The sequence below is a fragment of the Neopelma chrysocephalum genome, unplaced genomic scaffold, assembly GCF_003984885.1.
Source record: "Neopelma chrysocephalum unplaced genomic scaffold, ASM398488v2 Primary Assembly neopelma1_147, whole genome shotgun sequence".
Taxonomy (NCBI): domain Eukaryota; kingdom Metazoa; phylum Chordata; class Aves; order Passeriformes; family Pipridae; genus Neopelma; species Neopelma chrysocephalum.
This window is the reverse complement of record NW_020897809.1, coordinates 5,603,727-5,673,815: the sequence shown is the minus strand read 5'-3', so window position 1 is coordinate 5,673,815 and position 70,089 is coordinate 5,603,727. Positions and strand designations below refer to the sequence as shown.

General features: G+C 50.1%; 3 protein-coding genes and 1 long non-coding RNA gene across 13 annotated transcripts in view; 1 reads left to right on the top strand and 3 right to left on the bottom strand.

Annotated features, from left to right (window-relative positions):
* Positions 1–5,345, bottom strand: part of NCKIPSD (NCK interacting protein with SH3 domain) — a 51,266-nt gene extending 45,921 nt beyond the window's left edge. Inside the window, exon 1 of the mRNA XM_027700579.1 lies at positions 5,127–5,345. Coding sequence (XP_027556380.1) covers positions 5,127–5,297 — 171 coding nt within the window. The 5' untranslated portion in view covers positions 5,298–5,345. The remainder of the gene's footprint in view (positions 1–5,126) is intronic.
* An 8,918-nt stretch (positions 5,346–14,263) lies between these two features.
* Positions 14,264–36,117, bottom strand: IP6K2 (inositol hexakisphosphate kinase 2). Of its 5 annotated transcripts, none has more exons than XM_027700594.1 (7): positions 35,895–35,993; positions 27,555–27,672; positions 21,256–21,556; positions 18,889–19,111; positions 17,884–18,059; positions 16,441–16,616; positions 14,264–15,048 (listed from the first exon to the last, which is right to left on the bottom strand). In XM_027700594.1, the coding sequence occupies exons 3-7, from the start codon at positions 21,455–21,457 to the stop codon at positions 14,551–14,553; spliced, it is 1,275 nt and encodes a 424-aa protein (XP_027556395.1). In that variant the 5' UTR covers positions 21,458–21,556; positions 27,555–27,672; positions 35,895–35,993; the 3' UTR covers positions 14,264–14,550. The 5 variants fall into 5 exon arrangements, with proteins under 5 accessions (XP_027556395.1, XP_027556396.1, XP_027556397.1 ...); XM_027700595.1 differs by lacking the exon at positions 35,895–35,993 and adding an exon at positions 36,030–36,114 and having other exon boundaries at positions 14,522–15,048; XM_027700596.1 differs by lacking the exons at positions 27,555–27,672; positions 35,895–35,993 and adding an exon at positions 36,030–36,117 and having other exon boundaries at positions 14,522–15,048.
* Positions 36,118–36,197: 80 nt separating this feature from the next.
* Positions 36,198–38,442, top strand: LOC113976136. The gene is made up of 2 exons (XR_003537011.1): positions 36,198–37,296; positions 37,444–38,442. It is a non-coding gene; the product is annotated as an uncharacterized LOC113976136 (long non-coding RNA).
* Positions 38,443–63,376: 24,934 nt separating this feature from the next.
* ABHD6 (abhydrolase domain containing 6) overlaps positions 63,377–70,089 on the bottom strand; it is a 14,889-nt gene continuing 8,176 nt past the window's right edge. For all 6 annotated transcript variants that reach the window (XM_027700712.1, XM_027700706.1, XM_027700708.1 and 3 more), the window contains 7 exons: positions 69,622–69,778; positions 69,097–69,210; positions 68,731–68,863; positions 67,278–67,435; positions 66,420–66,474; positions 65,866–65,966; positions 63,377–65,172 (listed from right to left, as the gene is read on the bottom strand). In XM_027700712.1, coding sequence (XP_027556513.1) covers positions 64,996–65,172; positions 65,866–65,966; positions 66,420–66,474; positions 67,278–67,435; positions 68,731–68,863; positions 69,097–69,210; positions 69,622–69,778 — 895 coding nt within the window. In that variant the 3' untranslated portion in view covers positions 63,377–64,995. The remainder of the gene's footprint in view (positions 65,173–65,865; positions 65,967–66,419; positions 66,475–67,277; positions 67,436–68,730; positions 68,864–69,096; positions 69,211–69,621; positions 69,779–70,089) is intronic.

Here is a 70,089-nt window from a genome sequence, read left to right as displayed (position 1 = left end):
TGTGTCACCTGCACCAAGTGACCCTGCAGGAGGGTTGGACTAGACGATCTCCAGAGCTCCCTTCCAACCCTAACAATTCTGTGATTGGCACCATACAACCAACTGGGGTGTTGGAACTAGATGATCTTTCTAATCCCTTCCAATCCAAACTGTTCTATGGTTAACGTCATGCTCCACGACCACCATCATCCCCATGCTTCCATGCTCCAAACCATCATTGTCTCCATGCTAGTGTGGAGGGTGTGACAGCACCTGAGCTATCACAGGTCACTGCTTCCACAGCGTTCCTACACGACACCAGCCTCGGCACGTGCTGCTCCATAACTGAACCAATGCACGTGCTGTGCTGGCAGAGAAGCAACCCAATTAGAAACAAAGAGTTTTCCAGCAAGCCAGTGCACTGAATTAACTGAGAGTGGGGCTGACAAGAGCAGAGGCTGCTCAGGGGAAGGCTGGAGCACAGGGCCAGCTGTAGGATGTGTGATCAGGGTGAAGGAGCAGCCAGAAGCTGCCAGACCCACACTTTTGAGCCCTGGCATGCCCTGGTCTTCAAGGAAAGGCAGCTACCTCACTCTGTACCATGCAATTCCAATCCTGAACCTGGGTCAATGCTGCAACACAAACCAGGGTTTTGGGAAACAGAGAGCACTCAAATCTCACTCTTTACAGAATCCTCTCTTCTCTTTGCAGCTCAGCACACACCACTCCTGTGCCTGCCTGGCCAGGACTACCTGTACTCTGCCGCTGTGCACTCGCTCGTGCTGCAGGAGAATTTTAAGTTGTTGCTAGGCTGCACAAAGCAGTCTCTTATTTTTATCACATGCCTGTTTATTCTTACAAAAAAAGATACAGCAAACAGCAATCCAAGGCATCCTCAAAATGCTTGTTACACTCTGCTTGGCTCCATTTTCTCACCAGGCAGACCTAAGCTTCTTGGCCATCACCATACACACCTTTCCACCCAGACAGACCTTTTCTTGCTCCTCCAGAGTACCATGTGAAAGCATGAGCAGAGAACCAAAACTCACATTGCAAACAATTTTTCAGTTATTCCAAATAAAGTTCAAGTAATATTAAAAAGGTTATTCAGACTAATTTCAAACCTATTTCCTAATGGCTTAATACAGCCGAGCAGCCGATTTGCAGCAGCCAGCATGCTAAACCATTCCCACTTCAGCAGGAAACATCCCCCTGCAACTTAGCACTTATTTTTGCACCCCTGGCATTTACCAATACATCATTTTACAGCTGCCATTCCCCTCCTCGGCATGCAATGTTAACACTTCCATTGACGGGGAATTCCGCCGGGTCAGCGCAGACATGAGACAAGGCAGGATCAGCTGTGGTGCCTGGTGAGGCCGGGAGCTGAAGCAGATTGCTGCCCCCATAAGTGGGTGGCACAGCAGGAGCAAACCACCATGGCCAGGCCCTGTCCCACCAGGAGCAGAGCAGATCAGCTTTCCTGACAGGCCAAGTGTCACCCATAGTTCAGTATCCTCCCAGGAGAGCTGCTTGCTTTGTGCTCCTTGCCCTGCTGTGCCACATCCAGAGCTGGAATAACTCCACACTCCTGTTACAAAATTACATGTCCCATCATGACAGCAACATACAGGCTATTTAACCCAAAAGAAGGGCCCTTATTACTTGCTAGGCTCAGCATTTGTCCCTTCTTGACACTGAGTGAACCTCCTGCCCCTAAGGAAACTTTTCAAATGGAATCTTTTACAGCTTTACATAAAGCTCTGAAAGGCCTGTCTTCTGGAGTGACTGTGGCTCCAGAGGACACTCTAAGCTCCATTCTGACCTCACATTTTTCTGCCACTCACACATTACTTAAGCATCAGCACACAGCTGGAGACAAAAGACCAACCTCATGCTGACAGGCACCTTTCCATTCAATGGTAAGCCCTGGCACTCGTCCTGACAGCCCTGCTGCAGCAATATTCACCTGGCATTAGGTATTAGCACATCTCTTGCTCTGTCAGGAGCTGGAGGCAATTACTCTCCGTGCTGTCACCAGCCAGCGCAGCGCTGGGAACATGTTTTCACCTGTCTAGGCAGCAGCACCACCAGCCCCTGAGTTCATGACTTTGCTGGGCACTGCCATGCTGGTATCACCGTCCAAGGTCTCTGCCATGTGTGTGCAGAACTGGGGCTCAGCCACGCACGAGGCCACTGTTTTGAGAAGCAGCTTCCTCTGCTTGCAGTTCACAGGCTGCCCAATCCTTCCCTCTCGCTGCTTGACGGCCTCAGCATCTACCCCCAGAATGGCACACAACTTGAAATGACTCCTAATAATCCACAACAGAACTAAAAGGGAACTACAGAAGGAACATCAGCTGAAGTTGGGCGTTTCTAATTGACTCAAATTAACTTCACATCATCTGCACCTTCTGGTGCTCTGGTTAAGCCCTTACTTGTTTCTTAGGGGAATTTTTAAGAAGGATTTGTTGGTGGTGCTTTTTCCCCACCTACAACCAACCCTCTTTTAACAGCAACACTGAACCACAAGGATTTCAGTACGAAATTCTGCAAAAAGACATCAGCCAAGAATAAGCTTTAAATAATAACCAGGAATTATTTTTTCCTCTAGAGAAGTCAAGGCATCAATTTCCCATATCTGTGAAAGCTGAGCAAAAAAAACCCCTGAAACTCAAGAAGAGCTCAGAAGAAAAGTAATGCTCCTACGAGTGCACAGCAACAGCAGCCCAAGCCTCCCTTGTGAGCATCCCATCAGCAAGAGGCTTTCAGGAGATGTGCTGTGAGGGGCTGTGACTGTTCTGCAACCTACTGCTCACCTGACTGCACTGCCAAAGGAGCCCAAACTTACCTTTACAATGGTGACTCCTGTTGGCCACTCTCTCTCCCTGCTAAGCACACTAACACTAATCATTAGCAGTGTTTTTTCCCCGCCGTGGTTGAGGCAGCGTTAATTGCCTCCGTAATCGCTGTCACTAATTAGTCTCAGTGCCTTTACTAAACCCAAACTGGGTGGCATATTGTTCGCACTCATCCTGGACATTGAGCAAACAGTTTCTAGCACACTTTTAGTGAGCAGATGCCTTCTGCCATGAATAAACACAGGTTTTGACTTCACATCAGCTCTCCAGAGCTGGCAGAACGCAACAGCAGAAAGTCAGTCACAGATACGGCAACTGCAGAGCAGCAAATGAGATCCTGCTGCCTCACACATCATCAGGCAAGTTCAGGTGCTGGAAATTTAATGGCCAAAACACAGATGAGCAGATGCAGGGAAGACTCTTTGGTTTCCTGCTACAGGGTCTAAGAGCATTTGGGAAAGTTACAGCTGAACTAGAGGAGAATGCTCACAAAGTCACCAGCAATGCTGCTTTAATATCAGTGCATTACTAAGAGCCTGGCAGGAGCCAGTCTGACAGGCTGCAAGCTGTGTTAAGGCTGTAGCAAAATATAACGTGAGAAATGAATGTAAAGTCGATGAAGAGATGCTTTTCCTGTAAGATTTTGAAACGTGTGCTAGTGAGGTACCTGTGTGAAAATCTGGTATGAGTGAGCAGCCCAGGAGAAGGCTCCTGCACCCACAGCAGTGAGAAGACGTCATGCCACAAGCAAATGAAGCAGGGGACTGCAGATAGGAAACTCATGAGCAGCAGCCTGGAGCTCTGCCACCGTGGGGCTTTAAAATCTAGCAGTTCATAAGGTCTTTGCCGTGTAACTAAATAGCTCCTGTAAATAGCTTAAGGGCTTATTGATACACAAGATGTCCCTCCCGTCAGGCCATCCTGCCAGGCTGCGCAAGAGCCCCAGCCTTGCAGGACAGACGGACGAGACCTGGCACTGCCCTAACAAACATATACACACTCCCCAAATAATGCTCGTCTCACTGGAGTGTTCTGCAAAGCCCACACCCACACTTACTTACAGCCTGAGTTACTGCTAATCAGAAATTCAATGGCATCTGAAGGAGCAGCAGCAGCAGCACACTGAAATAAAGGGGTTTGTCACCACATTCAGACAGACTTCAAAAGGCCCATTTGTAAAATTCACGTGCATTTCTGTGCAGTTACCCACTCACTGATGCAAAGAGTCTTCAGCATCCAGTTCCCACAGCTATCCCCTGAGGCCCTAATGTATAAATCCCCCATGAATTAGCTTTATATGAGAGGCCTATTTTAACTTCAGAAGCCTCCACTAAACAGCCCCCTGCACTGTACAAGCTGTAAGCAACCTCTTTTTCCTGTGACACCTTCATGGGCACAGGGCTCACACCCGGCAGCCAAAAGGTGCTCTCCCTCCTCTGACCCCAGTTAGAGCTTCAGCAGGTGCTTGGACCTTCTGTAATTCCCAGTATCACCGACTTGGCGGTAAGTGCTGCCATGGCAGGCAGCTGCCATGGTCTCTCCCGGCCCCCAGGACGGCGTGGGTGTGCTATGAGTGTCACAGTGGAAGGATGATCACCCCCCTCACTGCCCTGTCGGTGCAGGGGTGCCACACACACAGAGCCCCCGGGGCTGAACAGCCAGCACAGAGATGGCCACGGCAGCACTGCTGAGTTACACCAACTGGGGCGGCTGGCCAAGAGAGTCCAGGGCACCTGTAGCCATGGATGCTCCGGGAAGAAGGATCCCCCTCATCATCTCCTAGGGCATCACCCAAGCATTCTCCTGCCTTCCTCTCCCAGTTCTGCAATAATGAACAGCCCACCAGCCCTTCACCCCTGGGCTTCTGACCCGGACCGAGCACCCAGGGGACTCACACCCAGCCCCTCTCCTTGGGATGATCCCGCTGAGCTCTCACTTCGTCCCTGACCCGGGGGGCTGGTGTTCCCCAAACCCGACACTCACGGAGATATCTCCCACCTCCTTGCAGCCTCCCGACTCCCACGCCACACGGTGTCCCACAAGGTTCCCGCCTGCCGAAGCCACAGGAACCGCACTCCCGCTTCCCGAGCCGGGCCAGCGGCTCCCGACGGGAACACGGGACGGATCGTGAGCGGCACAGCCGGGCTGTCCCAGCGCACCGGGCTGCTGCTCCGGCACAAACCCAGCCTGGCGCCGGCAGGAACGCCCCGCTGCCTGCGAGGGGCGAGGGCAGCGCTGCCCGGCCCCGGGACCCCCGGCCCCGCCGCCCCCGCCGGCCCGGCCCACCTGCAGCCGCTGGAGGTACGAGGCCGGCGCGTAGCCCGTCTCGCCGGAGCCGGCGCGGGTGACGAGCCACCAGTGCTGGTTGCTGCGCTCCAGCAGCAGGAAGGTCTCCCCGGCGGTGAAGGGCAGCGAGTTGGGCTCGGCGGAGCGGAAGCTGTACAGGGCCCGGTACATGGTGGCGGTGGCGGCCGCGGCCCCGCCGCCCCTCCGCCTGTCGGACCGGACCGGCCCCGCCCCCACGCCCCGCCCCTCACGTCGCAGACAAGCCCCGCCCCCGACAGGCCCCGCCCCGCCGAGTCCCGCCCCCTGCGGCTCCGTACCGCCCCCTGGCGGCGCCGCTCCCGCCGTCGCCTGTCCCAGCCCCGCCCCCGAAACCGCGTGCCGGCAGGGGGCGCCAACGGCCCGCGGAGCGCCGGGGGAGAAGCGGCACAGACCGGGAATGACCCCGGGAGTGACCCCGGGAGTGACCCCGGGAGTGACCCCGGGACCGATTCATGGGAATGACCCTGGGAGTGACCCCGGGAGTGACCCCGGGAGTGACCCCGGGACCGATTCATGGGAATGACCCCGGGAGTGACCCCGGGAATGACCCCTGGACCGATTCATGGGAATGACCCTGGGAGTGACCCACGGGAGTGACCCAGGGACGGACCCCTGCAGCGACCTCGGCACCGACCGGGGACTGACCCAGGGACCAACCCAAGGACCGACCCCCGGGACCGACCCTCGAGACTGACACCCGGGGACGGGCTGTCGGAGGCTCCATTAGGCACTGCCGCTTCCCCGGCGCCGGCCCGTTTGTGTCCTGGTGTCCCTCCTCCATCACGCTGTGTCCCGAGTCACCGCTGGGTCCCGGAGTCGCTGCTCCCGCCTCCCGGCCATCGCCCACCCGCTCCCAGCCCCTCTGACTCCGCCGTGCCCCGGCTGGCCGCAGGAGCATCACTTCGCCCCCAAACCCCCCGTCCCCGCCACGTCCTGGCGGTGTCCCCCAGCAGCCCCTCCTCTGAGAGTCCTGCACGGCACCAACAAGCACCATTACATCCCCAAAGTCCGCCCTGGGCACCACGGGGGCTTCACCTGGCAAACCACCCGGGGCCAGTCCCTTCCCCCAGAACAAGAACAGGGCACGGCCAGGGCAGGCTCTGGCCCCATGCTGTGCCTGCAGCGGACACGGTGACCTGGCACAGGGCCGTGGGACAGGGCATGTCGGGCCAGGAGCACTCCGAGAAGACTCAGCTGTCCCCAGCCCCGTCCATCTCTTTGCCTTGACACCATATTCCAGGAGAACAACTGTTTGGGCCACTATCCCAAGCAGCCCAAGACCCCTGCAAGCCCCCCTCCCCAGACATCAGGAGCTTTCCTTGGGCTTCACTGTCCCTGCAGGGGGTCTGAGCCCTTCCTGCTGCCCTGGGGAGGTGAGTGGCAGCCCTGCAGCACATCACACCCCCCCTTACCACCCTCCCTGTCTTCTTCCCAAGCTAGGCCTTTCTCCATGCTGTCCCAGGAACAAGAGGAATTTTCCACCTGGCAAAGCCAGCATAGAGAGCCCAGCATGGGGCTGTCAGCACCAAGGCAGGTGGGGGCTGGTTACAGCATCCCAGCAGGGCTGGTACACACGCTCCTGCAACCAAGACCACGACAAAGACACCCCCTCACCCATCCTGCTCACCCCCACCCATCCTGCTGGGATGCAGGGATGGAGGGATGCAGGGATGGAATGGTCCATAGACCCCTGCTCACAGTGAAAGGGGAGTTTGATTCATCCAGAAACCATCCACAAGCAGATCCAGCCTGTGGTTATATAATGAAAGCCAGGCTTGCAGTGGCCACAGCCTCCTGCCTGCTCCCAGCACGGCCCTTCCAGCCCCCCGCTTTTCCCAGCTCTGCCGGTGAGGTAATCCTGGCTGAGCCTGGTTACGGGGATGGAGGGTGGAGTAGGAGTGAGCCGTTGCCTAGGCTCCCCCTCTGCGGCGGTGCCGGGAATCGCTGCCGGGAGCTGAAGCTGGGCACATTTGGGCTGGAAAGGCGATGAGGGGCTGCTTTGATTGGGAACTGTGACATGCAACTGGGGCTGAATCCTTCAGGAGGCTTTCAGGGTCTGGGCTCCCTGCCTGGTTGCGGTCCCTTCCAGATGCCTGGCAGGACATGGAGTGATGGTGGGCAAGGGGTGGGCAGCCGTGGAGCAGCACTGTGGGAAGGAAAACCTTCCTGCTTGTGGGTCATTACTCTTGGTATTACCCATATCCCACAAGGCCATGATTCCCCACCTGCACGTTCTGTGCCTGGTTTGGCTGCAGAGTCCACTCGTAGCTGTGTCCCCACTCCAGGTGAGCCCTGGCCACTCCCTGGCACATGCCCAGCTGCTGTTTGTGCTGGAATAACAGCACTTTGTTTCCCCGAAGTCAGCAGCACAGGCTGTGCTGGCAGGCAAAGGCAGCTGAGGGGGATGCAGGCACCCACCTCCCACGCACACAGCAGCAGCACCCCGGCCTCTCCCTCTGCTCTGCACAGCATCCCAGCTCTGCCAGACAGTGGCCGGGAAGGAGCCTGGATTTCCTCTGCAAGGGCTCCTGCAAACCCTTCTGCATCTGGGTAGAATGCAGAGCCCAACACAGATTCCTGCTGCTCAGGAATCGGCTTTGAATTGCAAGTGCCGGGTGATTTGTATTGGACAGGGAGGGGCAACAAGCAAGGATCCCGCTGCATCACTTGCAGGTGACTTTTAAAGACAAACTTGAGACCTCAGGTAATAACACTTGCATCCCTTGCCGTCAGAGCCATGGGGACCGGGATCACCGTAAGCTGTGAAGGGCTCTGCATGTGCACAGCAGCCCCCACACTCCTGCTTTCCTCAAGGGCTGTGGAGGGGAAGAGTTGCACAACAGCTCTCATATGATTGGAACACAAACTTGCCAGCTCCACGTACACTTATATAATTCTGCACTGCCTGCTTGCCAACACGTTGAAAAACAGCAGCAGGATCAATCGCTCTACTTTTAGGTATACAAATATTATTGTACTCCCACCAGCTCTCTCTGGGTGAAAAGTAACAGGGCATGTGAGGTGCTGTGAGGACTCTGGGCCCACAGCTCCTCGCACAACACCGTCAGCATGTCCTGCAGGGACTGGGGCTGTCCATGAGCAGTGTGGCCAGGCACTGGGATATCTCTTGGGCATGTCTCTATTTCCCAATATCCTGACAGCCCTCCCTTCCTGGAAAATCTCATTAAAAGGCTGTAGAGAAGCCCCCCCGATGCACACACCAACATCACTTGCAGAATGTCTCACTCCTCCAACTCCATCTGCTCCCTTATGGGAGAAGCCCCCAAACCAGTGCTGCCTGCCACCAGCAGGGAAGGGTGCTCCGCCAGGCAGGAGCAAACCCTGCTGCTGCCTCTTGCAAGGAACACAGTGATCCATGCCAAATTAAAAAACACCAGAGAGGGGCTGCTCTTTTGGCAGCTGCTTCCCCACGGAGCACAACACGTGGAGGAGCCGAAGCCGTCGGGGTGGTGGGTGGCTCTGGGACCCGCTCTGCTCCGCCCGCCCCCAGCGCCGGGGTGTCCGCAGGGCTCCTTGCGCAACCCGCCCTCCACAAAGCCGGGACTGGCTGGGGCCCAGACCCCTCCTGCGGCCGCAGGAAGGAGCAGCCAGCGCCTGCCAACAGCTGTGCTTCCTGGAAATGAAGAAGACAGAAGGTCGGGAGAGTTGAGGGGTAGCGGAGGGGGGCCTGGGGGGTGCTGCAGGAAGGATTGAGGCACTGCAGGTTGCAAGGCGAGCCGCACACAGCCCAGCCTGCCCTGCAGCTCTGCTTCGGGAAAACAAGCTCTTTGCTTTCACACAGCAGCACCCTGTTCTTCGTTAAGCTCTGCTCGTGTCCTGACCTGATGAGCCACTTGCCAGCCCACACACTCTGCCTGCTGGCATGGCCCCTTCCCAGCTCTCCTCCACCGGGGCAGCTCTGCAGGCTCCAATGCCATGCTGTGGTAACAGCCTGGTCAAGGGAATGCTGCTTTTACTGCCATCAGCCCGGTTGCCAGGCTCCCTGCCACACCTTGCCTGCGGTGAAAAACCTGGGTGTGGGCAGAAGGCATTTGCAGGATGAGGGAAGAGAAGGGGGCCGGGGATAAGGTGCTTGGCAATGAGAGCACAGGGTGCCCCGCGATGTGCAGCACCGTGCCTGGGCTCCCCACGCTGTCCTTCCAGCTGCAGGGCTGCCAGGGTGAAGGAGACGCTCCTGGGTTCACGTCTCCAACCAAGCCAGTGCTGCCTTGCCCAACCCCACCCCTTCTCATGTCCTTCCGCTGTTTAATGTGTCGGCCTGGGAAGAGCTACAAGGTGAGGAGTTGCCTGGGGAGCAGCAGCAGATCCTGGCCCTGTGGGCTGGGGGAGCTCCTCTGCTTCTCTTTTGAAGAGAAACTGAAAAGACTCCACAGGGCCAACACAGCCTGTCACAGCTTGGCGGTGGGGACATGGCTGTGGTGCAAACCCAAGAAAGAGAAGGGGACAGAACCCATCACCCCATCTGGAGCTGGCAGCCTGGCATGGCAGCACCAGCCTCCATCGTGTGAGGCTGCTGCCAACGTCACCCTTTGCTGCCCACGCAGTTTGTGGGGCAGAGGGGATGGGGACTGTGTCCCTGCTTTCATCCCCTGCCTGAGGGGGAGCCCTGGGCAGGCGGGTGGGTGCAGCAGGCCCTGGTGGGCAGGTGAGGAGTGCTGGGACAGGGATCCCCACTGAAGGAACAGGGTGCTCAGCGTGGTGTGGGGCTGTCTCCAGGCACCCCCACCGGAGTTTTCTCTGCTCTCATCCACGTGGTGAGTTTCAGGCTGTGAGCAAAGGCCAGCGAGAGGCCAGCGAGAGGCGGCTGGGAGAGGCCCCTTAGCAAGCCCTCATTTCCATACAATTGAGGGAAGGTGGCTTTGCCCCGGCACTCCCAGCCAGGGACATAAGCCATTCATTGTCCCCTCTGCCCTGCTATGCGTGACTCCAAGGCTGGGGCACCACTGCAGCTGGCCACATGGCAGCACAGGACCCGTGCCAAGGATAGATTCCTGCATGGGATGGACAGACAGCAGCCCCCAGTCCTGCTATGGCATCACCACAGAAGAAGATTAAAACCAGTTTAATTAGTGTCCAGTTACGCAAATTGAGCCCATCACCATTAGACACAGGGAAGGTACAACTGGTGGGACACACGCAGCACCCGCTGTCCCTGGGGCAGCGAGTGGCACAGGGTCCCTCTGCCCCTGCACACTGAGAGCCACTGTGTCCCACAGGCTCAGGGTAGCAGAACGTGCCCTGTGCCTTGCTGGGGCTGAGACACTTCGCAGCCCAGGGGCCATGGGGTGAACCACTCTCCCTTGGGCAGGGATCACAATGACATCAGGCTGCTGCCCTTTGGGGATGTTACTGCCCAGCCACAAGGAAATATTTTGTTCTTGCTCCATAAAAGACATCTGTATGTCCCTCCTCACTGGCAGGGACCCAGCTTGGGGGAAGAAGTCCAGCAGCTCTGCAAGAGGCAACAGCACAGGATGGGGACAGCACAGGGACAAAGATGCCCTCTCCTCCAGGTTCAGAGTCTCTCCCCTGAGTATCCTTGCTTCTGCCCTGCCCAAGGCCAGGGAGGCCACTTACCAAACCATCCTGGCAGGTCCACAGACCCCCGCACAGCCTCCACCTCAGTCCCCAGTGCCTTGCCATCAAAGCAGAGCTCAATTCACTGGAGAAACCGGTGCCAGCTGCAGGAATGCATTTCATCTCTGGCCAGCTGACGCATGGCAATTCCCAGCAGCCACCCCAGTTTTGGGCTAGAAGTGACCTATTTACATAAGGCAAGCTCTCCACAAGCCCAGGGCTGGTGCAGCATCTCACAGGGGCAGCTGTGGGGAAGAAGCAGGAGCAGATGCCTGGGGCCAGGGCCCAGCCAGGCTGGACCATTTGCTGTCTCTCACCAGCCCCTGCAAAGCCCCCGGTGCAGGGTTAGGCCTAGCATGTTGCAGCCAACCCTGGGTGATGGTCTTGCTAGGGCTGGGCTGGCAGGAAAAGGTGGGTCCTCTCGGAACATCAGGAAGCAGACAGGGAGGAGACCAGACACAGGGGAGCCTTGAGGAACAGAGACGTGCGCTCAGCATTGTCCTCCATGGAGCAGAGGCCGCAGCAACCGCAGAGCGTGGTGTCCCTGCCAGGGCACAGGTTGTCCCAGCTCCTGTCCCCTCACCCGGCTGCAGGGCTGCTCTGCGGAGGTGCCTCTGGCTCAGGGTTCCCCAGAACAGCTCAGGGAGCCAGCCCAGCTGCCCTTCCCAGTGCTCCTGCTGGCACAGCCAGCACCAGTGGGAAGGGACCAGAGCTGTGGGGAGCCGTGTTCAGAGCACACAGAGCAAGGGCAGGATTCATCCCTGGAAGGTAAATGCTTTCTGCAGAGGCAGAAGCACCAGTTCCCATGGCATAGATCTCCAGTCTGCTGGAGGTTTTCTCTCACAAGGGCATGTAGACCAGGCTGCTTCATCACCACCCTGCTGCCAGCCCTGGCCGGGAGGGTCATCTCCAGAGCTTCTGCCTCCAAGGTCAGCCTGGTGCCACAGCAACAGAGGAAAAACAAGAACAAAAAAGCCCTTGCGTCTCTTCCCCAGCCCAGATGCTGCTCTCCCGTTATTCCATCACTATCCTTCACCATGGCCCAACACCAGGGTGAGCACACACCCCCTCCCCAGCCCCACACCCTGCTCATCCCAGTCCTGTCCTCTGAGAAGCCCAGGCACAGGGCTGAGGGGCAGCTCGGCTGTTTGCAGGGACCGTGGGAACCCTGTTCCCACCCCAGCACGTCCCAGGCTGGCAGTTACACAACTGCCTTTCCACAAACACAAGGAATTGCTCAGAAGGATTTGTGCAGAACAGCATAGAAGGAAAACAAACCTGCTCTTGAACTTTGCAAGATAGTATGTCATTCAGAGGGACTTGCATCTGGGTCACCCACTCTTCAACCTTCAAGGACATGGTGCAAGCAAGCGATTTTTCCTCCTGACATTTTGCTCTTATATCCTTTAAAGCAACTAATGAAAAAAGTCTCCTCTGTCACCACTCCCCCACTCCCACTGCTGCAGCCCAGGAAGTTCCCAGTCATCTTGTTGTTGCTTTGCAGCACTGGCACAGCCTCTCTTAATCCTCAGACAATATTGGCAAAAGGATTTTATCAGCACAGGCCAGAGCCCGCAGAGGCAGGTCCCCCCACCTTCCTACAGCAGCACCAGTTCCACCTGGGGTTATTATTACACATGGACACTCAAATGCTCCAGGTCTGGCTGCTGACACCACACTGCTCTGAGACCAGGTCTAGACCAAGCTCACCCTGCTGGCAGCGTTTCTGCCAAGGCAACTCCCTGCCTGTACCCCGGGCCCTGTCTGCAGGCAGCAAAACAAAGAAGACTTGTTCTGGAGGCAGCTTGCATCAGAGCAAATGCGATTGTTCTCATCGGATTTTATGAATTCCCTCCAGAGTTCCTACGTAACACAAGTACATTAGGGGGACTTTATCCCTGCTAATTTCAGACCACAAAGTCAAACCGTGTGTATCAGATGAGTCTGCACAGGCAGGCTTACTCATAAGCGGCAGCAGTGATAGGCGACCGCAGCGCCTGCCAAGAGGCTCATCATTAGCTCCTTAGCAGAGGGCATTGCATCCTAAACTGGGGAACTGAAAAGGAAACATCATCTTGCAGCCACGGCCCCTCTCCCTGTGCCGGGCACATCTCAGGAACAGCAGGCAGGAATGTTGCTGATGGATGCTTAAAGCATTTTGTAGTTGAGAGTGTCAAGAATAAATGGCCCCATCCTTCCCCTCCCTGTGGTTTTTTGCAGCCACTACCAGGAGCAGCTCGAGGGGTGCCCAGAGGGCCCTGTCAGCCGCACCCAGCACTGCACACTCACCCAGCAGCAACAAAGGGCCTGTTCAGGCTGGACAAGCCCATCTCCAGGGAAAATAGCCCATGGGCTGGCATAAAATAGCGAAGTGACTGCAAGATATAAAACTACCTATTTAACATGGACATCAGTTTGCACCTGAACACTGTGGAACAAAAAACCAAACCAACCAAACCAACAAAAAAACCCACCACAGAAAACCAAAATCAGACCAAAAGCCACCACACTCATGTTGTATAAGCAAAGGTAAAAAAACCTCTTCAAAATGTACACAGGAGCACAGGAGAGCCATCAGAGACTTTGATCAGGAAAACTTGATAGCAACTGCTGGGGAATATGAAACTGAAGCTGCACGGCTACAGGCAACTGAAGAGGGTGACCTTCCACCAGCAGATCTGCAGCCTTCCTGTCACATCCCACCTCTCCTCAGCATGCTTGCAGACTAAGTATGGGCCAGGGGGATGATTCACCTGACTCTTCTGCACAAACTGACTTGCTTATCCTGGGCATCTGTAACAAGAACATCCCCACACTTACCTCAGTACTTCCACACCGTTTTCTCCTGCACTATCATGATGACATAAAAGCTTCATAAGGGGAGAAGTCATTTATCTAAAAATAAATATCTGTTCCTCTTAAAAGAGACAGTGGTTTAGAGTTACTCTGTTATTTCTCTTACTCACTGCCCTCTCACTTTCTGATGCTTCCCAAGTAAGACTTTAAGCTGCTTAGGATACCTTTCAGGCCCTGCAGCTCTGCCCCAGTCGCTGCCACTGCAGCTAATCCTGGACAAATTTTACATGTTTGGCCTTAGTGTGGGTTAAAGACTGTCTATAGCTCTCTAGAAACAGGTTAAACAGCATAAGATCTAGTTACAAGACCCTGAAACAAGAAACAGGTTGTTGGAGAATTTAAGTGCAAGTTCTCACTTATCATCAGTCATCATTCTGGCCAGAAAGGACCTCCAGAGGCCTCTTACAACCATTTGGTCCTTCTGAGCAATCTTTACCCCATCTCAGCCTCTCCTCCAAGGGCAGGTGCTCCAAAAAACAGCCCTCTGCTGGACTGTCTCATCACTCTTGATGGGAGGCCCACATGCTATCCCACACAGTCTCACGAAGTAGGTAAGCCTGGCTGTTCACACGCTGCTTTTGCATTGCACCAGAGATCTGAGCTTCACCTCCTCCTCAGCCACCAGTAAACAACAGAAGCATCACTTACAACGACCAAAAAGAATTTTATTGGAACATATACACACAGGGATAACAGAGGTATCTGAGTAATCAAATATGGAATGTTTAAGAAAGTTAAAATAAATAAGGATACCAAGTTTTGCCAGTGCTAGGTCCAGCACCAATATAAGTAAATGCCCTCTGAACAAGTCTGACTCTGACAGGACCATCCCTGCAGAGCCTGTAAAGATTCCTACCACCAGAAAGTGGCCAATAATTTTGGAATACAAAGAGTCACAATAGTGCTTTCTACTGATGTGCATTCACACTGTTTATTCACTGCTTTCGTCTCTTATTTCTTTAATAATATCTATTAAATTCTGAAGTCCAAAAACATAGCCCGTGTCTTGGCCCTCATGCACCACACTATCTTCTCCATAGTACTTGCAGGTTGTGTGGGCAAAGTCTATCATACGGACATCGACAGTACTGGCAGTTGGTTTGTAGGCATAGGCTCCTGCTGACTCATCTGAAGATTCCTCTGAAAGGTCCTCTAGGTCCTCTGGGTCCGAGTCAACAGCAACTTCCTGCCTTTCCTTTCCATCATAAATGATCAGCAAGGAGCTTGAATAGAAGCGGTAAGACTCCTGTTTCTCTAGGACAGACTTGAGTTCAGTCAGTTTTTTAATAACGGACTCAAAGAGTTCCCTGCGCAGGTATTTGCCATTATGAAAGAACTGGTAAAGTGCTTCTTTAAATCCTTGGACTGAGAGTTTTCTTCCGTGGTATTTATTCATGAACATCAGCTGGCCAGTGCCTGCCTGGTAGACCTGCATATACAAACACAAGAGAAAAGGAATAGTTAAAATTGCTGGTGATACTGACTCAAAGCCTTGAGGGGACAAAAAAAAATTTTAAAAAAAGAAAAAACATGTTACAGAAAACTTTTACAAGATGACATATTACTTGCTAAAATTGCTCTTCCACAATTACACAAACTGCTAACAACAGAACTTGGAACTTGGAGGAAGTGGAAAATTCCTTCAGTTCAGATTTGAGCTTTTCCAGCAGGAATGTAAGACTGAGGACTTTAAATGAGATTAGGAAAGCTGCAGCCCACATCTCCAAAGTCAAGCTACAACCTGTACCACAGCCACTAATTCAGCTCATTACTTGCCTCTGCCCTAGGATGTACCAGGTGACTGCCAGCATGCTGAGATCTGAGTGACAGCAAACACTTCTACACAAAACTAAGCTGTGCTCCATATTCATCTGCATTTAAATAAGTCCAAAGTGCTCCTGCAGGAAGATGTCTTCCCATAGGAGAGTGGTCTATATACCTCATAGCTCAACAATGCTCAAACATCTGGGTCAAGGACTGCAGGTGCTTCCAGAGTTCCTCTCTGTTTTCCAGCACAGGTCAATACTGGAAAGTGAACAATGAGCAGGCTCAAATCCCAGCACACTGTGGTCATAAATGCAGCTCCCACACTTTCATTTCTGCCTCTTGTTTTTCTCCCAAGTTAAACAGTGAGCATGTGAACCACACATGCCAACAGTCATGCTACGGAACAAGTCCTAGCAAACACTGCTAGCATTCCTGGAATCTACTGGATGGGAGGAGAGAGGCTTCAGAAAAGCCTCAAACACAAACATGTTGTTTTCAATTTCTCATTCACATGTCAAAGTAAACAAAAAATTTCAGGTGAAAGTTCATGTAACTGTCCCCTCATCTGGCCACGAGTCTTATCACATTGACCAAGCACTTCTCACCTGCACTTTGTAACAAGTCGACTTCAAGCAGTGAAAGATCTGTGGCTTTTCAAAGTCTACAAGACAGAACCGATTGCTTCTTACTATTCTAGCAAACTTCCACATGCTTCATTCAAAATTCACGTACTGGCAGACCCTCCTTTAAACTGTTCCCTATGCTATCCTGAAATGTTAATAGTATCAGTAATTTTGCTGTGGTTTTAAATTGCTGATATTGTGCAGGAGACTGTGCTCAGACTGCACTCACTGATGCAGAGCATAGGCTGCAAGTTGCTCCTGCAGATGCTGCCACCTTCAACTCATCAGGGATACCCAAAAGCCTCATTCCCCTCTGTGAAGGACAGCACCTCAAGGGCAGCAACTCATGGGATTAGTACATAAGCCAAAAACCCCACTAACAGAAATGGGTGTAAGCCTGTTGCCCCACACATGGCCAGTTTTCCCCTCACCTGCATGCCACAAACTCGCACCCCAATCACAGCCGATGTGCTCTGCTGACACTTGCGGATCTGATTTGCCTTCTTCTCTTCCGACGCGTCGTCCCCGTGCTGCCGCGTTCCCATCTTAAGGTCCAACACGCACGGCACTTCATATCGGGATGTCAGGTTTTCCAGCAAAATGAATTCTGATTAGTTAAGGAACAATCCTCACAGCAAGGGATACAGGTTTTAAAAACCTTATCACAGATTTTAGTGCCCCAGTCTTAACTTTAAGCATAGCCAAAACATGCCCTATCAAAATTTGCAGTTACATAAACTCACATATCCACTATGCCAGTTCCAGTTTTACTGGTCTCTGGAGAAGACTAGTGAATTTCCACATTAAGTGAAAAACAAAAGTAATCAGGGCTATACAGAAACGTAACCTGGCAGCTGACTTTGAATTATGAAGTGTTTCATGTTCAGCAAGAGGATTTGTTTCTGTGGCAAATGAAGATTTTGTGTGCTTCTGTTACCATTCAAAACTAGTGAAGCATTTTCACACCACCTCTAAAATACAGAACTCAAAAAAACACTTCAAAACATCTGTACTGATGCTGTTCCAAAGATATCACACATTTCTTAGGCAACTGAATAATCATTTACAGTGAAATGGTGAGGGTATCAGCCAGAAAATGCTTTCTGTTGAACAGTTTATTAGTCACAGATGTTTTAGTAATCCATTCACTGAAAGTCCTCACACGTGAGGAATTTGTTTACCTAAGTATATAGATACTTTTGCAGGATGTATCAGTGGCATCCAAGCATGCACACAGCAAGATCTTTTTTCCATAGAGTGCTCAGGGTGGAGATGTTTGTCTACAGTTCCACAGCACAAAACCAGTGTGCTTCAGCTTTCATGGATTCGGTCACTGTTTTTCTTTCTCATGCTCCAGCCCTATGTGACAGTTTATATTCAGCCTTTTTTTTTTTTTTTTTACCAAAAAGGTTCACTAAAAAAAGGGTTCTAGTAGCAGAAAACTCTAGGTATTGGAACATCCTCTATATTTAAGAAACTACTAAAAAGGGAAAGAGGATACTGGTTTTTAAGATCATGTAAACAGTAATAAAAAGCAAAAGAACTCTTCTTTGAAAGCTCTCGATAGAAAACTATTTTTGGGGAAAACTTTAAACACAGTATGCTGTAAAACCTGTCCACTAACTAACCCACAAGTTGTAGATATTAATTCAGTTATCTGAGTTTCCCAGACTAGCTACTTTATCACATGCTGGAAAAGCCCATTTCTAGAAAGCACTGGCAATCCCTTCAAAGCCGCCAAATAAATCACAGCTTCAGAGTGTCTCTCAGGACCACAGTTAAGCCTGCTCTGTACTTTTATCTGGCGTGTTCAAGAAATAAAAGGCAGAGCCCTACTCATTCCATTGTTATGAGGTATTTTCAGGAAAGGATACTGTATTGGTTTCGGTGTTTTGCGTTTTCCTTCATCCGCTGTAATTGTTGCTGGTGACATTTCATGCTCCAAGGATTATGGTGTTTAAACTGAGAACTGACATTTCCTTTTTTCTCTACAGTATAATACAAGACTTCAGATTTCTTCAGCCACTCAAATTCTTCCTCCAATTTGTGACTAGAAAAACAGAACAAAGCAGCAAATTACAGGTCAAGTAGAAAAATAAACTTTTGAAAGGGGTTGTCAGTGGATTTAACTTTACAAGCTGTTTTGCTCACCTTCACTAACAGCTAGCAAAAGCTTTATTTTGCTCCCTGTACAAATGGACAAGATGCCCATCAGTAATATCTCAACCTTTATAAAGCTACTTCCATACTAATACAAATTAGCATGTAGCCAAATGTTACAAAACATGTAATAATTCTACTTATATATCCTTCACCTGTGTGAATTACTTCTGTGAAGTAATGCAAGAGGTAGTGATGTGCTTTAAGGTTTATCCTTTGCTAAGGTCACTGTTTCTAGCACAACAATCACAGCTCACAGTTCACGGTGGGCACAATTAACAGAAATGTCACTAACAGGGCTGAAGCAGGATTCCTACAAAGGTATCCCATACACAGTAACACTGAGATATGCTTGGGATTGATTGGGTTTTTCTATAGCTATTGTGCCTTTGCAGGTGGGTGGAAGTTTTTTGTTTGTGGGCTCTCATTTTTTCTCCTTTCTGAAGCTTCAAAATAACACTGAGAAGCCTGTTTCAACTGACCACTGCAGAAAAAAAAATGAAAAGACTGAACATGCTACTGGACTGAGGACATACTAGTTTCACTACTGAACCTGTCTGCACTGAAGAGATCAGGAAAAACAAAAGAAACAAGAGAAGAAAAGAAAATGAAAGTGAAAGAGTTCTGGAGAATTCTCTGAAAGTCTGAGGACCAGAACTGGGCAGCAAAAAATATTTTGCTTCAAGGCTCTGCATTCCAGTTCCCCCTGTCAAACTCACCTTTTCATTTTCTCCTCTTTCCTGTGCTGCCGGACCCATTCCTTAGATATCTTCTCATTTTCTAATAACATTGTTTTTTTGTTAGTCCATCTCAACAGTTTACTTTTGGGTTCGCAGTCAGAGTTATCTAAGTTTTCTAAGTTATCGTGGTCCCCATTTAGTGGATATGCTATTAGACATAAGTTTCCATCTTCGTCCTCTTCAAAGCTCACCGACACCACACCTGAAGAGAGAAAGGACCTGGACAGTTATGAATTGCTCAAGTGACAAGCAAGCCTTTTAGAACACATTATTTTACACTAAGAATACAGCAACTTTATTTTTTCTCTTACCCTGGTCCTTAGTTTCTATCTTGCCACAGGCCAAACCTCATCTGCCAACCTAACAAATATCAAAAGAGCTAGACAAAAATGACACCTCACAAAAGACAATTTATCATATTGACAAAACAATGATACAGAAGGTCATTTTCTTTCTCTGAGGCAGTCAAGTAAGAATCAAATAATAACAGGACACAATTTCAATTAAGAAAATTTTTTATTAATTTAAAAAAACTGACTGGTCTGATTCTAAGTGAGATGTAAAACATTTGTTAACATCTTGCAGTGAAAAGTGACCTGCACAAAAAAAACTTACACCAAAACCTTTTAAGTTTTGCATGACAGCAAAGCAAAAAGGAACTTAACCAAACAATAACTGGTTACTAGATCCCCAGGGGAAAGATGTGCAAGTAGAGCAAAACAAGGAAAATGTCACATTACAACAGAAACTAATCCAAAAACTTCCACTTAGAATCACCATGCTTAATTATACATTTTCTTCTCTTTTTTTGGAATATACTTTATTGATACTGGTTATGCGGCAATCTTGTGAAATAAGTAACAAAAATGCAATACAAAACAAATCTGTTTGTGGTACAGAAACACGGTGAACCTTGAAAGCATTTGTTCTCCTCATGCTCCCCTCAGGAGTCTCTAGAGCACTGCACTGTGCTTTAAGGGTCCTAGTGGAACGCTCTGACAGATGCACTGAGTGCTACATGAGCAAGTTTCGGGGGTTAATGAAGAAGCAGCATCCATTGTCTGGACTGGGTTTTATTTTGTTTTTCAGTCCTCTCTTTATTCTCAGATCAATCAGTCTGCACAGTTCTTGCAGCTCATCACTAACTATGGGAGAGGTCTCGGTGAGAGACTGCAACTTCTGAGCTGGCCAGGCAAGTCCCAGACCTACAGTGGCTGGAACAGGGAATGCAGAAGCTCTGACAGTCCTGCTGTCACAAAGGAAAGGACAATGGGGAAAAAGCAGGAGAAGGGAAGGGAGGGGGAACCAGCTAGCAAATGGTTTTGGCTTTACACTAGAAAAAAAATAATAGCGAGGGACCAAGTGAGACCCCTAAATCCCTCCCCACACTTCCCGGAAAGCCACATACACTAGTACAATTGTTCTATTACATTTTGAGAAGTATCATTCAAAGACCATATTTTCTTGCAGTCCAACAGAACTTGTAATTAGACATGTCAAAAAGTCTCTGTAAGTGAGCAGGGAGTATTAACTCTGAAACATCTCTGAAGTCTTCCACCACTTTGACAAACAGTATGCAAAACTTCATCATCATTATGGCTGTTAAAATCAATGTGCTTTAAAAAGCAACTCCATTTAAAAAAGTGCTTCAGACATATTATTTATTAATCACCAGGCAGCAGTTGATGAAGTAGGAAAGAGAAAGAGTGTTCCTGTTAACTAGTGCAATTCTTAGGAGAACTGGAATTTCCACTCCTACATAACTTCTGACTCAGCCTCATCATGGCTACTTGATCCTTGCCTACCTAAATGCCATGAATTTTCATTTCCTTAGTGGCAGAAACAATACTCCAAGCATTCAACAAGACACCTTACTGACATGTATTTATTGCAATCAAAACGAAAGTCAGAAGAGAAATCCAAAACTGAAAGAGACCACAACTAAGCTTGCACAAAACACTGCCATACAATCTTATCAAATCCCTTGTAAACAAACATTAAACAAGTGGCCAAAAAAAAATAATTTAGAAATCCACACAAAAAAAGCAGCAGATAGTTACTGAAAACATTCTCAAGCTGTTAGCTACTTACCTGTGCCTAAGGGAGATATATGGGCTATCACCAGCAGAGTTGCTCTACTCTAATGCTGTTAGTCAGCATAAACACCAACTTGGCAAGCATTTCCACCCTGCATCTCCACAGCCTGCCTCAGACAACATCAAAATACATGAAAAGGAACCCCTAAAATCTCCTCCATACAGAAGAGATTTCAGAGAGAACACAGCACAGCACGCTTGCATTCACAGCAACAAAAAGCCCAACCCCATTCAAAGGTTGGTGACTTACCCTCATATTGTGGAGTGAATTTACGCATTTCTGTTGGGAGAGTCTCATAGAACTGGTGTTCCCTCTGAATAAGGGGTTTACAGATGGTCTTGTCATTAAACCGGAGGACACAGGAGTGTCCTCCAACCTGGTGGACAAAAGGCTCCAGCAGGACTCCCTTGGAATAGTGCTCCACTTCCATAGCTCCAAACGCTGGGCTCATCCTTGTAGCACATTAGACAGAAGGCGGCGACAGCAGTGAAGGCAGTTGGGAGCCTGACGCCTCCGAGCCCGTTGGTTGCGTTTGTTGCGGCTGCCGAGTCTGCTGAGGCAAACAGAGGAGAGCGGCGGCTCGGTCGGTGCCGGCGGGGCCGAGGACGCGCCGCTCGCGCTCCGGACGGGCCGACTGAGGGCGCGCGGGGGGCGCCGCCGGCCAGGCTCGCGCGGACACGCCCCCCCGCGCGCCGCGTCCAATGGGAGGCCGCGCGAGACGCGCGCGCGGGGCGGGGCAGCGGTTCCTTAAAGGGAAACCCACCCGCCGTCATTCCCGGCGGGTCCCAGCGATCCCAACCGCCCCCCCGCCGCTCCCGCGCTCAGCCGGGGATTAACACCGAGCGTACAGTTCCTCCCTTCCAAATCCTCACAGCAACCAGCCTGGACTCTCATTTCACCAGTTTATTCACAACAACGTGTCAAACGCCGAAAATATTACACAGATGCAAACTCTCCAGAGGAACACAGTAACGCAAATGTGCCATTTCCCAAGAATTTATTTTCGCGTGCATCCAGCAGAAGGCAGCGCTCCGTGCCAGCTGCATCCCAAGGATCTGTACTGTACCCTGTGACCGCACGCTGCTCAGCCCTGGCCCGCCGCCAGGGTCACGCAACCTGCACTTCAATAGCAATTAAAGGAGCGAGGCTGAAAAACAAAACATGACTGTCTTGGTCTCTGCCTTCCAGTAAATTTTTAAGTCGAGTTACTCTAATTTTAGACCAAGGCTTTAATCATTAACTTTTTGCGGCTAAAAACAACCTCATACTTATTTTGCCTGAAGATCATTACACGAACAATAATGCACTTAATTCAAAGAGACTACAAAGTGTTCTAGGTCACGGGTCTATTTTTATTTGTCCTCCTTAGATATTTAACAGCTTTACATTAACTGGAAAAGCAGAGACCTGCGGGCTTAGAGCAGCAGCGCTACCAAAACTACAGACGCCCACAGCATGCCCTGGACATAAGAGCATTAATTGAATTAAACAACTAAACTGCTTAAAGAAACAACAGGTCGATCAAGTGAATGAACTCCAGCTCCTGGAATGTTTACCCGCACCTAAGGATAACAGGTCAATAAGAGTTGAGTGTGTTTGCGTTGCTGGTTTTTGGTTGGTTTTTTGGGGTTTGCCTTTTTTTTTTTTCCCCTCACTGCACACACCAGTTAGGCTTTTTTTATCTGCTTTTTTCCAAGCACCTTATTTGACAAAACGTTATCAGCTTCTTTTAAAAAACAAACAAACATTTTTTAATACAGAAAACAAAACTCAGACCAACTCTGCAAGAGAATGAATGTAAAATTGAATCTGGAATAGTGTTTCCCAGAAACAGTACTCTCTTCTGATACTCTACATTTTAAGATTAGAGCAAGATCAGTAAAGTTTCACTCTCTCTTTGTACTACTTTTAATTTCCTAGTAATTTTTTATACTGCAGCTACTGCACCCCCAGCCAATTTTCTCACCTACCTCAACACCAACAACGTGACAACCCAGAGACACACAGGTCTCAGTTCCACCCCAGAAAGCCACTTCCAAACCCCTATTTAACTGCACGAAGCTGAGCAAGGCAGCGTGGAAAAGCCATTTGCCTTGGCCTTGACTGACACTGTCAGTGTTCTGGAGGCACAGATTTGCTCGATGGCTCCCCACAGTACCACCCCCTCCGTGCAGAGCCACAGGCTCCTCCTGTAAGGCTCCACTGCAAGTTGAGTTACCAGCATGTGTAACACACTTGGAGCCTGGACCATACACACACACCTAACAAGCCATATTAGCTCCTCAGTAAGCCCTGACTGAGTTGCTTCCATTTTCTAGTACAAAAATTTTAAGCATCAGTCTGTGTTTGTGTAATGCACCAGTAATTTTATAACTCTTTTTCATTAGGATTTTCTAGAGCCAACAATGCCTCCAGTCTTCTGGAATTTCCCAGGGAAGGCCAGAAGTGTGCCAGGTTTCACTGGAGGCACGGCAACACACGTACATGATCTTGCAGTGCCAGAGCTTTACACTGGCACAGTCACTTTTAGCAGCCTCACAGAACATCAGCAGTACAAGACCACTCTTCCCAAGACAGCATTACCATTCCATGGCAACCTTCCTAATTACCCTGATGTACAGACACCAATTTCCAGCTGCAGTTATTCAAACTGAGAAAGTACCTTGCAACATCCCTTAACCTCCAACATCTAGTTTGCCCCATTCCCCCCTTTGCATCAGAGTTGCATCAGGAGTGAAGCCCTGAAGATGTTTACGCCACAGAAATTACTCTCTAGCAAAAATCACCTCCAAGACAAACAACGCACAACACCTTGTTTACCCAACACATCTTCAGGGAGCTCATTAGTAGCAGCTCAACTTGTTTGCTTTCATGTATGCCCAAGTGGTCTGGACAACACTTGGACTGGATCACCACATTCACTCAGCCGTGAAATTGCTGAGCACAGTATTGCACAGGACTACTCGTGCTACTTCACCTTTTCCTGGAAAAGTGAGATCTGGCAGCACATCACACAGTCTAACTTCCCATTCGAGCTATAAAAAAGCAAGGTTTTTTTATTGCTTTGATATTATAAAAATATAAGTTATGGAATATTTAGATAGGGTTGGGTTTGGTTGGTTTTTTGTTTTGTTGGGGGTTTTTTTTGAGAGAGAAATGTTAGAAATATCTATACAGTCACAATGTACCTAGTCTGCACTACCATAAGACAAATGCGAATCTACCAGACATAAAGGGGGAAGCTCACACAAGTAAAGGTGAGTTTACTGTGTCTGTATTAGTAAGCTCTGCTTCTATTTTTATCTTCCAAGGCCACGGTGCAACTCCCACATGTTCCATTTCTACGACAAGATTTCTGTAGTACGAATCCCTGCTGAAAAAGCTCTATTAATAAAGCTCTGCAGTACAAACTGTGTGCAAGGCACTGCTGAGCTGAGCGTCAGCAAGGAATTCCTTGCTATACACCCCTTAACCGAGCTCCATAATTGTGCAAAGCCATTTACTGCCTTCTTATAAACCTAACACATGTATATGATCTGAACAGAGCAACAGTGCTCAACAAGGCAGCAGCAAGCCCACACAATCTTTTCCACAATTTAGGTTTCAATGAAACTTTAGTTTTCACTTTGAACAATTCATATATTTTAGCCTTTCAAGATACACAGTGTTTACCTAATAAATTAGTTTTCACCTAATGAAATTCTTCTTGCTTGCAACAAGATTTGGAGCAAGCTGTTAAGTTTTTTTTCTGCTGTGTGCTGTAACATTACCACTACAAACAATCAGGATTTGTTTGTCATTTTGGCTCTCCTCAATATTTGGAATCTTGCCATTCAGATTAACAACAGGACCTGGAGCACAACTGTAATGCCCATCAGAAATACTTTGTACTGTTTCATTTATAAATATCTTAATTCCATAACAGCCTCACAGTATGCCAAATTGGTTGCACTTCCTTAGAAATAAAAGCTTTGACCTAAGACCAAGAGCTTCAAGTGGCATTGATGTTGACCAGCACAAGCACAATGCAGTTTTTCACTGCCTTTCCTCTGATTCTACACCCAGTTTGTTCTCAATGCTCTTTGGGTAAGAAAGGGCCCAGAACAGCTGTTTTTAGGCAATCTTCTCAGATACCAAACGCAGACTCTGAGTACCCTGCCCTTTTCTTCCTATGTGCTTTTAAGTGCCTTTGGCTAAGAGTTTTTGTTCAAAGGACACATCAGTCAAAAAAAGCAGATTTACTAATCCTTCACGTGTCAAGCATTTTAAGAGAAAAATGTGACATAACTCGAAGGAAGCAAACAAAAATGTGTCTAGACACAGTAACATTAGCTGGAGCAATGTCATTCTTACAGTAAGCAGCAAAAGATGTTTAAAACCCAAACCTGCAAACCAGAAGTGACATAGATAGACATCTTATTCCCATCACGTGTGACAATGACCATCGAGAGAATACCGCAATGAACTCATGTTTTCAGACTCTTAACATTAATCCCAGGTGACGACATTCTTTGGAAGGTATTTCATGTCATTACAGATCCTCAACTTAAGTCCCACACGTAATTGCATTAATGAACACATCCTCTGGAGAGTACAGCTCTCAATTAAGCAGCAGCTCCTTCCTTCATAACAATCTCAAAATTAACACCTCTTCCAAAAACTTTATAATAGCAGAACTACAGATGCAGAGCTGCCCTTCTAGCCAACCTGTTAAAACTGGGTTCTCTCTAGTGCAGACTTTTGATTTTGAGTGGTCAGTATCTGCAACTCCAAATAGCCATAAATCAGCTTTACAGTGACAGAAATAGCAAGGCAGCAAAGCTTTCTGCCTGTCCTTTTTTCTCAGTTCACTGGGCAGTGCAAAGAGGAAGCTGACAGGGTAGAGATCTGCAGAGCAGAGCTTGCTGCAGGGTGCTATAACCCTGCTGAACCAGACAAAGCAAAGCCCCTTCCGGAGGTTCCAAGGAAACAGAGGATTGGCACAGTCAGCCAACAGGAGAGAAAGAGTATAAGTGATCCATTAGAGCAGCCAAAGAGAAAGCTGCCTCAACCCAAAGAACATTCAGGAAGAAACAATATCAGCTGAAAAAGGACACAGGAAGATGCAAATATCAAGGTGGAAAACATATGGTGTGTTTTTGAAATCCCATCCACCACCTGTTACATGAACAAAACTGAGAAGGTACCTCAGGTCTGAGTTAGTAAATCATCACAAAACTCAAAGATAACGACCCTTCAGGACAGGATAAACATACTTTGAGAACCTACAATACACCTATCAAACAGGAATTTTACAAGTCCTCATATGACAGAACTACATGTCCCACTACTAATAATGTGTTATTTTACAAACAGCAAGGTACGTTCCTTGAATCAAAGAAAGCAGAGGATGCAACATCAGAATATTAAAAGCATTAGATATATTAAGTGTGCTTAGGGTCAAAGTTCTTGCACAGCTTGTGATTCATTTTGATGAAAATCAATGTCATTCTTCTACACAAAGTACTATTTTATTAGCAAATTTGCCCAGTCTAACATTGTCAAGGAGTTGCTTCTAACATTCACTGTGGCTACTGCTCGGCTCAGGAACTGAAGGTTACTCTGGTGTGCTCTGTTCCAGAAGTTCTTAAGATTAGAATGGCAATAGTCATGTCCTCCAGTGTCCAGTCAGCTGCCGTGGAACAATATCAGAAATACAAAATTACATTTTAAAGATGACCTGCATAAGATTAGAGAGCAAACCCTGTACAATAGCTAGGTTTAACTCTTAACAGAAAAAAGACCTCTGCACGCATTTATCACAACTGTTTTAATCGATTCCTAATTTTGAGGATGCATTATACCTCTAAATATAATGCAAGTCCCACACTAGGATGCTTTCTGAAGCCTTTTCCACCTACAGTAGTAGTAATATAACTAAGCAATAAAAGCTGTAGTTTCTAACTTTTTAACTCATTAAGATAGAGATGAAGAGCTCATGTAATAATGTCCTTGTATGAATCCTGGTTTTGGAAAAAGTCTTAAGAGAAGCCTTAAATTCTGCCCAATTACAGAAAGCAAACACTTATTCTGGTAACTAATTTTGAGGAAAAAGGTTATCTTCAGTTGAAGAGTGCGCTGACATTGTTGAGTCTCCGACTTTTTTTAGTTATCAACAAAAAACTGGCCCCTAAACAGCAAGTAATTAAAATTCAATACAGCAGACTTAGTAGCCTTCAACGTCGTGGGGGGACGAGGAACAGTGTCACAGTATCAAGGGAGAGGAAAGACTAAAGTTTTTCTTTAAAATTAAGACTAGAGGGGGAGAAAAAAAAAATCTTTTTTCATGAAATATAACTTTAAACCAAGTGGTTGTGATGAAAAAAGGATGAAAAACTTTCTACGCAAGTCAAGGTTATTTAAGCTCTTCTGCAGCAAATCAATCAACGTGATGATCATTAAGTTACCTTTACATGACTTGTACTCAGAGATGAGTAAGCATGACGTTTTGTAAAAATACTCAGCAGAAGACTTGCAAACTCAAGAGTAAGATACCAACTCCTTCGTACCTACATATTGGGACTATGTGTGCATTCCATTTCCAAGCAGGAATACTTTTGCTGTAGCCTTTAGTGGTAAATCATCCTGGGAGTCAGGCACTGTAAGTGGCATGTCTGCCATAACCACCTACAGACACAAAAAGCCAAGAAAGCATATTCTTCATGTTGAAGGTAGGGTGCTTGGGCTAAACCAACAAAATAAGCCACCTGCTTGTTAAAAATGTTGGTATAATGTAATTTTATCTTTATTTTTTTAATTTATCTTTACTAAATGGCTAGTAATTGCAGCACCACATTGCTCTGGTTAAGAAAAATTAAGTAATTTCTCCATAAAAAAGGAAAAAAAATTCCTTGAATTCTTTACTTCATCACATAAAACAGACTGAATCTAGAAACCCAGAACTATACATGAACTCATGCACAAAGTTTCTACAAAACATGTTTGCAAAACCCTTTTGGAACGTGTCTCGGCTAACTCAATAGCAGTCTTGGCCCATCAAGGTAGAAATCTAATCCTATTTTCAACATCAGACTGTGAACAAAATATTCCCACCAAGAAAGAATGCATTTTGCCACTTTCAAACTGCAGAAAAATATCCTGAAATGCCCTCGGTTCTTCTGAGGATGTCAGGTGTGTCACACCTAAGGGTACCAGATCTTTTTCCCCTCTGAAAGGAGAGGGACAGTCCAACAGTGGCTAACACGGTCAGGTTAAGAGATGTCTTTGCACCTGTAAATTTAACACCAGAGCTGCAGAGCCACCTCCTATTCCAAAAAGACTTTTGAATACAACCTTAACAGGCAGAACTAATTATGAAACATTAGGCATAACACATTAAGGGAGCAAACTATAAACAAAACAATCTGAAGTTGCATAATGTCCTGTCATTACTACTCCTCAAGCACAATCATTATCCCTATCTTCCTTAAACCAGGTCTACATTATTAGGAGAAACCCAGTTCCCCAGTCCTTTTGTCTAGGCCAAGGCAAGGCAAGCCACTAAGGCAATCTCCAAGAACTTCCACCTTTTTAACAGAAGCAGGCACAGCAGCCCCTCATTGCCATTTCTTAAACCTCAGCAAGGAGGTTAAATGCTCACTATAACCAATATTTCAACATCCAAAAAAGCAGCAGCTTTCAGCTTTCCCTACACCATTTGTAATCTGTAAGCTTAACACCTACATACACGAAGTTCTGGAGAAATGCCAGTTTTACCTCTCAAGTAAAGCTATTTTATCTCCCTGGAACTAAAATAAAACCAAGTTACAAGTTACTGAGCATATTCAGCCACAAAAGAGCATGCAATTCTGACCCATGCAGTTTTTCAGGGATTGTGTAATTTAAGAACTAGCCTCTTTTCCAAGTAAAAATGCTATGGAAACTAAGAAACCTGAACCACCAAAACTAAGCTACTTAAACTTCCTATTTAGATACTGATCCATCTTAAAACAGTATTCTGGCATCAGTGGCTAAAAACACCAGTTGCTATGAAAAGACAATACCGCCCTTTGTCGTGGAGAAACCGAAATAGCCTTCAGCCTTTAATCTTCTGAAAATATGACAGCAAGAGCTAAACTGTGTGGATTACACACATGAAAGTATTATTCAAGACACCAACACCCTCAGAAATTCCAGCGCTGAGATTAAAATAAATCCAAGGCTATGCCTTTCTCATTACCATGAATTTAGCAGTCTGGGAACTGTATTTCCAGCCACTCAATAAAAGAACACGGAATCTTTTTGACTGGCCCTTCAGTTGTGACCCATTTGCCACATACGATAAGCTGCTCAAGAAGACAAGTGTCAGGTCCCTTTCAAAGTTCACATTCACGTAACTACATAAAGAATTTCTCTCTATTTTCTTCAGAAATCCCAACCTCTAATACTTTTTATACCATAATAACTAGGGGCCAACAGGACAAGATTGTTAAATTTAAGCTTTGATGCCTAAACCCTACAATCCAAACTAACTCCTTGAGCAAAAACTTCCACGGGAAAGCAAAACAAAGATCATCCATAAATAAACTATTACAGGAAGAACGGTACCCAAAACACAGTAACATATTTCACATATCCCATTTATGTGTGTATTCGTCTATACCACCAATATAACTCCAATGAAGTTTAGTCCCTTTATGAAGAAAAACAGTTGAAAAGAAGGAGATACAGTCATCAGACTTGAAATGCCCATCCACATTTTTATCTGTAATTCTTCAAGTGTTGGTTCCAAGACTACTTCTGATGATCATGATAAATGGAATTTTTGCTCCAGAATAGCTCAAGCTAATGAGATGCATTTAATATATCTTTTAAAATTGTATTTATGTTTCAAAACATCTCAAACAAGACAACACGATCCAGATTTGCATCTTAAAGGGAACAGTTTATATGATTCAGTGACCTCTATATGCTCTTTCCCTAAAGAGTTGAATGTAACTGGGTCCTAAGGCCTTGAAACACAGCACCCTGCAGGGTTGACAGAGCAATTATAGAATTTCAAATGCAAAAGATACAACAGAATAATTTCAATGTGCTTCTTGCTTAAATGCAGCAGCTTGGACAAGAGCAAGTAAGGACAGGAGAGGAGTCTTACATGACAGACTCTCAGGTGGCACAACAAAACCAAGGGAAAAAATTATGACCATTTTCCCTGTAAATCCAACTCATTTTAAGATGTTTCCTCCTAGTAGAAGGGACAAGGACCTTTTGTACAAGCACGCCTGCAGAGGACTTTGGAAATGCTTAAAAAAAATGATGTACGTATTTCGTGTTTCCTCATTGAGTGGGCTCATGGAACACCATCTGGGGCCAATTACAGGCTCACCATAATAATCACTGCCAAAGAATTAATCCATTTTTATCCCATACAGTTTACATATTCAAACAGCAGTACAAAACCACTTGGAAAAAAATCTTATCGATTTCAGTAACCTAGAAAAGGGAGCTTCAGCAGGAGCCTGGCTGTACTGCTCTCATCCCTGCTGCAGCTGAAAAACACAATGATGCACAAGAGCAAGCTAGTTTTATTAGCCCAGGCAATGGGACACAGTCATAGTATGTCTTATTCCCATAAAAATATCTGTTGCTTTAGAGGAGTTTTTATAGCAGCCAGCAAGTGTGCACTCCATGACTGTCTTCAAAGAGAGACCATCACTCACCAAAAAGGGAACACTCAGACAGGATGACTGCCAAAAACCTATTTTCTCTTCAAATATCTGCAACATAGCACCACTATTCGCAGTGTGCTCATGTTCCAATTCTGCATTTCCAAAAATCAGCACGCTGGCAGCAGAAAAAAATACTTCAAGGAGTCAAGCTTATGAAAAAAAATCATCTTATTTTTTGAATGCAAACTTTGTGGGTAGTGATGTTAAATCATTATTTGCACTTTAAAACATAATCATCATTCAGCACTTAGGTTTAAATATGTGAAAAGCTTTCTTTAAACAGAACAACTGGGAGAAGACACTCATCCTTGCACCACACAACTCACTGCAGCTCCATCAGCATTTACTTCATCTTCTCATTGAGAGACTACTTATTTCCACAAATTCCAAAACGAGTCTCCCAACCCTTTTGTTCCCTCCCTATCTAGAACTATGCCCTCAACTTTAACACTCACAGATGTCTCTTCAGAAAACTGACTGGTGCCATTAAGCCAGAACGAATTTTTCTAAGATAGCTTGAACAGATTCCCAGTTACAATGACAGTTACGTCAGCATGAACATACACACCCACCAATTTAACCTCGTATCTCCTGTTAAATTGAATCAACCTTCTGAAAGTGCCAACACCTCAGAGAGGTCAAGATGATGCCTATCATGTCAGCAATTTAACTTCTCATTTTTGTAACAAGGAACCTCATTAATCTAACTGATGTCATAATGATAAAAAAAAAATCATTTGTCATCACACTGTCTTCATATATCCAAAACAAAGGCAAATAAATTACTGTTCTTCTAGAAAAAGATAGGAAAAATGAAAAGAGCAAATGTTAAAAAAAAGAGGTCATCTTCAATAAGCATGAAATTAAGCAGCACCCAAAATTCCAGATAAGGTTTCAGGCACTGTAGAAAATTTCTGCATCACAGCACTGCACAGCTATTTGGGTATGCTTAAAGCCCTCTGTGCTTCAAGAAAATAAAATCATTTTTGCTGTGCTCATTCTAATACAGACTTTGGCATAAATCCCCAAACTCTTGCTTCTTCTGACTATGATTTTCTGACAAAAAATTGCCTCAATAATTTTATCATCTGCCCTTGAGCCTGTTTGTTTTAAGTCTCAACAACCTGGGGCACTATGAACCAGCTTGAGCAAGTCATCCAAATGATTTTTTTTCAGTTCCTTCCAACCTTTTGGATGTCAACAGAGCAGGACAGAAGAGAAGCAGGCAAGAACCAAAAGAGATAGTATAGCTGAATGGCTGCTGTGTGAATTCAGGACTTCCCTGTTCTGTTTGGGCTGTTAACTGGCTGATGAGCAAGTGCACAGCTCCAAACCAGGCACAGCCTGTGTCGTCTCTTGCCCTACCATCCATCATGGCAAACACACAAAGTTTGCCTTCATAAAGCAAAACTCTCAGTGGTCAAAACCATTTTATAAGCAAAGCTTTCTTTTTCCAGTAAAACAATGCAAAACTGGGCTCTAACTGGTTCCAGCCATCTCCGAGAGACAATCCTCCACTTGCACGAGCAATCCAGAAACGGTCAAAGGCTGCAGGTTAAGTATCTGATAACAGTGGAGTGGTACATTCTGTACCTATTATGAAGATTATCATTACTTTATTCTAAACACAGCCTGTCTTTCAGAGAACAGTCAGGACTTCAAAGACTGTGCTACACAAGCCAAGAATTTGCAGAACATTTCAGATTTCAAGCTCCTAAACACCCAATTAAACACAAGCAATGTTGGACCTTCATTTGAACAAATAATTTTGCTTCATGATGCCTTCCAGTATTTCAGAATTTGCAGAAGGAGAAATTTCTAGTTACTTACAGCACATGATACAATGTCATACAGTTTTTTGCAAAAGGAGGGGGGGAAGAATTATTTTGAAATTAAATAGTTACTAAGAAAGGCCCCAAATTAACATTCTAATGAGACATTTTTGACAAAAGTTATAGAAAACACACATCTGCAGTTATACCTTAAAGCTCTTAAAATGTAACCTCTTAATATTTGTAAACTACTCTTATATTGTTTCAAAGATGCAGTAACCTTGGGCAAGACAGGAAGCCAGATAAAAGAATTAGCAAGAGGAAAAATCCTCTCCCCGCAATGGAAAATTTTCATCTCTTCAAGCAAGGCAGAGATGCTCAGCCGGACCTGCGTTGCCTGGAGACCAACCGCAGTTTCTTGCCAACAGGGACGAGCTCAGCATCAGCAAATTCAACAGCTGATAAGTGGATGAGCTGAATGAGAGGCAGCAAGTTTTTTCCACACATCAGTGTAAAAACCTGACAGCTTTCAGATAATGGTTCTAGCCCATGCTCACTAGAAAAACAAGAATTATTGTGAACGTTAAATGTCAGCTTAAGAAAGCTTCAAGCTCCGTCGTACTTGGCTCTTATCCCTACATGCAGTAAAGAGCACATCCAAGTTAAAATTTTTAGTTGCACCTCGATTTCTGCCCTCTCCATCTTTTGATGCAGTATCAAAACTTTTGGAATATGTTCTACCCATTCAACGAGTTCTCAGTCTAAGCACTGGTGCAGAAATATTAAGAAAACCAGTGAACTACATCAAAAAGGAAGAAGCTACAGTTTGGCTTAGCTTTAAAAGCCACACCAAATCTTGTTTCACTTCAAAACCCAGCCTTTGCCCCCAGCCTTTCTCACCTAAAGTGCAGCTCCCTGGGCAGGCCTGCATCAGATGTATTACAGAGGAGACACTTGTTTTGCCTATTCTGGATCTGGACCTCAGATCCCAGCCTCAGGCAGGCATGGACAAGGCTGCAGGAGCAGCACTCTTGACCTCTCAAAGAAACACCTCGGCTGTCTCTCAGTCTCCAAACCATCAGATAAGAATTGTTGGAAAGAACTGATATTTAATACCAGTTACTCCAGAATTTCCCCAGATCTTATCTAATTCAACTCACTGAACATATTCAGACAGTAAAGAATTAAGATATTTAAAAGAATGACTTCTATTTAATTTATCCCTTCCGATAAATTCCATGAGTAAAGTAGGTCTTCCACCACCGACCTGGCAGCACACACTTCCCTGCCTCCACCCTATGCCTAAAACAAAAGGGCAGACATTTGTGTATCACCACTGCTGACAAAGACACTCTCAGTGCCTCGAGGTTTGTACCCTTCCCCTACCCTTCAAAAGAAAAATCATCTCCAAAATAGCCTCACACTCCCCAGCTGACCGGAGAACAACTAAAGTACTACCATACCAGTGACCTGGATGGAAGCCCATCCACTGACAGGCAGCAAAGAGGTTCTTTCTTTAACATCTTTTCTCATCCTGGTTTTTCCCAACCTCATGCCTAACAAATCCAAAGTCCTCTTTGCAAGCAACTGGTAGGGAAAGAATTTTTGAGAGCACAAAGCGCAGCATTCATATGACTGACCACCATCCAGTTTTCCAGTTGCTTCCCAAATTACCACACCACATGGTTATGACAGCTCTGATCCACCTTTCCTCAAGAAGAAACAGCAACAGCTTACATTGCTTCTATGACCAAAGTACCACAGATAAGCTAACAAACCGTTACTTCAGAAAGGTATAAATTGCAAAGACAGCAAAGGCTGAAAAACAGCTTTTCAATCAAACAAATACAAATTTATGAAAAGCTACATGGACAAGTTTAAGGTTTGAAATTTTTCACAAACACATACACGAGTGGCTGTAATCCTTCCCACGGCCCTTAACCAGGAGACACTTCTGAGCACTTAAAAATTATTGTTTTTTGAAGAAACTTTCCTGAATTCTGGCACTTAAATTATTACACTCTTCCTCATTAAGTAATATACTTTAATTAAAAAAAAAACAACAAACTATCTTGAAGATGCCAAATCAGCCAAATGTAAACAAATCAATCAGTCTCTTTTTAAAACACACATGTTTATGTGTGGACGCATGTATACATAAACCCAGTTTCCATTCCTTAATGCTATTGTTAAGCCCTGAAAAAACACAAGTTAATTTCAACTTAAAGACAATTTCAAAACTAGTTTTTATCTTATATATGTTTTTATTATTCTCTAAGCAAAATTAAGAGGAAAGATGCCAATTCTTGGCCAAAATAACCCTGACTTTGTAATTCTCAAGTGTCAAATTTGAACTGTTCTACTCTCACTTCAGTATTACACGTTGAGCAATTACCAATAATACATCATTTGAGTGAAAAGTTAAAGCAAACGTTAATATTCCAGAACTATATATTAAAGCAAAATTCTAATAATAATATTTGACACACAACTGTCCCTTTAGATGTTCATGAGTCTAAAAAAGCACATGGGCACTGAATGAATTTCTAAAACTCCTGAGTATATGGGACAACTAAGGCACGGTATCAAAAGACAAAAAAGAAAAAATACAGCCTTGAAGTGGAGGGCGATTAAATTCCAGCACATATCAGGAAAGATATCAGTGTTAAACACGCATACTTTTCACAGTGGAATTAAGGCCAAGGACATATCAGGGTGTAACTACCAAGAGGTTGTTATTCCATCAACAACGATAACATTTATTTTCTTAAGCTGGATGTCTATTTCCAAAGCCTCAACCTAAGTGTTTTTGTTTAAACGCCTGCAGGTCCCAAGCCACGTTAACAAGGCATTATAAAACCGTGACGCTCGCACCAGTTCCTAACAAGGCATCACCCACCACTCCCATTTGACACGGGAAAAGGGTATCCGTGAGCAGCACGTCCACTTATGCAACACATCCCGCAGCACCCGTTTTTCATTGTGAACTGTTAGCGAAAGTACAACACAGCGGTCAGAGCCGCAGCACACCCATCACCCGGGCGGAACGGGCAGACAACGTCCTGTGATTCAGGGAACCGCTGAGCAAGGGGCGACCACCAGCCCCGGGGTGGGCACATACCAGTGATGCAAGGCAGATATAAGGGATACAGGAGCGGCCGCCCCGCGCCGGGCCCGGCCCAGCCCCAGCCCCGCGACCCCCGCGGGGGGCGCAGGAAGCGCCGGGGACGGGGATGCTCCGCCAGCGCTGCCACCGCTATCCCCCCACCCCCGACCCGCATCCCCGGGGTGTCGCCAGGACAGAGCCCCCCCCTTCCTCCCCACAGAGCCAGGCAATGCCCCGAGGGCGCCGCCGACCATCCCCGCCGGGCAGCCGCCCTCCCCCGCCTCCGCCGGGCCGGGCACCGACCTGCGAGCGGGCGGGGCTGCGTCCTGCACAGGCGGCCCCTCGGCCGCCCCCTCACAACTGCTCCCGAGGGAAGGGGGGGAGGGGGGAGCAGCATCAACGTGCAGGAGAACTCGGGAAGCGGAGCGCACCCGTTACCTGGAGCGGGGCCGGCGCCGGCGGCGGCCTCAGCGCTTTTGTTCCTCAGACGTCAAGATGGCGGCGCGGCGCGTGGCCGGCCCTCCCCGCTCCGGCGGGCCCCGCCCTCCTGCGCGCCTCCCCATTGGCTGGGCCCGCGGCGCCGCGCGCTGATTGGGCGGTCGCCAGCGCCGCTGTTGCCAGGGGAGCCGGGGCAGGGGAACGGCGCCGGGATGCGGAGGCCGGTCAGTTCCGCCCGGCCCGGCCCGGCCCTTCCACGGGAAACGCGGGGAAACGCCGGCTAGAGAGCGGGACCGCGGAGAGAAGCGGGACCACGGGAAAAAGCAGCTCCTCCGTGTCGGTCCTTCCGCCCGAGCGGGCCCGCCGGGCACCCTCTCTTGTAACCAAGCTTGGAGCCACCACCCAGCACCCACAGGCAGGAGGCAGCCCCGTACACCTCCCTGACCTGTGGGTTATTACGGCTCCCTGACCTGTGGGTAACACCTCCTCAGGCCGCAGCAGCCATGGACAAAGCTCTCAGTCACTTCCCCTCAGTGCCTGCTTGGAAACCATTTCTCTGCTGGCGTGTGACACGTTCGGACGTGACCAGGGCACTTCCATCACTCGCCCCGTTGAGGAGGCAGAAGAAGAACATCTGAGCATCCCTTGAAGCTCAGAGGGCTGTGTGACTGAGGTCACTGTTCATCCCATGCTTCTGTTTCTATTCCACCAAAACTCTCACTTAGGCAAAAGCAGCCCAAAATCTTGGAAGCTCCCTCCACTCGGCTTTACCCTGGATGACTTCTCCGAGCCAGTGTCTGATGTCTGAAATGCAATCGCAGTTATGAAGGTTTGCATGCAAGGCCATGAACTGCGGGTAACAATGGAGCCACCACCATTGTAAGAAAAAAAGACTGAATAATGAGATTATCGCAGTTTAAATTACTAAGCAACAGTTTCTCTGACAATGAACTTAGTAACGCTCTGCCATCTATTTAATCACGCTAATGAGACAGAACAACTCCACTTAGATACAAATTACTCTGCATTTCATTTAAATAAGGGTCAGGGAGCTAAAAGCCACACAAGCCACCACACTTCTGCTGTACAGCACATCCAGCAAAAGACCTCCTTTGTTTCCAGAATGGACCCAGGCTTTCTGGCCATGAGCTGCCAAGGCAGGGCTGCACAGGGCATCTTGCTCAAACCTCCCACCTCCGCTACCCCAGCTGCCTGTGCGTGGGCCCAGAGCCTCTCTGCCTTGGGAACAGCTCCTTGGTTTGGAGAGGTGAGCACTGGTTTACCAAACAGATTCAGAGGGCAAGAGATCTCTGATTTCTCTTTGTTCTAAAGTAAAAGCATGCACAGTCTCTTGTGTAAGAAACAATTATATCCCCCAGTTCTCACTGCTTAAAATATGCCTCTTGTTCATCAGGCTGACAGTCAAAGCCAAGCAGCACGGCTTGTTGAGAGTCTTCTCATTTATCTGGCTGGCGCCATCATGATCATCTTAATATAAAAATCTGGTTTAGTATGTGTCTCTCATCATTTAAAACTGATGACTTCCCTTGGATATTTAAAAATTTTGTTTCAAATCCATGCTTCTTGGGCTGAAGCTGGTCGTGAGAGAGCAGGTCTGTAATAAACTGAAGAAAATTGACTGGCAGTTGCAACTGGATTATTCACACATGCTAGTAGTCTTAATCTTTATTTGGAAGCCCGGAGCTGGCCCAGGGCTCACATCTGATATATGTTCCCTAGCCACAGGGAGAGGGGAGCTAAGGTGACATCCCATGGGGCCCTTTCCCAGTGGGTGGCTGTGTGATCCCTCCAGAGGCTGGGAATATTCCCACATGCTCACAGCAGCATTAGGTTTCCTCAAGCCTCACTCCTTGCTGCACTTCTTTCCGTTCCTCTTAATTAGCGGGGGAGTAATTCCAGGCTATGCGAGTCATTCAGCATCTCCTCCCTCCTCCATGATCAGCTTCCCCAGTACAGTTCATGCCTGTAATGTCAGCCTCGAGCTCAGCTTGGCAAGCCTTTCATTCCTGCACTGCTCTTGCCTGCACATGGCTCCTACTCACTTCCTAAACTTCCAGTCCCCCATCCCATCGGCTCTAGGATGAACCTCCAGCTAGCTGTGCTCCCAGACACGCAAGGCAGGCTGATCCTCTGGCTGCATGGCTGTCCAGGTGACCCCACAGCACTTCTTGAGAGCATTTCACTCTGAGCAATGGCGTGAGGCCGGTATAAGGTGCTTTAGCTGCAGGAGCTACTGCAACAGCAACACTGCTCAACCCTCCTCAACCCTCCTCAACCCTCCTCCTCACCAAGACAAAGGAGATGAAGCGTTTAAGCCAGTGAGGATCTGCTCATGCAGGCAGTTTCTCCCACTGCCAAAACCATTCACAAAATAAACAGGCAACAAACATTCCAGTTCCACAAACACCTTCCTCTTCCTTGTGTACACTATGTGTGTGTATATATATACACATATGTACAATTTTTAAGAGCTGGTGAAAAGTGCCAGACTGACAGTTTAAAAGAAAAAGCACTTCCTGTTATTTACAAAGCTGGTACAATATAGGAAGCAGCAGAACAAACTTCTCCCTCTTGCACTGTCAACTCCACAATCCAGAGGAAACACCCTTGAGCATAAAGTTAATGCATATTCCTATTTTTCATCTTCCCTGCTAAGGACCTAAGAATTGAACTTTTTACAGGGAGCAGAGAACTGTTATGAAGTTCCCTAATTCAGTATTATTCTTACCATGTGAGGGTTGCAAAATTTCATTTATATGAAAACCAAGACCCTGAATCAAAAAAATGTAACCCTCCCCAAAACTCAGCCACTTCTCACCAACCCAGTTCCAACACAATACAATGTTCTAACTGCATATTCCTCACCCACAATCTTAATCCCATGCTCTGTCTGCGTGGTGTGGTCTGTGCCATTTTTACATGCCTGTGGTAGTTCAAATTAATGCACATGGTTTTAGTTATTATTTACTTACAAAACATTTCATCAGAGGATGTGTCTGATTCAGGACTCAAAAAGTCAGGCCACTAAAGGAGGACAGCACTTAATGAAGCAGCAGGAAAATGTCATGCTTTAAAGGTGTCTTGCACGGAAATAGATTCCATGCTCTATCCTCAGTCCTCCCAAGGTCACAAATAATAATTAGGAGAGTGGAGCTGGAAGAAGGAGGATAGGAATGGGGATTTTTTGAGCAGGGCAGCAGCAAAGCCCCATCAATTCAGTCACCTGCCAGGCAGCCCTCTCCCTTGCCAGGCACTTTCTATTACTCCTGAGCAATTACATACTGATGAATGAGTCACAGAAGAAAAACACAACTGGACTTTGTTTACTGGGGTGCAAGCTCAGCTCTGTGATTTCTCAAGAGCTGCAGAGATGCAGAGCTGGCAGTTTTGCTCCACCAGCCAAGGTGTGAGGGACTGCAGGTGAAGGATCCGTGCTTTCCTGTGAAAGGCTGTGATTAATGGCAAGGGTTTTCTCCACCCCAAGTTCCTTCTACCTGATCTGCCCAGGCCCAGGAACCACAAGCAAAAACATCTGTAACTTATGGTTTAAGGTTTAATTTGTTGTCTGTGCTTCAGGCAAGCAGGGAGCACACGTGAACCATGGTGTGCTGGCAGCGGGGCCAGTGGCAGTGCCCAGTGGGCAGGCTGCTCTCCTGCTGGGAAGGGCTGAGAGCCATGACCTGCACTCAGTGGGTTTTTGCAAGAGCCTTAGACTGGCTATGTGTGCCTGTGTCTGGCTGTCCGGGCAAGAGGAAGGAGAGCAATCAGAAAAGACAGCAGCAACAAAGAGCTGCCTCTGAACCAGCCACACATGCAAACTCCCATGCCCATCCTCGGAGATCTTCAGCCTCTTCAGAAACCAAGGACTATTGCCAGATCCCCTCTTGGGGGTCCTGGATGAGTCCCCCAGCTACAGAAAGCCTGCCTTGCCCACTCAGCCATATGGAGCCCTGGAGACAGTGTCCATGGGCTGCTAACGGAGATCCGGCTTGGGCTCCTGACAACAAAATGCCAGTTACAGCTGTGTCCCCTTCACCAGTCCTGTCTGCTGAGGCTGTAGCTTTCCAGCAGGACACTCTTACCTAGTGATCTGCTGCCATGGCAGAATTCATGTGCTATTGTAGGATAAACCAGCTTGCCAAAAAACACACGAGAAGAACAATACATAGATAGCAAGTGCCCAAAGGTTAGGAGAGGCCAGAGGTTTTTTTCCATACAATCTTTTCTAAGTTTTTCTGGTGGGCAAGGCAGAGCCTTTAAATTCCCAGGCAGGACCCCAGCTCCTGGTGTGCACTGGTAACACTGGAGGTATGCATCTGTGGCTGCCCTGGCACAGTGGCATCACTCACACATAGTCTTCCGGCACTTCTGGAAAAGTGTGCTGGGAATCTGTCAGGCTAGTGGGGACTGTGTTTGGGCAGCAGACTTTGCAGCCAGAGTCAAAACCCAAATCCACAGGTTTGGGTCAGCCCCTTGCTCCTGCCTCGTGTGTCAGTGCTGCTGTGCTCCATGGGTGACCGTCTCAGCTGCCACTGAAGCCAGAAAGAGCCAGCAGTTTCCATTTCCTCTTGCGTTCCTAGGCTGAAGCAGTGCCATCCCCCAGTGCCTCACCTCCTGCAGCTTTGCCAGCTCATTCTGCTCGTTCTCAGCCTCCCTTGGGCACTCCTTGGTGAATAAATCCCCCTGTTTCTTTCCCTATCCCATAGGGCCAGGCAGCAGCACAAGGGCCATTCTAGCAGGCTAGAATAATGATCTCCTTTTGTGTTATTATTTGTGGAACAATTATGTTTATCATGGTGGTGCTTAGGGCCAGACCTGTGTCCAGGATTATGCTTTCTACTTCAGGCTTTGCCCAGAGACCCTTGGTCTTGGTTGGGGCACCCAGACCTGTGACACTGCTCTCTGCCCTCTATACAGTCACAATTTCATGGCTTTGCCTTCAGCAAAACAGTCCCAACTCCCCAGCGTGCACAGTAGCATGACTCAGAGCTGAAACTCCTCCAGTGAACATTTTGGGAACTTCCCAAGATGGGTGATACTGGGCTTTGGCTGGTGTCCCGCAGTCACACACCTCACCACACCTACCCACCTGGCACTGCCAGAATGTCACTGGCACTGCTCAGCACAGCACAGCAGCATAGACTATTTAGGCAGGGAAAAGCCAGTGCAGATAGGAATATCAATCAAAGTAAGTCAGCTTGCCCTTCAGCTGCTTTAAACCTGCCACCCCCAGCCTTGGAATACCATTTTTGTTTCTGTGGCCACTCCGCACAGCCTGGTTTTGCCCAAAGATAGACCCCAAATCCTGCTCCCACTGCATTTCTATGGGATCAGGGCCAGTCCCAGCAGACCCTTTAGGAGGTGTCTGCAGGCAACAGAAGGTCAGAAGCTTTGGCTCGGCAGCTGCAGACACCCCTCACTGAGTCCCTCGGGCAGAGAACTGGTTACAGGAAACTTCATGTCCCCATTCAACAAAGGTAATGCTTGCAAGATTTTGCACCAATAAGTCAAACAAGATAAATAATTGCTGGCAAAAATAGCAATTGAGAGGGGACTGTCTGTATTTCACACATCACAGGGCACCTTTTGTGCAGGAAGGAAAGGGCTTGTGATGCCTCACTCACCACCATCCATCTCGCTGCAGATGGGCCGACGCTGTGTGTGAGACCTGCTTCCTCACAGAAATCAAGTGTGGCTCCGGCTCGTGATGGCACAGACTCACCAGCAGCTCTGTTTCCTGCCCACCAAGCCTGCAGCAACCGAATAACCACAGGCTTGGGCTGCAGATGCTCTGGCACTAATGCCCCACTGCAGGAAGCAAAGCCTCCCTCCTTTTCCCTTTCCCCTTTCAGTATGCCCCTGTGGGCAGCCCCCCATTGCTCCCTCATTTTATCTCCTGGGAAGGAGCTTGGATGTGGGTTTCCTCCTGTTCCTTCCCTTGCCTGCTCCTCCCGTTGGCTTTTCTTTGAGAAGCCACCTACCAGTCTGCCCCTTACTGTGGCCATCAGGGAGGAGATGACGCTGTAGAAGTCAGAACATACTCCCATGTACCTTTTAACTTTGCAGATGAGCATTTTCATCTCATCTTGAAGGGAAAAACTCTGCCAGGTTCTCCAAAACAAGGAGGTCCAGCTTGCCTCAGAAAAAAATCCTCTTTAGTCATGGAAGAGCAAAATCCCTCCCTCTGATGGATTTGTTCCCACTGAGGAGCTCATGGTGCTCATGGCAGAGCCTGCAGTACTGCAGGGCAGGCTGGCAGTGGCTGTGAGCTCCAGAGCTATGAGCCCCCTCAGGGCCATGGCCATGCAGGGAAGCTCAGCCTCATGTGATGGGCACCATGGAGGAATGGGCTGAGCTCCTGCAGGTTCCATACTTAGTTCATGGGGGCTTCCTGAGCATATTGCTCCACTCATTAGCAGACCTGTCCCAAAAAAGCACTGTAACATGTGTCCATGGCTGTGACTTGCACCCTCCTGCCTCTTCTGCAGGCTCTCCATCCTGGCTTACTACCCAGCTATAGTTTTCCCCACCAGCTCTCCATGGATAAAAGTGCAAACCGGAACACCCACATGAGAGTCAGGAAGGATGGGGATGATCAGTGCTGTCTCCCAGCTGGGATGAACATGTTCCATCGTGTCTCCAGGCCCGAGGAAGCCGGCAGCAGCAAGCGCTCCTGGCCCATTGCCCCTGCAGCAGCAGCACTCCAAGCAATGCCAAGTGGATGGACTGAATCAGCATTGATTGGGAATGTAATTTCTTATGAATTCTGCCCTCACATCTATCCCTTCCCTGCAGTTTCTCATGCTGCTTCAGGAACTCTTCCTCAGGCTATTTTTAGTACCTGGTTACATCACTGCCAGCTTCTGCTGCTTTAAAACAGGCACTGGCTGAGAACATCCAGGCATCAAGGCTGCGGGGCTGTAAGGATGGGAGCTTTATCACTCAGCCAGCAGACAACCAGGCTGCACTCGCCAGATGCCGGATGGAGCCTGGTTTGGGAAAGCAAACACAGGGCATCTCAATGGTGCCTGACAGGGAGCAGGAGCACCCTGCTGTGAGAGCCCCCGCTTCCCCCTGGACTGGGGGATGCTTTCCAGCAACACTGCCATTGCCTGGCTGTGCAACAGCAAGCAAGTTAATTAATCCTCCATGCTTCTCCTCTTCCCAAAGAGAGAGTTTATGCTGACCTAATTCTTACAGAGAGATTTGCAAAGGGTTTCAATGTCCATGATGAGCAAGTGGCACCAAAAGTGCTAATTATGCTGGCTGTTCCCAGAACCTAGAGCACTGTTGAGGCAAAACAAGAACATCACGGCTCTGGAGCAAGTAACAGAGAGAGCTCCTGCTGCAGGGAAGTCAGTCTGGCAACTGGCTCATGCTTTTGGGCAAGAGCAATTCACGTGCTGACCAGCCATGTGGAAGGATGGCTCAGGTTGTGAGGTGGCGCAAGCAGCCACGTGGCAAAGAGGAAGCTTCGCCTGGCACCTCTTTGCAAGGAGGGCACAGAGGTCCCTGCAGCCCCTGAGGGGACAGCTGTGGGCAGCTAGCCCAGGGCAAGTGATACAGCCCTGGGGCAGCAAGGAAAGGCAGGGGATCTCCAGCAAGGCCTCAGCGTGCTGGAGAGGCTGCAAATGCTTGGCGTGCCTCCCCAGGCATGCTGACACTGTCCCTGTGCATACCAGCACCTCTGAGGCCCTGCAGGGGCTGCCTGAGCCACCATGAGTTTTAACCTCTCTCCTCCTCCCCACCTCTCCATCTCTGAGCCTCCCTCGTAGCCAGGGCTACAGAAACCTGTGCCAGAGCTATTAGCAGAAATGAGGAAATCAGGGGATCCAAGTTAGCCCAGAGGCATCCCCGTCTCCCCACAGCCATGCTCTGCCCTCCCCCTGCATCCCAGCTGGCCAAAATCCTTCTCCCAGAAGAATCTGACCAGAACAAGAGCTGGAGCTCTTAAGGAGGAAATTCTGAGTTAAATTCCTTCCTCCCAAGTCATTTGCAGAAGGGAACAGCATGTTCTCCCAGCACAGAGATGACGTCTTGCTGGCCTCCTGCTGCTCTCCAGCTGCCTGTCACCATGGGGCCAAGGCTTTCCCTGTGAGGCAGCAGGAGGGTTTGGCCGATGGAGAAGGACTGGAGGGTGTATTATGGTGCCTATAATTCAAGAAGGGCTGGCAGGGGGTGCATTTCGGGTGGCATGGGATGAACACCTCACCAGAAGAGGCCTGCATCCCTCAAAGAGGAGAGGATAGAGAAGAGAGGATACATCAGAGAACTGCAAAGATCCTCTCCATCCTGGCCCTGCACAGGACAACTCCAGAAAACTGCACCGTGTGCCTGAGAGCATTGTCCGCTTTGTGAATTCTGGCAGCCTTGGTGCTGTGACCACTTCCTTGGGGAGCCTGTTTCAGTGCCCAACCACCCTTTGGGTGAAGAACCTTTTCCGAATATCCAACCTAAATCTCCCCTGACACAGTTCCATGCCATTCCATTGGGTCCTGTCACTGGTCACCAGAAAGAAGAGATCAGTGCCTGCCCCTCTGCTTTCCCTCGTGAGGAAGCTGCAGACAGGGATGAACTCCCCCTTAGTCTCCTTTTCAATTCTTAGTGAGGGCTCAACAATCAAACCCAGGATTAAGCAGAACTGAAGCCTCATCTGGTGCAAACAGCTGCAGCCATGTGAAGGCTGCGAGCCCCATCCTAATGCACCCACAATTCCTCAGCAGGAATACTGAAACAGTTAAACCAGCCCAAGGAAGCTGTTAGTTTTGTATTTACATTGAGCTGCTTAAAAAGTAAACACGGCGTAAGGGCGTGCAAGCTTGCCAGCAGCTGTCACTGACCTCAAAATCAAAGATGTTGTGGCTGATCCAAAGTAGGGCAGGCTTCGCAAGCTGAGCGAGCACAGCAGCTGTGCCGGAGATGAGAGGAACGTGAGCTCTGTCTGGCATGGAGCAGGGCTGCTGCCCCCTCCCTAGGCCAATCCGTCAGCCGGGTCACAGAGCTGATGAAGTTTTCTGAAAAACATATTGCTGATGTTTTTCTCTCTCTCCCTCATCTCATGCCGCCCTGATCTGGGCAATCTGTGCAGGGATTATTAAACCAAACTGTAACTGGGCCAAGGTTAATGAAAGAGCCTGCAAAATCCTCCTGGTTTTGGTTCCCTCATTGCAAGTGGCTTGGCGCCGTGCCGGTGGGGAGGCACAAGGCCTGTGGCGTGTGCACGTGCCGGGAGCCACAGGGAGCCGACCAGGGCTGGCCCTGGGTTTCCTGTCCTCGCGAAGTTGACAGCAGGCTCACTTCATCCTTGCTTGTGAAGCCCGTGGCACACCTCTGCTGACAACTGGCAGGGATTGTTGTCATCTGTTATCACCATGACCCCACAGGGACACACTTTGTGTGCCTCAGCAAGGGCTGCAGCCCCCTCCGAGCAGCTCCGAGGTGGGAGCTACTTGCCTCAGCCCAGGCTTTCAGGGAAGAGCTTGTACCACCCTGCCATGGACAGTGCCACACAAGAAAGCCACAGCTGATCAACACTGCAGGCAGAGCACCCATGTGATGTGTGGACATCCATCCAGGAGAGTTTTCCTTACCCACCTGAAGAGTCCTAAATCCTGCATCTCTACTTGGGCAACTTCAAGGCAGCCTCACTCCTGTGGGCTGCCCTGGGGAAGAGGGGAAACATGCTCAAGCTCTTCCTCCCCTTTATTTTAGGTGAACAGAGAAGTTGCTTAAATTGTGGGTTTGTGGTTCTTTCATTTTCCTGCCTTTCTCATCACGGAGGGCTTTGGAAATGGCAAAGCAGGGACATCAAAGCATGATCTCGCACATCCCTGCCCTGACGGACTCCTTATCAATGGAGCAGTTTCCAGCATCTCAGCCTTGATGTTAAAACCAGTGAGTCTCTGGCCATCAATGCAAAGCAAAAGTAGAAACCATGGCACAGCAGTCATCAGGGCAATAAGGTTTCCTGCTTCCACCAGCTTGAGGCTGCCCAGATCCTGCTGCCTAAATCTGCTAGGAAACCCAGGCTCTCCAGTCCCAGCTGCTTCCCTAGGGCTCTCACCAGGGTGCTTCCCTTCCAGTGCCAGCTCCTTAATAAATACTGGTTGTTCCCATCACATTTCTCTCACACTGGCTAGTGACGCCAGCCCTGCTGGCAAGCGATCAATTCCCTATTCACTGAGTCATGCAAATTCATCAAAAATCACCCCAGATCCATGGAGATGGGCTCCTCAGTGTGTCATAAGAGGTTCAAGGCACAGCTGCAGTGGTGGCCCATGGCCTGGAGATGCAGCCCCATGCTTGGTATGAGCCCTCTGCCCTCGTCCTGCATGGCAGGGCCATGAGGAGCTGCTGCAGTTGAGGGAAGCAGAGCCCATACCCCATCTTTTGTCTCTTCAACATCCACCCTTCAATAAGGCACAATTATCTGTTTACTTAAGAACAAGGGTAATTAACCACCCAAATGGTGACCGAGGAATGCGAGAGTCACAATAGTCCCTATTATGGAGCAGACCCACTAAATGGAGATCATTGTTCTTCCTGGCCTTAAAAACCTGGCAGCACACCCCAGAACCTTCACCCACTGTGACTGGCACCAAAAACCCACAGGGAACTGGTATCCTTCAAGGGCAGCACTGGGAAGCAAGGCCAGCTGGGCCCACGCTCTTCGTGGCAGGACTGGAGCTGGGCAAAGCTGCCACCAGCTTGCCAACATTTTTGTACGACATAGGAATCAGTGCACAAGGTTTCCCAACCCAGAAGATCACAGCACTAATTTGAGAGCTGTAAATATTTGACTTTCATCTGCAATTTAACCTTGCCTGCCTGCAGCTGAGAGTAATTTCCCAGCAAATAGCTGACTTCACCATGCCTCGGGTGGGAACTGCACCACCAACCCCCAAAACTCCACAGAGACCATTACCCCAGCAAAAAGCCCTGGCACCACAGCGCTCACTGTCAGGGTGAGCTCAATCCCTGCCACAATTTTCAATGTCCTTAACTTCCTGGGTGTGGATTTGCATGGAGGACAAGGAGGCTGAAGGCCCCGTCAGCTCTGCTGACTCTGCCTGCCATCCTATCAGAGCTGCGGGCTCTGCCGGTGCCTCCATCCCACTCCCCACCTCACAGTCACGCTGGGATATTTGTGTCACTGGGCCACACTTGTGAGATGCCAGCGTTGTCATTGAGCTGCATTTGGCGGACACAGCAGCCACCTGTGTTTACCCGCTCCCATCTCGTGCTGGCACGTACACGATTACAGCTTTTGGGTTGAGCCGCCCATCTGTTTATAGCAAACGCCTTTGAGCTATGTGCTGACACCTCCCGTGAGTGTTGCTGTGCCAGGCCAGCCCGCCTGGCACCTTCTCGTCAGAGATGGCTGCAGGGCAACTCTATGCACCTACACAGCAAAAAAACCTCCTATGATGGTATTCCTGCCCTCCTTGGTACACTTACAGGTCTCTGAAGCCCCATTCAGGAAATACATTGGACGCTGCTGACATGCGACTGAAGTGTGGGATGCCAAGTGGCTGCACTGTCGTTGTTCCCAGGGACAGGGATCTGCCATGCTGCCCAGCTGCTCTCAGCCACTGTAGAGCAAGGTCACAGCCTGGACGGTTTTGCTCTGCAGTCCCAGGACAGGCAGGAGCTGGGCAGTGAGGCCCTGGCAGATGGCAGTGGGATTTTGGGGTCAGCACTTGGAGGACAGAAGAGATGTGGATGAGCAGCAGCAGAAAGAGATGCTGTGATGAGATTTGGTCAGAGGCACCCTCAGAGCTATTGCTATCAAAAATAAAAGGAGGAGACAGCCCCAGACAAGCCCACTCGCCCACTCCCATTCCCAGAGACATAACGAAACGTTACACAACTGTGCCGGGAGGCTCTCTGCTCACGTCATGCCTGGGCAAGAAACGGTAAGAGCTGGGCACATGTAATCAGGAGCAAACCCTATTTATAGCACCATATAATAAGCTACATCTGAGAGAGAAGATGAAAGGGAAGATGAGTCAACAGGGTAAACAGAGCTGAACTTTCCTGCTAGCGGGGCAGTCAGTTCATGTAATGAGAGATGTTACCGGGAGAGCTCTCCCCAGCAGCATCACTTCCAGTGGATAAAGGCTGACAGCTACATCTTACTCAGGACACATCCAGCTCGCGCAGAGGCAGCCCTCGGTGCAACCCTGGGGAGAGAGGCAGGGACTGGGTGGACCCAGCTACTGAGTTAATGGCCCTTTAGCTTCATCCTGCTCATCAGCTCCTGGCTTTCTCCTTCCTGGAGGTGGGGAGAAGCTGGGGTCTTCAGTACCCCCACACTGGCACTGCCTTGGCTGTCCTGTGCACCTGTGCCATCTGCAATGGTTCCATGGGGATTCTCTGTGTCCCCATCCAGCCATCAAGAGCTCACATCAGGAGAGGGGGCATCTGCCCCAAATGCAGCATAACCAAGCTCAGCTCTAGAGAAAAGCAACCCTGAGCTTGGCCTGTGAACTAGCCATATTAAGCACCAAGGGTTAACCATCAGCGAGGGTCCCCTCAGACACAGCCCTAGGGACCACCTCCCCAGCTTAGCAAGCAGTCCCTGCCCAGCCCAGTTGCTCATGCAGCCAGCGGCTCACACAATGCTATTTTTAGCCTCCTCACTCAGCCTTTCATTTTAAAGCCACCCATGGGAAACATTTCCATTTTATCATGAAAACAACTCTGCTGCAAAAATAAATTATGAGGACATCAAAGTGCTAAAATAAAGGGGGAGGAGAAAGGCCTCCTTATGCCAGGGAGCAGGGAGAGCGGAGGGGCGGCTCTGCTTCTTCCCAGCGGGATGGACACAAAGAAACCTCCTAAAGCTCTTTCAGAACAAAATAACAATGTACCAAACAAGAAAAGCAAATTAACATGAGAGAGGAGAGCTGCAGGGTGAGAGGACGCATTGGCAGCAATGCAGTGAGCCCTTATGGGGCACATGGATCTCCTCCATCCAGGCCAGGGTGGCCATGCCCAGATTTCACCCGGTTGCATCCCAGGGTGATGCTGCACATCACCCCCACTCTGGGTTCCCAACAGCTAATGAGCACCAGCTCTTGGCTCCTTGCACCTTTCCAGGTCATGAGGAAGCCGCTCTACTTAATGCCAGTTCTTTGCTAACCCATGGCATTGGGAATACAATGTTTCTGGGACGTAAAAATAGTTGTGGACATGCTGGGATCAAGGATGGGTTGTGGCCAGCACTGCCATCCTGCTCCCATGACAGCTGACAGCATGTGCCACCTCCTTCACCTGTCAAAAATGGGAACAGCCCAGCATGGGGTGATGCCAGTCACCCCAACGTCCATCTGGTCCCTCATGCCTTGAACTGGAATGCTGGAATGTCCTGGAGACACTCTGTGCTCTTTCACCATCCACAAGACCCCAAGGAGCAGCTGCTGCACCACAAACAGCCATACCACACATGCCAGTCCCGAGCCCCAACACTTGCCAGTGCCAAGGGCAGGGTAGGCAGCAGAGACACCCTTGCTGCCCTCACAATAGCCATGGGGAGCACAGCCCTTAAATGAGGGCAGGGGACAAGCCAAGAGCCTGACCTCTGTTTGACATCACTGAGGGTGAAACCCAAACCTCAATCCACAGTGTCCATTACCTAATTAGTGGGTTATAACATGCTTGAGGAAATAAACCTTTCCCAGCCCAGTGGTGAGGGCTCTTGCAGGGGGGAGGAGGCAACTGCCCATGCCCACACACCAGAATTCTCTTCTGCACGTAACTGGGCAGGAGCAAGTGCTGAGTTCGCCTGTGCTTGTTTCAGCAATTCAAAGCCTTCAGCCCCTGCAGAAACTGCACAGGGAGAAATCCCTAGACGAGCAAGGCCCACTGCCTGGGCTCCCAGGGCAGCCACCACCACCCTCACAGCACCCGGGACACAGCAGGGAGGGGGACAGACAAAATCGGATGTCAGCTGCCAATGTTCTTGGGAGAAGCCACAGAAAAGTCACCCCCAGGCTGGTGACGCACAGAGCAAAACCCAAAGCCTCTGTCCCGGCACACGCACAGCTCCTCCCGGCAGGGGGTCCTGCACACCCCGAGCTCAGCAGGCTGCAGGGACCATTTAATTGTGGTTTATGAGATGTCCCACTGTGCTGATGCCGTGGGAGGAAACAGTGTCCCACACAAGGGTGTGACCCTGATGGATGTGCCGTCACCTCCCCACAGTACAGCTCAGTGGGAATCAGGCTGTGCTTGCTTCTCTCTGGACAACTTGAGTCAAACACTTAATGATTTTCCAAGAAAAAGCTGCACTGATGCTCCCTCTCCACAGCCATCTGATGCTGGAGTCAGCCAATGGCTTCTCAAAGGAACTCCCCGGCTCCAGGGTCCTCTATCCTGGGCAGCCAAAGCAGGGCTGCACTACTTATTTTTGAAAAGTGTTGTGAACTTACCTGGATGGGAAGGGAACGCTGAATTACCCTGGCTTGCTTGCTCCCTCCCTCCCTCTCTCCTTCCATGCATTAGGGCTGGCACCCCTCAACTCCCTGCTCCTGTTAGCAATTAGCTGTTCTTGGTGGAAGGTCTCTCAGCCCAATTTTTCAAAGAAATACCCTTAGGGGGAAAATCCCCACATGTCATATCATTAACAATGACATCAGCCTATATTCACCCCAGAGGAGTGAGTTGGGGTGACACAGGCATGGGCATATGTGGTTCAGCCTTGTAAAAGCCTTGTCTCAGTCTACAGTGAGATGGGTGAGGCAACGCTGCAGCTTGGCTGGGATGCCTGCACGGCTCTCCTGGAGCCCTCCCCTTCTGGACCATGCCAAAGATAAACTGCCTTTGTTTTACTCTCCTTGCACTAAACAGACTTGCTATCCGGTTATTTTAAGAAGTTGGCACAGACAGATGTACATGGGCTTTCTTTGGAGTACTGACTTGTGCTGAGAGTCAGCCAGCCCTGTCATTGGCAGAGGTGCAGATCTGGGGGCTGTGGGTGGCTCTGTTTGCTTTGGGTTTTGCACATGCTCCTGTATTCCTTGGTATCTGCTCCTGCAGCTCCAGCTGGGCACTTACCAGGGCACAGCTCAACCAGCTACCCCTGAGGTTCTTGTCTCCCTGGTGCCACATTCCCCTTTGCTCCAGTTACAGGTAAGTTGAGACTATGCTGGCTAAAAATACCGACAAGCAATTAATCCCTCTCTTCGAGGTGGGACATTCCCCCCTCTGCAGAAAGTAGGTGAGGAGGTGAAGCCAAACCATGCCAACATAACAAAATCCCGAGCAAGTGAGAAAGTGACTGTCGAGGCAGCACATTTCTGCTGGTAAACCCAGGGCTGAAGTTCACTCCTTCTCAGAAACACATGTCTACTGTAGCTCAAAACCCTTCCACCAGCTGGACCCCTGTCCCTGCACAGCCAAGGCTCAGCTCCACCATTAACTCAGAAAATGTGGGAGGAAACAATTTCTAGTGCTGCTGACACGGGGTGTCTGTGGCCCTTGGCGTTGGTACCCTGGTGCCCCACCATGGAAGGTTATTTTGTCCTGCCAATAGTCCTGTTATTAAGTGCTGACCCCACAGGCAACTTTTTAGTTGCTTTTGGCCACAGGAAAGCTGCAGTGGGGCTGGAGCTGGGCGAGATCGAGCACCATCCCTAATGGAGAATGTTCCAGCAGCCGCACAGAAGCAGCCCCAGAAAACCTGCTGGCCGGTCCCTCATCCCTGTCCTGCCCCAGCAGACACGACAGGGTCCCGTCCTCTTCAACACGCCGCAGGGGCTTCCTGTTTTGCAGCACTGGGGAGCCCTTCAGCTCCTGCTGGGGTTGACGCTGGAGGTGCTTCCCAGGTGCCCCTCAGAGCATATAGAAACCCGCCGGAACAGGTTGCAGACCAGGACAGCCCGTGCTGTTCCCTCCGCAGGTACGGATGTCTCACACCCTCCTCCCCGCTGCCCAAACAAACACATTGCCGCGCTCATTAAAGCAGCTGGTTTTCACATCCGGCTCCCTGCGGTCACACCTCCACAGGCAGTGCCAGCAGCACGGTGACGCACCGGAGGCCTTTCAGTAGCCGTGCGGTGACGCTCAGCATAAATCGGAGGTGGCACTTCCTGCCACTTCACCTGGCAGCACGGGGAGCTGGAGGTACCTCCGCTGCAGCTCAGCTGCCTGCTCAGCACTGTGCAGTGGCACTCCCCAGCTCGGGGCTTCCCTGCCTGCACGGGACATGCAGAGGAGCCGAAGCAGAAACACAGTTGAAGGGGACGTCCTGCAGCAGCAGCACCTGCACCCCTCCCCTCATCACGTACAATGCCAGGCAGAGGTGCCACCACCTCACACCCTCCCACAGTCTTTGCAAGGGGGTCCCCAGAGTGTGCTGACCCCCAAGTTACCGCTACCAAGGATGGTGACATGTTACCAGTACCAACAACCATGCTGGGGACACCAGCAGCCATTTAGGGTAGCATGAGAGAGAGGGTGATGGGAGGTGACACTCCCCCTCCTCCAGTCCTGGCCACATACATCAGTTCCTGGGGGGTATGTGGCCTCATGGCCCATTTGGGTCCCCAGCTTCAGTCCCACACAGAGCAGGCAGACATACACACATATAAACCCGCAGTATAGAACACAAGCAGATCCTCTCCATGCAAGCTCTCCAGCCCTGCCCACCCAGGACGCGGGCTGGCCCCGGCTGCTGGCGCAGGGCTCAGCATGGAATGAGGTTATCCTTTATTGCACAATGCTGGAACACAGCGGGTTACCTCCCTCCTGCCACCCTGGACTTCACCCCTCCCTCCCAGCCCTTCCCCAGCTCCTCCAGCTCCAGCTGACTGGCGTCCTCCGCTCTATTTTAGCACACGAGCCCGGTTGTTTCCCTGTCAGAGGTTCATGTTTTTATTTAACTCCCTTTCAGCTTCCCAAATTAGCACGGACGGGCTCCTGCACTGTTTACCTTGGAAGAAGATGCATTGCCACAAATTATTTTTGATTTAAGTAAACAAAACCTCTCCTCTCCTTTTTTCCTTCACTTCTCTTTGATGTCAGTGGCTAATTTCAGTGCCCAGAGAAGCGAGAGCAAGGGCACTGGCCAGGACCCAACACGAGGCACCGGGGACACCGTGGGCTCCCTGCCCTGCCACTGCTGCAAAGCCAGCAGAGCCCCAGCCCTGCTGCAAAGGGCTACTTGTGCCCCTAAGCCCCAAAACAGCCCCAAGCTGTGGACTCACCCCAACAGCAGCACCTAGAGCTCCAGTTTCCAACCCTGCTGGCCAGACGCATGGCAGCTGGTGCAGTGTCAGGCTGCTCTGTCCCTCCTGCCCTGCTGCTGCATATGCCTGCTGGTGCCAGGACAAGGGCCAGGCTCCCCACTGGCATGCTGCAGATCACTGCATCATTTCTCCCACCCAGTGTGCCACTGCATGGGTTTCCCAGTCTGGAGCAGCTGGGGAGAGAAACAGGTGGGTGGACATGAGGCCGGTGTTGCCACAGGGCATCATCCAGCCAGGCCAGAGGACACCATGCTTTGCAGCTGGTGTGAAATGTTCCTGCTTGACATCATTGCCTGGTGGTGGGGATGAGGACAGGTGGACATGCTGCGAGGGGGCAGCAGCCCATTCCCAGCAGATACATGCAGATACTGGGGTTTGTCCCAGTTTGGCAGTGCCAAGTGGCTGAGCCAAGAGATTAACCAGTGCAATTCCCAGCCAGTTTCTCGCCCTCCTCACTGACCTGTCCAGCCCTATCCCTCTCCCCTCAGACAAACAGTTTCTTTCGCTGCCTCCATCCCAAAGCTCCTCTGCATTTGCAGCTGGGAGGAGGCACAACTCCCTGGGGATGGGGAAGGTTGGCAAAGAGGAGCAGCCAAATCTGGAGTGTAGGTTTTAAACTTGAGGGTGCTGGGAGCCTTGGCCATTGTAGGACACCACAGGGGCTGCAGCAAGCCCTGGGTGGCACAGCACAGCATGTCCCACCACAGTGGCCCCTCAGGGCAGGGTCCTGCAGTTGTAACGGTGTTGAGATATTTTTGCGTAACATGTCGGGCAAGGTCCCATGTCAGAGAAGATGCATGGGGTGGTGTTTATCCAGCACTCAGACTATTTTTGGACCTGTTTTGCAACACGACAGAGCCTCCTGACCCATTGGCATGCAGGTACCTTGGGGGCACAGCCCCTCCCAGCAGAGCAAGCGCCTTGGCCCCATGGTGGGGGCAAAGCAGCAGCTTTGCAGCCTGGTGCAGAGGCCCCCCTGCAGCAGGGCCAGCCCCCACAGGGGACAGTGACCCCACTGTGCCCCATTCCCTGCAACCCACCTAGACATACTCATGGCTATTTATAGCTGGGGCTGAGGTTGATTTGGATCAAATGGAAGATAACAAGGTTATTTTTAGGTTTATCTCAGCCTATGAAGGGAAATAGGCTTTGCTGGCTCAGACAGTCGCTGCCTAACCTGTCGAGGCACGGCCAGGCTCTGGAATGAGTGACTCCCATGGTGGGGTTGAAGGAAGGACACACTTTGAATGCATCAAGGGATCAAGGGCACAGAGGATGCAGTAGAAGAGGCCTTTACACGCTGGTCCCCATTGTGCCACCCTGCCTGCCACCTTCATCGAGGGAGCAGCAGCACAAGGAGCCCTTGGCTCCAGAATGTCAGGACTCAAAAAAAACGGAGCCCACCCTGTCTGTGCCCCTCGAGCCTCTCCATCCCTCCTGACATGGTGGGCAGGTACCCACAGGGATCCTGTCCCTCCCATCACAGCCGTGCCCTCCCCAGGACGGGATGCTGGCGCCGCACATAATTCTGTGGGAGGGCGGTTTCAGACCAAGAGCTCCAGCTTGGCAACATCCGACTGCCAAAACAGTTCCTTTAATTACAAAGTCCCGACGCTGGGCTGAACAGCATCTAAAAATATCAAAAATACTAACTCACCCCGTAATGAGGCATTTAGCAGAGGGAGCCACCACAAAAACCAAACCAACAGCACTGGAAGGATTTTCCCATTGGGAAAGCTCATGGAGCTGCCATATTCTCCTGCAAAATGCTCCAGTGAAACCATAGCTTTGGAGGGAGGGGAGACAGCTTCCCCATAGCTGCATATCCTTTTCACTTCAGCTCCCTGCATGAACCCTTGGGGTCCTGGTGGGACAAAGCCTGGGGGAAGTGGGAGGATGCCCCAGGTCAGGACAGACTCACCTCACAGGATTCCAGTGCCTGTAATGCCATATCTTATATTTTCTTTTAGATTTTATATTTCCTTTCTGATTATGCAGAGGTAATGATGGGTTTGACCACATCTAAAACAATTTCAGCAACAACTACCTCAACTTGTCCCATACACTGCCAACCCCACAGCTGAGACTGGGTAAAGCAGCAAGCAGTTGCAAATAAAGTTTCAAAAAGGGAATTTCTGGGCAATTTGAACACTACACAGGGCCAGTCGGTCCAGCCTATGACAGCAGGATTGCCTTGCCAGTGCTTGGAGAGGTTTAATGGTCAAAATTTGGTCATGCTGAAGGCAGTGCTGGCAGGCCAGTGGCGGGATGGGTGTCTAGCACCAGCTCTTGGGCGCCCTCAGCTCTGGCATGGGATCCGCATTTACTCTGGGGAAGATTCCTAAAGGATGTGGGAATCATTAAGGAGGGGAGGTAGTGCAGAACCTGGAAATGGGGAACCAGCTCCCGCTGGTGACAAAGCTGGAGGAGTCATTCCAGCTGCAGTAATGGTCCTGGGAGACTGACTCCCACCCCCGATGACTAAATCTTACACAAACCATTCCCGGTTTCCCCAAAGAAGCTATGAGAGCCTCATAGCTCCTGGTATCCCGGAGGGGAACAGGGAAGCCCTGCTCTCACCACCCACCAACTTTGGCCCTCCACAAAGGGAAGGGGACAGGATGCCAGCCATGTCCTCGGCACAGAGAGAGGTGTGACTATAATGGGAACAAGCTTTGACCACAAACATGCTGCATAAGAGTGCTGGCATCACATCACATCCCTGTGGTCTGGGACTCAAGGGCACGTCTCAGGAGAGCTCCTGGTTGTGGTTCAGTTTTTGATTTACGTCAACTCTTATCAAGAAAGCTTTCTGTGCTCTTTATAACAGGAAAAACACAGCTAGGACTGTACAAAGGTTTCTGCCACTCTTTCAGTCCCTCCCAGCACCACTGTCGAGAGGCTGGCACTTCCCAGTGGCCCACTCACACTCATCTCCCTAAGGGCTTGCCCTCCCCAGAGCGGGGTTATGTTCCCATTCCAGGAATTGGCTGATGCCACTGCAGTGGCTTGTTCCCTTTCCTGGAGATCCCTCAGTTACTTGAAGAAATGCAAATGACTCCAGCTGAACCCTCTGGCACAGCCAACAACCTTCCCGATTGTAGGAGCAACTCCCAACCCCGATGCTGACACACAGTTTCAAATACACCGTCCTGCCTGTGCAGCTCCAAGTGGGCAGGACAGTGCTGCCTGGGCACGTCTCCTGCCAGCCCTCAGTGGCCTTTTGCATGCCAGCCTCCCTCGGTCAGCAGGGCAAGATATCAGCCTCCCTTCTCCCGTGCCTGGCACGGGATTGCACCTGGGAGATCTGGAGCTGACCCCAATCTGATCTTTGGCAGGCACCTCGCTCACTCAATTAAAGGCAAACCCACAGAGAGCAGTGTCCCAGGGCAGTGGTGAAGTCAAGCGACAAGCGTTTGGTTTGTGGTGCACAAGGGCACGGTCACCTGGCTCCCGGGGCCTTGGGGTTCAGCTAAACAACAGCCTGAAAAAGCCAAGGAACTTTTTGCGGGCAGCTGCTCACTGCCTCATCTGATCCACCATTCCCAAACCAACCCTGGACACCTCTCAGGAGCTGGCTGCCTTTCACTGGTGGACCACTGGCATGGTGGGAAGGGCTGGAGGCAGTGGGAGTGGGAGGAGGGCACTCCTTCCCCACGGCACCCACCCAAAAGCGAGAGGCCAAGAGGAGCACCTGCCCCATCTCACAGCCCCCCACTGCCAGCAATGCAGAGGTCACTCTCTGCAGCACACGTGCCAGTAGCACCATGGGCACGAGGGCTTCATCCCTCAGGGGCCAGGACACCAGGGGACACCAGGCTCCTGCCGGCATTAGCAGCCTCTCCAGGGGTTATTTTTCCAAACACTGCCCATGCCCTGATGCCCCCTGAACCACAGATGGCATGTCAGCTGCACACCTTTTGCTCTGGCCCCTGCCTTGGGTTTTGCAACTTTTCCCTGCCTTTTCCCCGCCTTTTCCCCCTATGCATTACAGGCACCTTCACCTCAGGGAGTTTGATGCTCACACCCTGGATCCCTGTGCCTACTCTGGGAACCACAACCAGAAATGCAGCAAGGTCTGGGGTATGCACAGCCAAAATGCCTGAAATCCAGTAAATATGGGTCTTGCTAGAAAGATGCTAGTTAGAGTACACAGCACTGTGCCTTATTCCTTGGTCCCAGCTGCACCCCAGGATCAACGAGGAGAGGACCAAATCAGAAGTGGGGAGCAGGGAAGTGGCAAAGTGGCAGGTTTCAGAGCAGAGAGGAGCTCAAATCTCAGCCCTGCCCTGCCAGGAGCCTGAAGCCCCATGGGCAGAGCTCACCTGTGGCTCTGCACACAAGTGGAATGAGCTCAGCCATCCCTTGCCCCTGGCACAGAGTGTGGAGCGGGAGTTGTTGGTACCTGAAGCCCAGGCCCCACCACGTGGGTAGGGGATGGATGAGTGGGCTCATACCCAGGCTGAAGTTACATAAGGGCAGAAACACGTGTGGGCTGCCACGCAGAACTGTAAATAATGTTTGTGCCAGAACCCAGCTCCAGAGTCAGCAGGACTGGGGAGTCTTGCCCAGGGCTGGGCAGGTGAGGGCAGCTGGGATGGGCATGGGGAGCCTCAGGAGCAGCACATGGCACTTCAGGGCAGACTAGGCAACGTTCATGCCCCCTCTCAGCCTGTAGTATTTAAATCCTTTGGTTGTGAAAGCAAGACCTGACACAAGCAAATAAATATTATCTGAAAACACAAAAGCCCTGACAAATCTCCCAAAAATTCTCTACGTGGGCTGCACAACAGTTGCACAACAGGAAGAGGCTGTTGATCCGATTTCTGTGTGCCAGCACAGCACCGGCCTCCACCCAGAGCCGCCTGCTCAGGCTCCAAATGCAGCTAAACCCAAAGTCAGGCACTGACACAGAGAAAAGTGGCAGGTAACCTGTGGCCAGGTATATCTTCCACTAACTGAATCCAGGCCAGTAGCTCTCAAGCACTGCCAGGAGATTTGCAGGAGCCCTCCTGGCCACAGTGCTCTGGTTGCCCCGATGGGAACTGCTGGCAGGGGAGCAGGTGCTGAAGAGAGATGTGAAGAGGAGAATGCTGCACAGGCTCCCCTGAGCTGTGTGGGATGGGAGGCCTGACATCATTTCTCCAGGGCTAAAAGGGGTAGATGCATCACCCCCATCTCCTCCAGCCCACAGGGAATGGGATGCACAAACTGATTTCACTCCCAGCAGTGGTGCTCTGGCCCAGCATCACCTATTTTTTTCCTTTCACATCCCTCACATCATCCCCCTCTAAGCCAGAGCCCAGAAACAGCCTTCAAGAGCTGCTGACACAGGGAGGTTTTCTTGCAAGTATCCAGTATCTTGAAAACAAGTTAATTATTTAACTCCTTTCAGGGGTGACTTGCTCTTAAACTTCAAAGTCTGGGCATCTTATGGAAGGAGTGAATTTGACCCAGAGAGCACCCAGCTCCAAGCATAGGAATGTTGGGCTTTGCCCTTGGATGGGTAACACATGGGTTCGGCACATATGGAGGGTATAACTCCCACAGAGAGACCAGACCCTGCCTAGACATCAGCCCAAAGCAAGGAGGAGAATTTGCGGTTTGGAGTTGGGGGCGAAGCTGATTCCCCCAGGGTGCTGCAGCAGCTCCCCATCCTGGTCCCTTGCTGCCACCTGGTGCCACCTCGCTACAAGTGCTAGCAAAATGGGGTATTGAAATTTGGGATGCCACGGGTGTCGTGGCTGGGGACCACATGGGCACAGAAGCACCCATGAGGTCCTCATCCACAACATCCGTGATCCCAAACAGCCTCACTTGTCCTCCAGCCTTCACCTGGATCTGCAAACAGGCCAGTGACCTCTCTCCTGCCTACAGGGTCAAATGCAGGACTCCAAATATTTCACAACCACCTGGACACCACTAAGGGTTATTTATGCTAAGGCAAATATGTTCCAGGTATTGGATCTGGAGGTGGTCCCCACAGCATCCCAGAACTGCTTGGGAACGGAAATGCAAAGCACCTAGAAACTGTCAGGGTGGTCAATAACAAGAATTACTCTTGTTACTCCAAATCAATTTTCTTTTGCAATAGGGCAACAGGCCACAGAGGCAAAGAGCAATAAAGAATGTATTTCTTTCGTAGGGTTTTTGCTAAGCAAGACTCTGTCATTCCCACTGGAAAAATAAAGAAACTCAAAATTAACTCAACCTGCAAGGTGGCTGCAAAATATGCAGCAAAATTCTTCTCACTAGTTACCAGTGATTCCCTGTGGAAGTGGAAGGAGGCACACTGTTTTTGCCAGCTCCATCAGTGCCTCAGGAATTGAGCTGGAGGCCAGGGTGCTTAATGAACACACAGCTGATATCACTCCAAGGGGATGTGCTGGGAGGCTGGGGTAGGATACAGATGATCTTGGCAAATAGACCAAAAAAGTGTGGGCAAAGAAAGGAAGATGTGGTTCTGGAAAGACTTATGCAGTATTCTGCTTCCAGGTATGAATAACCAGTGTTCAAAGGCAGGCTGGGGATCAAGGTTGCAGGAAAGGGTGACTCACAGTCTGAGCTACGTCATTTGGGGTGGGGTGAGCGGGATGTTATTGTTACTATTTATTTATTTTAAACCAAGCTGACCGGGGGTGTTTGCTCTTAAAACACTCATGAAGCAAGACACCCGCTGTTTGAAGCCAGAAAAAGTCTAAGCTCAGAGTTTGTACCCTCCAGGTACAGGAACAGCTGGCAGAGCCTGCAGGATTCTACTCTGGATGCAGGAAGTCTGCGAACACGCAAGAGGGAGCTGCAGGGAGCTGTGAACAGGCTCCCAGCATCCGATGGGAACAGAAGTAATAAGCTTGAATTTCAGCAGAGTTTCAGGCTACTCGTTAGGATGCCCTCTGAGCCCATGTCCAAGATCAGTGGGGACATTCAGGACTCGTGCAGGAGATGATCTAGGGATGACCTGGATGGCCTCTCAAGGTTTCTGCCAGCCCTGCATTACTACTATCACATGAAATGGCTGTGGAGCACCATAGGCTGCTCCTTCAGGACACAGACTGACCTGCTTCTTGAGCTCCCCCGGCTTTCCTAATGCTTGGGTGGCAAAGGCAGAGGCCATGGCAGACCTGAGTGATGCCTCCCCTGTAGCTGCACGTGCCTGTGCCTTCAGAGGACTCTGTGTTACCCACCCAGGAATGCAGGACACCTGCACAGAGGTGGTCCAGAGCCTGGGCCAAGGGAATGCTCTGAAAACCCGAGGGGAAGCACAAATCCTGCTGCTGTTACTGGAAACCTGCCCTCTCACCCAATCTCCCGTCCAGCTTTTCCTGGAACGCAAGAAAACAAATAAAATCAACAGAGCTGCACAGGGCTGTGCATGGGTCCTGCTCTCCAGAGCAAAACAGGTTTCTGGGAAAGAGTAGGGTTCAGAGAGGGGTGTGAGGGCACTGTCTGCTGAGCACCTGGCTTCAGGCAACAGCCAGAGCCCTTGTCAGAGCACCCTGCTCACAGCTATTTGCTGGGCTTAAAAAGTTGATGAAAAAGGCCTTTGTCAGACAGGTCTCTTCAGCCTGGCGGCTGAAATAAAATTTCCTACCAAGTGAAATTTTGTTTCAGCCAACAGGCACACCCCAAGCACCCAGGAACAGGTGCCCCCAGCTCTGTCCCACCACAGGCCTGGAAGCTCAGCAGGAAGACAGCTTGCTCAGAGGCATTTTTAGATTTATTTCAAGCCAGCCCTGTTGTGTTTTGCAGCCTCTCTTCAGGATACAGCAAAACAGCCTTAGCAAGACTCACAACAACCAAGGACCCTGTCGGCTGAAGACAAAGTTTCTCTGTAAGAAGGGAAAATCGAGGTTTGCTCTGCATGTGTGGAGCTGTGGTCAGAGGCAGCAGACAGGCAGCGCTGTCGGGCAGGGAATGGCAGGGAGAAGCTACCGAGCACTAGTAGCTCAACGAGTATTTAATGAATAATCCCAAACCACCCCCAAGAGTTTCCTGTTCGGAAAAGAGCCTCCCAGAAGGAAAAACAACCAAAACCTGTCCCCCACCCCAGATCCTGTATGTTTTTCTTGCATTTGCTGCAAGTCTCAGCTGGAGGGTCCTGGCAGGACACCCTCGTCACAACACAAGGCAGCCACAGGCATCACAGGGAATATGTGCCTCTACCACTGCAGGGACACGGGGGGGGGCTGTGGTGCCCCCTCCACAGTGGGTGAGAGGGACCATGCTCCAGGGCACTCCTATCCAGGCTTCCGCAGGAAAAACAGTGTGTCCAAGAGGATTGTGAAACACATTAAGTCAAGGGAAGGCTCAGCTGGTTGATGAGCTGCCGGGGTGAGGGACACCCACGGCAGCACCCAAACCATTGTATCAGACACCCTGAGCATCACTCTGCCTGTCAGAGGATGCTCTGTGCAGGGCTGTGCTGGTGAAACCCTCCCACAAGGCAACAAATGCTGTTATTCTCCCTTGCTGGAAAAAAAAAGGAAAAAGATGCTTCTCCACTGCAGACAGGCATGTGTCTATAACCGTGTGAAGCAGGACCCCGCCCAGGTTTCCCTAAATGTCCATGTTTCAAGGACACCACATTTTCTCCTTTGGCAGCAGCTGGGCACACACCAAGTATCACCCTGTCACCAGCTCTGTCCCTCCTGCTTCCACTGAGAGTCAGGAGCAGGTACCACCACAGACCGAGATGTTCAGCAGCAAAACAGCTTGCTCAGAGGGATTTTTATCTTTATTTCAAACCAGCCCTGTTATGTTTTCCAGCCTCTTTTCAGGATACAGTGAAACAGCCTTAGCAAGACCCATAACAACCAAGGGCCAACTCCTTAGTCAGCTTTCGTGTGAACCTTTACCTCCATGAGCCTCATAACCCAGCCCAGCCCCAGCACAGACCTGGTTTATTCTCGTGATTACAAGGAAAACAATACTTATAAATTGCACAACAAACTAAAAGGACACCTCCTCCCTCCTACCTTGCCAGGATGCTCAGGCTATGTGCAGGAGCCCAGGCTCACCACAACTATTTCCTTGTGGTTCCTCCCGTTCTGCCCTCAGGCCACCCAAACCCACCAGGAGGAGCAGGAGCTTCTGCCCTTTCCCAAGCACAGCCTGGACACACAGCTTTACCTGGAGGGTGGCCAGGGCTCACTGGAGGCTCAGTGCCAAGGGGGCAGCAGCTGAAAACAGGAGAGTAGCCCTCGCGTGGTGTGGGGATTTTCTGGCTCCCAGCAGGAAAGGAGGGTTAATGGGAACAGCAGCCAGGTGTGTTTGCAGGTGCAGGCAGCTTCCCTCCCTGCCTCTCCTCAGTGGGCTCAGCTGCTGCTGTGGGGCCACCCTGGGCACAGACATGGCCAGAGCCAGCACGAACAGCAGCTGCCCTTAACTGTGCAGCTGGAGTGAGCTTTGGATCAGTAGCCAGAGCCCCCTCTCATACAGCCCCCTCTCCTCTGGGGGAGAGAAGCTCCCTCACACCCCTGCACTGTGGTCATTAATAGGGTCACCTTGACCCGTGCATCACTGCAGCAGTGGAACAGTGGCAGGGCAGGGGAATGAGGTGCCAGGAGGATGCTCCCCAGCCCTCCCTGCAGCTCCTCTGTCAAAAAAGCAGCTGCCAGACCTTGAGAGGCCTCTTGGGAAAGGAGAAACACAAATACATTTGCCTGGATATTGATGTCAGACTATCACTAGCACAGTGTATGAATTCAGTAAGACTTGTAATTACAGCTGAAATTGGTATTTAACACGCTTGCAAGAGTTTTAAGAGGAATCTTGGTGCTTAAAACCCAACTACCCTGCCCCTTGAGGTTTTATTTTCCTTCCTGAGCGTTTGTCGCTATCTCTTCTTAATAAAAAGAAAAAAAGAAAATTGGTATTGTCTTTGAAGAGATGAGACTAGAGCCTTCCCGGTCTTCACTATCCCTCTTTCTGTTACCAAATATTCCTCGAGCCAAAACCTTCATCTCCCAGAAATGTGTGGAAGAAAGAAGCAGCAGAGCAAGGCCCCTGTGCCGTGTATCATCCCACACCACAACCCCCTTCTTCCTCAAAGGAAAAAATAGTCATGGCACTGTGGACTCCTTAAATCACTAGATTTTAATAGCCATATAAATCCTTTGCATACAGCAATCTGTGGCATGAGAAACCATATAGATACCCAACAAGTTTTTCTGGCTTTCACCACATAAAACTATCATCAAATTTTTTTTTTTTTTAAATCAACTCCTGTAGTAGAAACAATAACCAAGCAATTAACAGCAAATTTCTAATTTTCTAAAAGAACAATGTTTCTTCTCTTAAAAAGAGCAGAGAAGCTGGCGAGGAGTTTCAGATGTATGTACAGATGGGGTACCTCGGGAAGCCGTCGCGCAGATGGCTGTCAGCACCGCAAGCCTGCGTACCCAGTCTGGGGGGGGCTCGAGCAGCACCTGCTGTCAGCCCCCAAGGAGGGCTGGGGGTGACCGAGGGGTGACAGCCACCTGCTGCTTTGCCTTTGAGGGCACCACGCACTGCCTTGCCCTCCAGCACCCACTGGTCCTGCCTGCGGCCGGGACCAGTGCCCTGTCCCTGTGGTAGGCAGTGAGGGACCGCACCTGGAGAGTTGCCTGTTTCTACCTATAATTTCACTTGATCAGGAGTCATAATCACCAAAAGCACACTGTACCTTTCCACACCACCACACAGCACCTCGGGGGTGAGCTGACTCCGTCCTCGCTGCCCAGCGAGCCCAGGAGCCCACATCCCCTGCACCAGCCACACACGCAGCCCGCTCCCACCCCTCACGCCTGTCCTGGTGACATTGGCTTTTGCAGAATTCACAGAATTCATAAAGAAAATCGTTATTTACATCAAGGTGTTCAGCAGCGCGATGTGATAGAGGAACTGAGACAAGAATTCGCCCACGGGCTTATTGCTGACTCGGGCCCAGGGACTGAATCACCCCGGGCCATTTCCATCCCTCTGGTTCACACAGTGGTGGCAAAGCTGCCGTCTGCACCCCGTTTCCACTGGCTGTGTTCATCCTCAGGGATAACCATCCCTGGGCAAGGCGGGCTGTGCACGGACGCCGCACCCTGGGCAACATTAAGGCATTACATGTACACAGGAGCTATTCAGGGATTTAGAAAAACCCACTTGGAGTGTAAACATTTTTGCACATACAGTCATTGGACTTCCACACGTGAAGTTTTCTGTTGTTTTCTGCATAAATCACGAGTTAAGGAGCTACACAGAGAGCACTCAAGCAGACGCCTGGAGCACTGGGGGGGCTCTCTTACAGCACGGCAGCATGCAACACGACGGACTCTAAGGAGTAGAAATATTGTAAGTCTCAGTCCAGGATGCTCCCTCCTTCCTACATTTCATATATAGTTTAGGTAAATGTCATGGACAACTACGTGCTGGTAACCTGGGTAAGATGGGCGGCTGTGTGAGGAGCGCTGGGTGATTTCAGCTCATTTCTACTTTAAGTAGAAAAGGGAAATACTCTGCTTCCATTTCTGTATCTATGGAGGTTGCTCAATGACCCCTAGGTCACTGTGCCAGTGGTGCTATAGGTTTAGGTATCAGTGATTCTGCCTTCCTCAGGGACTTTGGCACATTGACTCCGATTTGTACAAGATCCCTGAGAACTTATCAAATCTGCAGTACTTTACAATTTAACAGACCCGGCACGGGCACTGAGCTCCGTGCCACGCTCACGCCTGCTTCTTGTTGTTGTCTATGCTGTGCAGCAGCGCCAGGAACTCCAGGATGAGGTTGGCCGTCTTGCGGGGACGCTCCACCACCACTGAGTGCCCACAGTTCTCCAGGATGTACACGTGGCAGTCCGGGATTGCACTCGCTAAAATATTGGCGCCGGAAACATCCAGGACCTGGATGGCAGGGGAAAAACAGTCAGAGCTGGGGTTTGCTGGACACCATAGAAACCCTGCTGGAGCTGCCTTTGCAAGTCCAATTGAGATGCTGAGCAGAGATGCAGACACAGTCCTTGTGATGCCAGCACTCTGCTTGGGGACAGGGAAAGGAGACTGCTTGGTGCCAGTCTCAGCATGCAGCAGGGAACTCTCTTGGATGTTTTTTGGCTGTCAGCTCAGTGCAAATGGATCATTGCAAGCAAACACTTGCATCCTTGCATTTACAGAGCCCTTTGCATGCCTGCAGCTTGCTTTCTTCGACTTCTTCCCTCCCACTCCTGCCTCCAAAACCAACCCTACAGCTTTGTCTTGAAGCCTGCCCACAAACAGCACATCTCTTCCCAGTTGCCAGGACAACTCTCTTTGCTGACACTTTATTCATCTTCCCAGCTTTGGTGCTGGCAACTACCCACCCACCTGCCCCCCTGCCCTCCCCAGCCCTGGCTCTGCCCTTTCCCCTCTCTGGGAAGCTGACTGTCAGCTTTCTGCCCATCACCCTGCCAAGCTCCCATGCCCAAAGCCACCAGGGACAGGGACACACAGTGCCAGCTCCCCGCAGAGCAGTGCACAGCTCCGCAGCACAGCCCCTGTGGGAGGGCACAGGCAGAGATGGAGACATGGTCCATGGGGGATGAGGAGGGGGCTGCATACCTGGTCCTGCTTTCCCCAGATGACCTGCGTCGGTGCTTTGATCTTGCTCATGTTCTCATGGAGAGAGTGCCTGGACTTTTCATCCGCGATTTCTAAAAACACTGGTGGGGCAAGAGGAGAGTCAGTCCTACATGAGAGATGTTTTGCCTCCCGTTCTCAAAGGAGCCCCCGTGAGCCAGTCCTGCCAGCGTTCCCTCACTGGGAAACCCATGCAGTGGTGATGGGCTGCCCTTGCCCTGCCACCAAGCCCAGCTGCAGCGGGCTCCTCCACCAAACCATCTCCTCATCGGTACTGTTAACCCAGATGGGACGGTGAGGGTAAACCAGTGACCCCATCACCTGTGGGGGTGGCAGTGGGGGTGGCACCGTGTTGCTACCAGCGACCAAGGCGTGTCCCCAGATCTGTTAATGATGTCGCTCCCTCCCACCCTCAGCAAGGCAGCAGAGGGGTGCTGGGGCCGGTGCAGGGGACATAGGGGTGGGGGACAGCCCATCCCCACACCCTGGGGAGCCTGCTGGAAAGCCTGGTGAGGCGGCTGCTGCCATGCACTTACGTTTCCGGTAAAATTCATTGTGTGGGATGCGAACGTCAACGAGGCCCTGGAGGATCTGCAGGAAGAGCAGAGGAGACCTGCTAGAGGGGACACGTGCCCCACACAGGGCTAAGCATGCCCAAGAGCACCTCAGAGCAGCCCCTGACACCCCAACATGCCCTGCACGAGCCTGGTCCCAGCATGAGCTTCTTCCTAAGCATGTGGGACTGTTGAAACCACACTTAAGCAACATGTATTTCAGCAACAAGTAATTTTGTCTTCTATGATGCAGACCCAATTTCTCCCCCTGGCAAGCAGCCACCTCAGCCATGACTGCACTTTTCTTCTTTCTTGTATTCTTTTGCCAAAACCCCAAAAGAATACACTTATATTTTTTTCTTACTCTCCAATCTACTCATCCCAGACTTCCTAAGGAAACCCAGCCTAATAGCCAGCCCCTTGCCAAGTTCCTCTCACCTGACAATGAGGCGCTTAACATTTCCATGGCTTTTACTTAAAAAGCAGCAAACAAACCCCCTCCACTCTGGACAACAGCTGCCTTAGTTATTTAATGCTTCCTGCCAGCCATATTTACTAAAAAACCCTTCTACATCCCAGCCTGCTGCCAAAACCTTCATGGGAGGAGAAATTCCAGTGGGCGCTGCCAGAGGGAGCTTGGAAAAGCGGGTTTGAAGGGAAAGTGCTGGAAAGGTGCTGAGAGTGGGGCCAGGGGTGTCTCCTCTGGGTGATGGCAGGGATGGCAGCTCCAGTTCCACTCCCCACACCACCTCAGCTGCCACCATGTAGGCTCAGGGGGAAGCAAACCCACTCACCGCCTCCAAGCCCCCTCTCCCCGCCACCGCAGCATCGGCTTCTCACCTGCTGTGGCACCTTGAAGCGAACGTAGGAGCAAAGCTTCAGCATTTCCGCCATCTCCTCGGGCGTTGAGGGGATTAAAGGGATCCTGTCAATGCGTTTGGACTCGTGCAGCTCCCGGAGCTGCTTAATGAACTTGCTGTCGGTGGTACTTGGCAGGCCTGGGTGAAATGAGAAGGGGGGCATGAGCTGAAACTCGGATGAGACCCCCCAACAGCCTAAGCAACAAAATATCCCTGTACTGACCTCCCTCATCCCTGCCTCTGGCTTCCTGCCTGCTCACTCATTAAAAAAAAATATAAAAAAGTGGGGAAGAAAATATCTGTTCATTCAGCAACCTCAGTATGCACCCAGAAATACCCTAACCTCCCTCCTGCTCCAGGGACCCCCAACACCATAGGCTGACACAACACAAGGTGTATCCCCTGTAGACACGCAGGAATACTTCAGTAAAAGCTATAGCACCTATTTTTATGTGGTCAGCAGATACAAACACTAATGCCTAGGCTGCCATTGCACAGCGTTGGACAGAAAATTTCAGCAGCCCCATCTGCATGCACCACTGAGGGAAAAATCCCCTGGCAACAATCCCACACAGACGGAGCTGTGCTGCAGCCCCCACACAGAGGTTTCACATGAAGAAACAGCCGGAGAGTCAGTTGACACCTCTCCCAGAGGGGAGTGGGAACCCTGACGCCCCCAGAGCCCGGTAACTAGGTAACGTTTGCTTTGCTTCATTCCTTAGTTCTTATTTGGAAGCTGCTTTCCTTGCGTGGGAGAGGGAAGGAGCTGCTCTAACAACTGGGATGCAGCAAAGCCCTCCCCAGCAGAGAAGTTCCCTGCCCCCAGTGCCTCCTGCAGCATGTCATGCCCAGGGTCCCCTGAGCCCCCTGTCCAGAGGATGGTGGGGAGAAAGGGGATGGTGGGAATGGGGGGATGGCAGGGTGCTGTGCAGGCACAGGGACACCTCGCTGACCCGTGCCCAGCACTGATGTGCTTTTCCCACTCAGAGAACCCAAAGGTAGGAGGTCAGAGCTCTCCAGCTCCCAAAGAACCAGTCCTCCAGCACACCAGGGCTTTCAGGAGGCCAGGCTGGGAAGGCTTTTCCTGTTGCAGTCTCAGTTCCCTCTCCAGAAATGAGAAGCTGCAGACATGCCATGTAAAATGCCTGCCATCCCAAGGGAAAAGGCATTTTCCTGCAGAGCAGGACTTGTCCCGCTTGCCCTAGTCTCATCTCTAACCAAGGCACAGTGGGGCAAACACCGAATCCCTGGAAAAGAGCAGCAAGTACAAGGCTGTGATTTCCTCCCATGCCCTGCCAGAGATTTCCAAACTGAAAATATAGATTATTTCAAAATGCTTTGCACTAAACCCCTCTTCTACTTCCAGCACTGCCCTGGGTTTTTGCACTGGCTCCTGATTGCCCTCCCTGTCTCACCTCCCCTGCCTTGCCCACCTGCAGGACAGATTAGGGTCAGGCTGCAAATGTCTTCTGGGTACTGAGCAGCATAGACGCCGGCAACATTTCCCCCCATGGAAGTGCCAACCAGATGAAAGGGCCTTCTGTTCAGCCTGATGCACTCCACGAACTGGCAGGGAGCAGAAGGAGCGTTGTTAGGGGAGAGGAAACAACAGCGTGGGGTCATTAGAGAAATTCTACTCAAAAGCTTGAGGCTGGTGGCTCTGGCTGCCTGGGAAGGGAGGGAGCAGGGACGAACAAGGCAGGACTCACGGGGCTCAGCATCCCTCACGTCCCCACCTCCGTCACGTCCCCCACATCCCCACATTCCTCTGCAGAGGCAATGCAATGCTAGGGCTTTACCTGGTGTATTCTCTTAGCTTGCCCACTGATGGAGTAATCATCCAAGTCTGAGCGGGTTGTGCCCTCGTGCCCGGGCATGTCCACACACACCAAGTGCAGGTTCTTTGGCAGGAACTGCAGAAACAAGCCAGGGATGGTTATGGTGCAGGGAAACTGCTGCAAAGCCCAGGGGTGGAAAGTGGTGACCACAGGTAGGAGCGGGGGGGTTGCTCCCCTACTAGCAGCCCCAGTTACTTGTGCACCAGAATAAGTCAGCTCATGTACCAGGGATGACACGATGAGAAAGCACGGCCAAGACTTGCTTCCCATGGAGGCAGCAGGTATGTACTGCTCTTCCCCTGCAGCTCTGCATGTCATAGGGATGAAGGGATCCAACAAGCAATGAGCATGGAGTAAGGAGGGTGTTCCTAGCACATAACCACAATCATCCCATCCCATGCATGCAACCGTTGGATCCCCACACTGCCCCAGAACCAGGGCCATCAATTCTCACTAAGGAGCAACATGATAGAAATGGAGTCCCACCTTGACTATGGACAGCCACATGTCTTTGTGGGCCGAGAACCCATGCAGCATCAGGATGGATGGTCGGTATCCAGGTCTTCCTCTATAGGAATAACAAAACTGATAGTCATCGTAGTTTGCATATCTAACCTGCATGCCCAAGGCTCGGCGCCAGTACCTGGAAAAGAGGAGAAAACACCAGTGAGCAAGACAAGACCAGGGCCCAGCCACGATATAAGCCAGGTGGCAATCCAAACACAGCCACAGATGGCTTGCTAAGGCCAGTTAGGCTGGGGTCACGCTGGTGCCATCATGGGACTACAGGGATTAATCCTGAATATCTGGTCCCTGGACCAGATCCTGTGCATACATGCGATCCCTTACAGGTGTATTACTAGTGGCTGGCTATTCATGGATGCACTGCAAGTGGCTTGTGGGGACACTTTGCATGTAAAGAATTTTTAAAAGGCCCTAACTCACTCATTTGGC

What these genes read in the sequence shown, in the direction of transcription:
- IP6K2 (XM_027700596.1), bottom strand. Translation starts at nt 21,457, where the DNA reads ATGAGCCCAGCGTTTGGAGCTATGGAAGTGGAGCACTATTCCAAGGGA. An exon ending in ATTCACTCCACAATATGAGG is followed by an intron (nt 19,112 to 21,255) that starts GTAAGTCACCAA and finishes TTCTCTCTTCAG; the next exon opens with GTGTGGTGTCGGTGAGCTTT. An exon ending in TGCGAGTTTGTGGCATGCAG is followed by an intron (nt 15,049 to 16,440) that starts GTGAGGGGAAAA and finishes TTGTATATGCAG; the next exon opens with GTCTACCAGGCAGGCACTGG.